Source organism: Rutidosis leptorrhynchoides, chromosome 3 (genome assembly GCF_046630445.1).
Source record: "Rutidosis leptorrhynchoides isolate AG116_Rl617_1_P2 chromosome 3, CSIRO_AGI_Rlap_v1, whole genome shotgun sequence".
Classification (NCBI taxonomy): Eukaryota; Viridiplantae; Streptophyta; class Magnoliopsida; order Asterales; family Asteraceae; genus Rutidosis; species Rutidosis leptorrhynchoides.
This window is the reverse complement of record NC_092335.1, coordinates 107,702,832-107,774,920: the sequence shown is the minus strand read 5'-3', so window position 1 is coordinate 107,774,920 and position 72,089 is coordinate 107,702,832. Positions and strand designations below refer to the sequence as shown.

At 33.1% G+C, this 72,089-nt stretch overlaps 4 protein-coding genes and 2 long non-coding RNA genes across 10 annotated transcripts; 3 read left to right on the top strand and 3 right to left on the bottom strand.

Moving 5' to 3' along the window:
- Window positions 1–17,267: 17,267 nt before the first annotated feature.
- Window positions 17,268–18,479, bottom strand: LOC139900290 (uncharacterized). The gene is made up of 2 exons (XM_071883077.1): window positions 18,389–18,479; window positions 17,268–18,301 (listed from the first exon to the last, which is right to left on the bottom strand). The coding sequence occupies exons 1-2, from the start codon at window positions 18,477–18,479 to the stop codon at window positions 17,268–17,270; spliced, it is 1,125 nt and encodes a 374-aa protein (XP_071739178.1).
- Window positions 18,480–25,856: 7,377 nt separating this feature from the next.
- On the top strand, window positions 25,857–31,860 carry LOC139896632 (very-long-chain (3R)-3-hydroxyacyl-CoA dehydratase PASTICCINO 2-like). Its single transcript, XM_071879277.1, has 8 exons — window positions 25,857–26,285; window positions 26,392–26,503; window positions 27,217–27,324; window positions 27,407–27,460; window positions 27,581–27,651; window positions 31,249–31,330; window positions 31,522–31,618; window positions 31,770–31,860. The coding sequence occupies exons 1-8, from the start codon at window positions 26,215–26,217 to the stop codon at window positions 31,838–31,840; spliced, it is 666 nt and encodes a 221-aa protein (XP_071735378.1). The 5' UTR covers window positions 25,857–26,214; the 3' UTR covers window positions 31,841–31,860.
- An 813-nt stretch (window positions 31,861–32,673) lies between these two features.
- On the top strand, window positions 32,674–36,153 carry LOC139896630 (uncharacterized). 5 transcript variants are annotated; one of them, XR_011776305.1, is made up of 5 exons: window positions 32,674–32,959; window positions 34,459–34,657; window positions 34,855–35,028; window positions 35,114–35,178; window positions 35,918–36,153. It is a non-coding gene; the product is annotated as an uncharacterized lncRNA (long non-coding RNA). The 5 variants fall into 5 exon arrangements; XR_011776307.1 differs by having other exon boundaries at window positions 35,884–36,153; XR_011776308.1 differs by having other exon boundaries at window positions 34,855–35,178; window positions 35,926–36,153.
- A 567-nt stretch (window positions 36,154–36,720) lies between these two features.
- On the top strand, window positions 36,721–37,294 carry LOC139896629 (uncharacterized). The gene is made up of 3 exons (XR_011776303.1): window positions 36,721–36,875; window positions 37,001–37,065; window positions 37,145–37,294. It is a non-coding gene; the product is annotated as an uncharacterized lncRNA (long non-coding RNA).
- A 596-nt stretch (window positions 37,295–37,890) lies between these two features.
- LOC139896628 (guanosine nucleotide diphosphate dissociation inhibitor At5g09550-like) lies at window positions 37,891–40,914 on the bottom strand. The gene is made up of 13 exons (XM_071879276.1): window positions 40,814–40,914; window positions 40,578–40,640; window positions 40,408–40,491; window positions 40,176–40,283; window positions 39,930–40,099; window positions 39,702–39,816; window positions 39,045–39,125; window positions 38,911–38,973; window positions 38,713–38,811; window positions 38,514–38,638; window positions 38,228–38,438; window positions 38,070–38,144; window positions 37,891–37,944 (listed from the first exon to the last, which is right to left on the bottom strand). Exons 1-13 carry the CDS (start codon window positions 40,898–40,900, stop codon window positions 37,891–37,893), a joined length of 1,335 nt encoding a protein of 444 aa, XP_071735377.1. The 5' UTR covers window positions 40,901–40,914.
- Window positions 40,915–42,649: 1,735 nt separating this feature from the next.
- Window positions 42,650–48,164, bottom strand: LOC139896627 (MADS-box protein JOINTLESS-like). The gene is made up of 8 exons (XM_071879275.1): window positions 47,440–48,164; window positions 45,738–45,816; window positions 45,086–45,150; window positions 44,718–44,817; window positions 44,319–44,360; window positions 44,097–44,138; window positions 43,669–43,808; window positions 42,650–42,928 (listed from the first exon to the last, which is right to left on the bottom strand). The coding sequence occupies exons 1-8, from the start codon at window positions 47,622–47,624 to the stop codon at window positions 42,910–42,912; spliced, it is 672 nt and encodes a 223-aa protein (XP_071735376.1). The 5' UTR covers window positions 47,625–48,164; the 3' UTR covers window positions 42,650–42,909.
- Window positions 48,165–72,089: the final 23,925 nt, after the last annotated feature.

Sequence of the window (72,089 nt, the reverse complement as noted above, 5' to 3'; positions counted from 1 at the left end):
TCGAAGTTGACCTGCTGGAGCTGTGACAAAATTGGCTAATTTGGAAAGGAATTGCAAAGTTATTTTCAGTAATAACAATGCTAAAGGATCTGACACTGATATGTGTGGTTGGATCATCCTCTCGATTGAGGTGTTTTCAAGAATCATGAAAGGTTTGAATGCAGATTGTAATCATCAAGATACAAACGAGGTTTAAGATGAAATCAAGTGGCAAACTTGAAGAATTGTTTAGTTTCATATGTTATAATCAATATTTTAATTCATTTTAATTGTCCAATGTTGGCAGTCCACAGTTAGCAGTCCACAATTAGTAATTCAATAATTCATATATAGTTTAATATATAATATTCGAATTAATTAATACATGTCGTGACCCATTATATACATGTCTCAGACTCGATCACAACTCAAAGTATATATATTATTTGAGAATCAACCTCAACCCTGTATAGCTAACTCGAACATTACTGCATATAGAGTGTCTATGGTTATTCTAAATAATATATATAGATGCGTCGATATGATATGTCAAAACCTTGTATACGTGTCCCGATATTTAAAGTACGTAAAATAAATAATAGAAATTAAATGACGATAAATAAAATTGCGAGAATATAAATTGCGATAATTAATTTGCGATAAATAAAATGTAATCAGTTAGCTCTGGAAACAGTTAGCATGGATTCTTAACAAAATTTCTCATAGTTAATTTGTTTGTTTCTAACAAATTTTATTTTTGTCCAATGTCTTCTTCATTATGCCACTTGCTGGATTCTGATAGATCAAAATCCAAATATGAAATTGAATAAAAAGGGTTATTCTGTGGTGAACGGATACGTATATTGGTGGTTGTAAATAGAATAGTAAATGACTGTTGAATTAGATTTGAAAGAATGTATAATGTACTTATTAATGTGAAATCTAAATATTCCTCGGGTATTACCTACCCGTTAAAATATTTTCACTATTAACAGTTTGTACGAAAGAATTTTTAATTACAATCTTTATGAAATAATATATATACATATATATTTTCTTCAGATATAATCATGGATTTAATGAGTCAATATGATATTAAACTCATTTGATTTACCGTTAGAACAAGAATATATAATCTCTAAAACATTAGAGATTACATAATCGCCATGTCGAACGAAGATAAATGATGTAGAACATCATGTATAACGATGATTATGCTTGAGGTATAGATTGTGATGTTGAGGCGTGTGATGCGGATGTTGTTGTTAGTGGTACAGGTATTGATGTTGGTGCCGGTGATGTTGCTGAAGCTGGTACGTTTTGCACCATACTTTCCAAGGCTACAACTCGGGCGCGAAGTTCGTTGACTTCTTCTATTATTCCAGATTGTCGGTCGGAACGAGCGGATGAATAAGGTTTAGAATTTTAGATAGAATATAATCGTGACAAGCTACCATGGAAATGAGGCTGAAAATGGTGTTTCAGATAGATTCGCCAGTAAGTGTTTCAGATTCTTCGCCAAGAGGGAAATTCGGTGGGTGGAAAGGATCGCCTTCTTCTCGTCTCCATTGATTAAGTCGACTACGAAACCATCAGATGAATTGATGATGGCTAAATGGTTGATCCATTCTGGTCTCACTGCTTTCGAAGCTAGAGTGAAAATCCATATCGGAATAGCTGTCAAAATTCGAGGAGTTTGAACTGATTGAGGGATTCATCCTGTACGATCAGATGAAGGATTTTCGATAAGAAATAGATTATAGGATATAGATTAGTACCCTGTAATACATAATTTACATATGCATATATAATACTAAAATCCCATAAGTTACGTAGGAATCTACAGAATCTGTCAGGCAAAGGTAACAATAACAGATACGCTAAGATATGAATTAGCAGATACGCTAAGATATGAATTTTGTCTATACACTATTCATGCAGTCAATGCAATAAGATGTGTCTAGACTAAGAATGATAAGCAAGTGATTCCTTAAGAATGATTAGTAGGTAATTTTCGACACGAAATGGTAAGCAAAACTTTTGACATGCAGACACGGTCGAAGTCCAGACTCACTAATGCATCTAAACAACTATCAGTTAGACACACTAATGCAAGACCTAGTTCGCTAAGACCACCGCTCTGATACCAACTGAAAGCTTCAGTTGGGGACAACCACCGTCCCACCCAGTGCCTTCCCAGCTAACCGCCTGGTGACCACTGAGTGTACCTCAGATACTGATTTTAGGGCCTGCCTCTCGGCAATTGCCAACCCTTGTAAGGGATCGCAAGGAGTAAGAGCCAATGCTTCGTCACAGGTAACACTGTGAGAACCTCCTTTACGACTAACCCGCACCAACGGCATTAAACCAGCTCTGATACCAACTGAAAGGACCCATCCTAAACCATCTGGACGAATACATCACATTTGGTTACATCGCGAGGTACTTGACCTCTATATGATACATTTTACAAACATTGCATTCGTTTTTAAAAGACATACTTTCATTACATCGAAATTTGACGGCATGCATACCATTTCATAATATATCCAACTATAATTGACTTAATAATAATCTTGATGAACTCAATGACTCGAATGCAACGTCTTTTGAAATATGTCATGAATGAATCCAAGTAATATCTTTAAAATGAGCAAATGCACAGCGGAAGATTTTTTTAATACCTGAGAATAAACATGCTTTCAAGTGTCAACCAAAAGGTTGGTGAGTTCATTAGTTTATCATAATCAATCATTTCCATAATTTTAATAGACCACAAGATTTTCTTTATTCAATAATCATACACTCTCAAGTGTTTAAAAATCATTCATATGGATTGAACACCTGGTAACCGACATTAACATCATGCATATAGAATATCCCCAAAACAGAAATCCATCTGTATAATATAAACTCGAAGTACTAAAGCATACCATTTTCCAGTATGGGGGAGTTAGTGCCCGTAGATCTACCTCTAGGATTCGCATCAATTAGGGTGTCTGTTCCCTAATTCTTAGGCTACCAAGCTAAAATGGGCATATTCGGTTTAATAATCCAGCCATAGAATGTAGTTTTCGATTACTTGTGTCTATTTCGTAAAACATTTATAAAAGCATCGCATGTATTCTCGGTCCCAAAAATATATATTGCAAAAGCATTTAAAAAGGGAGCAAATGAAACTCACGGTACTGTATTTTGTAGTAAAAATCCATATGACGGCATTGAACAATGCAGGGTTGGCCTTGGATTCACGAACCTATATCATTGGTATGTATATATTAAAACGTATAATCGTAATCGAACAATTTATTATATCTTAATTTATATATTAGATATTTAATTTGTGTTTATATTCAAAATGGTTATTATTTATATAGTTATATTAATATATCCATACTTGTTTAATGATATATTTATAAATCGATAGTTTGTTATTTGTAAGTATTTATATAAGTAATATTAGTAAGTTTGATATATATAGTTATGTGAAATTTTAATGTAATTATAGTATACGTAATAAGTATATTTTATGTACAAAATATTTATCTGCTTAAAAAGATAGTTTTTGAGATTAATAAAGATAATATTAATAATCATATTATTTAATATTAATACCTATTTTGATAATAATATTAGTAATTACAATAATAATAATAATTATAATTGTAACTAGGGTTATGATAACGATAATAATAGTTGGTAACTACTACTTATATTAGCGGTAATAACTAATATTCATAATACTTATTAATAATACTAATACTAATAAAAATTTTATTCCTTAATGATAATAATAATAATAATAATAACAAAAATGATAAGTGTAATAATAACAATAATAATGATAATAATAATCATAATAATAATAGTAATAATACATAAATGATCAGATTAACAATAATAACTATATTAATAATACTTATAAGACTAATAATAATAATAATAATAGTTATAATACTTATAATTATGATAATATTACTAATAATAATTATAATACCAATAATAACAATAACAATAATAATAATAACAACAATAATAATAATCATAGTAATGATAATAATCATAATAATAATAATAATATTAATAATAATAATAATAATAATAATAATAATAATAATAATAATAATAATAATAATAATAATAATAATAATAATAATAATAATAATAATAATAATAATAATAATAATAATAATAATAATAAGCTACCTTAGAAGCTTCAAAAAAAAAATGATCCGAACTCGGCTCGAACCCGAGACCTCTCGGTTAACACCAACACTCCCTACCACTCCTCTATTCTTCTTTCTCTGTTCTATACCCTGTATTAATTAATAACTTATATATTCTGTTTCGCTCCTTCTTCTTCCTCTGAATTCAAACAGACCTCCTTACAAGAAATAAATTTTATGGATTTAGGATTTTGAAATAAAACAGAATTAATCCACATGTGGTGAACTTGATTGATAGAAAAGATAAAAGAAAGAAAATATATATATATATATATATATATATATATATATATATATATATATATATATATATATATATATATATATATATATATATATATATATATATGAAGCAGCATCAGTGATCTGTTCTTCACGAAATAAAGGAACACCAAATTCAAATTAAATCAATTTGAGATATTTGTAGTGTGGAATCAAATGAATTGAGGTCTATTAGCTGCGTCTAACATCTTGTGTATACAATCTTCATCCTAATTGGCATCAAAATCACAGAATTGTGATTTTTACCTGTGATGACCCGGAAATTTCTGACCAAATATAAACTTTATCTTTAAATGATTTAATGTTTTTGACACGATAAGCAAAGTCTGTAATGTTGAGTCTCAAAGTTTTAGAACTATATTCATGTAATCAATTATTCTTTGACTGTTCTCGAAGATTCACGAACAATATATATATAACTTAATGTGCATATATATATATATATATATATATATATATATATATATATATATATATATATATATATATATATATATATATATATATATATATATATATATATATATAAATGATTTCAAGTTATTTAGTAAACGATAGTAACATTCAATTATTGATTCGATTGATATTTAGATAGGTTAACTAAAACGTCTAAGATGAACCAGTAAAACACTAATTTGCTACGGTATTTTCGAATTGCTACAGTACCCGAAAAGCTACAGTTTTTCGAAAATCACTATTTGCTACAGTAAAAAAACTTTGCTATAGTAACTTTGCGACAGTAAAACACTATTTCAAAATGAAAATGTATATGTATATACTACGAGACGATGATTTATAGAAGTAAATGACCAAAACACTCAAAAGTTTAAGATACACTTTGAGTGATATAGTTTATTGATAAGTTAAGACTATATTTTGACAAAGGTACGTGTCACGAAACGTAAAGAGCAAATTTTCTCAGCGTACGAAGGGACATTCAAAAAACCGGAACCGGGACATAAGTCGAGTGACGACGTACGACTTATCGGAACAAAAATTACAAATCAACTATGCAAGAGAATAAAATATAATATTTAATTAATTAATTTAAATTATATATTATATATATATTATAAAAATATGTCGACGAGCTAGTTGCCAAAAATTATGTGAGCTGGAAAAATGGGCCATGCGATCGCATGGCCAATGGCCTTCAGAACCATGCGATCGCATGGGGTCTGGGGACAGGCCACACCTATAAAAGCTCGATCATTTCTGCTTCTGTTTTGATTCAATTGCTCCGTAAGTATTTATTTATTTTATTTATAATTATTATTATTATTATTATTATTATTATTATTATTATTATTATTATTATTATTATTATTAAGATTAATATTATTATTAATCTTATTATTATTAGTAGTATTAATATTATACATAAAATTCTACGACGAGGTCTTGAGCGTGTCACTTTTAAAATGGGTTTTCAAGCGGGATAGAGCTAAGGAAATTATGGGAAATGTTCGGGGGTATATTTATGAATCAAACCTAGTGTTTATCATCTCTGTTGCGTCTACTTACTTTCCTACAATATTGAATCACAATATTGATATGTGAGCATTCATATCTTATCTTTTGTATATTAATTGTGTATCCATGTCTAGTGCTCGAGTATATATATTTATGCATGCTTGTACGCTAAATTTTGTCGTTAAACAGTTTATAATAGATCACGAATTAAATACATATATTACTGGTAAAAGGTATATGATATACATGTTTTTGGAAAGCTGGCGAAAAATCAATAACTTTTCATTTAGATATCGAACAGTTTCGATGAACGGATTAAAAGATATGATCAACTGAATTATAATTGACGTTAATTGGAATTGCTTTTGAATCTGCAATTAATATTTAAACAACTTGTTTGTAAGATTGATAAATTGGATTTTTGAATATTACCAACCGAGTAAATGAATCCTTATATAAGGTACGTCTCGTTTTGTTGAACTATTGTCAAAATTGACTTTTTGAAACGACTTTGGATAACTTTTGTATGTCGATCTCGAGCATTAGGATTATGATACACTATGACCTGACCTAGCTTGATAAACATTTATTGACCAACATATGTTCTCTAGGATGAGATCTACGGTTATTGGGTAATCCGAGTTTCGGTCACATTTTGGTGAACGACTTTATATGCTGCTAAGGTGAGTTTTATTTGCTCCCTTTTTAATTGCTTTTGCAATCTATATTTTTGGGCTGAGAATACATGCACTTTATTTTAAACGTAATGGATACAAGTACATACTAAATTCTACACCGAGTTTGAACCGAAAATCCCTTAGCTTTGGTAACTAGTAACTGCCAGTTATAAGAACTGGTGGGCGCGAGTAGTAGTATATGGATCCATAGGGCTTGATATCCCCGTCCGAGCTAGAGCGCTAGCCTTTTAACGAACATATGCTATTTGAGAAGCGTACACGTTGGTTTGCGTGTATTATTAAGATGATTATACAAAGGGTATAAATTATATATTCGTTAAGTTTAGTTACCAGGGTGCTCAATCTTGTAGAATATTTTGATAAACGTTTCTGGATGAAACAACTGAAATCTTGTGATCCACCTTTATATACAGATTATGCGAAACACTAAAACTATGAACTCACCAACCTTTGTGTTGACACTTGTTAGCATGTTTATTCTCAATAAAACGTTGCATTCACCAAATCATCACCATGTATCTTATTTTGACTGCATTGTCAACGGAATTACTATTGTAAACTATTATTTACGGTGATTGTCTATATGTAGAAATCATCAGATGTCGAAAACCTTTGATTTAAACATTCATTTATGGTGTGCCTTTTTAAAAGAATGCAATGTTTACAAAACGTATCATATAGAGGCCAAATACCTCGCAATGAAATCGATGAATGACGTGTTCGTCCATATGGATTTTTAGCGATCGTCACAATTGGTATCAGAACGTTGGTCCTAGTGAACCAGGTCTTGCATGAGTGTGTCTAACTGATAATTGTTAGGATGTATTAGTAAGTCTGGACTACGACCGTGTCTGCATGTTAAAAGTTTTGCTTATCATTTCTTGTCAGAAATTACATGCTTATCATTCTTATGTCTAGATACGTTTTCCTGCATTTATTGCATAAATAGTGTATAGACAAAAATTCATATCTTAGCGTATCTGTTACTGTAAACTTTTCCTGACATCTTCCGAAAATTTCTCCGTAATTTATGGAATTTGGTATTATATATACATATGTAAATTATGTATTGAAGAATACCAAATTAAAGTCTATAATCTAATTCATATCAAAAATCATCTCCCTAATTATACAAGATGGATCCCGTATCTAGTTCAAATTCCTTAAACTCCGACAGCTATTCCGATATGGATATTCACCTGAATTCCGAAGACAGTGTAACCGAAATGGATTAACCAATTAGCCATCATCTATTCTGGATGAATTGGAGATGGGTTCATAGTCTACTTAATCATTGGAGACAAGTAGAAGGTGATCCTTTCCATCCACCACATTGCCCTCTTGGCGAAGAACCTGAAGCACTTACCGGCGAACCTGTTCGAGACACCATTTTCTCTCTCATTTTCAGAGTATCTCGTCACGATAATATACTATCTCAAATTTTGGATCTTATTCATCCGCTCGTCCGAACCACCAATCATCTCGATGTAGTAGAAGAAGTCAACGAGCTTCGCGCTCGGGTAGTGGCTTTGGAGAATACGGTGCAAAGGTTACAAGCACCAGCAGCATCACCGGCATCAACAGTACCACCGACAACAACACCAACAGTACCATTACCACCACCAACAACATCCGTATCGCAAACCTCAACTTCACAATCTGTTCCACGAGCATCAACGTCATACGCACCGTAGTTACCAAGAAATACCAGCAACAATAACCGATGAAGTATTAACTCATTTCCCCTGAAGAAATTTTATGTATATTTAATATATATGAATTTTGAAATCAAAATAAATCTTTTCGTACTAAACTATTACGTGTGAATCTTAACTGGTAGGTACTACTCGGTTAGTTCATATTACTAATATGCAATGATGTACATCCTTCCTTAACAACTTAACCATTGTTAATTACAATCTTTGTTTCAACCCAATGAATTCCATTTCATAATAAACCAAGTGTATTAATCAATTACATAATTGATTTTACATTTTCAATTTCGATATACTCGAAACTTTCTAGAAAACATCATCTATGCCTTGTAAGGTTCACAAAAATTTCACGAGCACCAACATCCTTCACCGAAGAATATCAATAAGAATAAATAATGAAGTATTGATTTCATTAGTGAAAAACTCCGCAAAGATTATGTAATCTTTAATGTTTTAGAGATTAATCATTTCTAAGTCAAGCCAAAATTCAAATGAGCTTAATATAATATTAACTCATTAAATCTGTATTACATCTGAAGAAAATATACATACATATATTTTCATAAAGACGGTAATAAAAATTCTTTTGTACAAAATATTAATCGTGAAATCTTTAACGGGTAGGTAATACCCGGGAAATATTTAAGTTAGCAATTAATATGTTACACTGTACATTCTTCAACTTTGATTCAAAAATTATTAACAATACTCACAGTGATATACAATCGTTTTCATACAAATTCAATTACATATTCTGATATTGACGGATCAGAATCCAAGTCATAACTCTGAACCGGCGACATCATTCTTAGATCTTTATATCTTTCAAAGCTATACTTTGACTTCAAAACTGTGAAAGATCCTTTAGCATTGTTATTACCCAAAATAATCTTGCAATTCCTTTTCAAAGTATCCAGTTTTACCACACTTTCAACCAGTCAACTTTGACTTTTCAGATTAACCTTATTATAACTTTGACATATACGTTCTTGTTACTGGGGAACCTTTCATGTTCCACCACATTAGCAGTAAATTTACCAACAACTTCATTGATCTTTGACCTTTCGAAAAATCATTATACTCATTGAAACCCTATCATGTACTCATCCACATCTTGTAACAATAATTGCCATACCAACTACCGGGAATTAGCAATCAGTATTTTGAATTTCATAGCAATTTTTCGCCAACAGTTATATATATACATATAACGTTTACCTTCAAGACTTACAGACTTCGAATGTGAAGTTTCTGAAAAACACCATAAACTACGAACTAGTTCTCTGAAATTGGAACAATGCTGATGAAGCAGCAAAAATTGTAAATGACCTTAACAGTCAAAAGTTTGATGATAAAGAATAGTATGGTGGTAAAGCTGAGAAAAAGAGAAGGTTTGGAACTAAAAAACGGATTGAGCAAAGTATGAAGGAGGCTGTGGATAAATCACAAAGACTGAACCTGTCTTCAAAGAATCCAAATAATTCGGTGTCTACTGAAATCCTTAGCAAATACCTTGCTCCTTACTCTAAAACCTTTACGGACAATATTCTTCATCATCATCTTATCTTGAATATTCTAATATATCACCGTATCTTTCATTATAAATATCCTCAATATTTCTGAAGATATTTTTTTCATACCCATTCTTATCTGAAATCATTCATCTCTTCGCGCTATCTGTGTTACATAAAAAAAAAAAAAAAACTATTTTAGTTTCTAAAATCTGAAAAATTCGAAAAATAGATGTTTTGAAGTAATGTTGGGAATTGAAGCATGAGTTAGTATAATATAATGCACTTGATCAACGTAATTATATTACAGTAAGTCATGCTGAGTTTCTAATGGAACGTGATAAAGGTTCACAGATCACACCCTCATCATGAATCATGTTACATAACTCTTTCATTCTATTTAATCTCTAAATATATCAAGAAAATACTTTTCTTAATGATTCGGTCTTTTCCAGATATTCTGGTAATTTGACAAATCAAGATCGTGCCATTACAATTTCTTTCTTAGAACATTAACTATGTTCATTCCGAAATGTATAGCTACGAATTTTGGACCATTATTCGCTTGACTTGAAGACGGGAAGGAAAAACGAAAGCATGGAGCTCCTAAATATAAGAGAAAATATAAAGCCTGACAACAACACATATATTACAAACCGTGTATATCAATGCGTATAGCAATATAAAGACACGGGAGAATGAAAAATACTATAACCCCAAGGTAATAGTAGAAGAAAATAACTTCCTCTGGTGGCAGATGAAAAAGAAGAATGAAGGATACGATAGCCAAGAAAATATCAAGAATCAGAACTGGATTAAGCATTTCACAATCTTTTGGAAGTATGAAATAAGGAAGAAGATGTAGGAGTGGTGAAAATAATGAAACGGGAGTGGTTAATTTATAGCAAAATATCAGACATAACAATCGAGGCAGATTACGCATTTAAAGGAAATCTTAATTTCCTTAAATTTCGAAGAATCAAATCTTATTTAGATTATGAAGATTTTCTATTCCTTAAATTCCGAAAATCAATCGTAACTACGTCAAAAGTTAAGACGAATCTCTATTCTTTCATTTCACTCTTTTACGATAACTTTTCTCATACGCTTCGAGAAATCGGATTGTTTTATCCATATTATTCAATGGTGATAAAATTCTATTTATCAACTCATATTCTCATGAAAACATTTTTATTGTTAGCCATGACGACCTCACTTAAATTTCGGGACGAAATTTCTTTAACAGGTAGGTACTGTGATGACCCGGAAATTTCTGACCAAATTTAAACTTTATCTTTAAATGATTTAATGTTTTTAACACGATAAGCAAAGTCTGTAATGTTAAGTCTCAAAGTTTTGGAACTATATTCATGTAATCAATTATTCTTTGACTGTTCTCGAAGATTCATGAACAATATATATATAACTTAATGTGCATATATATATATATATATATATATATATATATATATATATATATATATATATATATATATATATATATGATTTCAAGTTATTTAGTAAACGATAGTAACATTCGATTATTGATTTGATTGATATTTAGATAAGTTAACTAAAACTTCTAAGATGAACCAGTAAAACACTAATTTGCTACAGTATTTTCGAATTGCTACAGTACCCGAAAAGCTACAGTGTTTTCGAAAATCACTATTTGCTACAGTAAAAAACATTTGCTATAGTAACTTTGCTACAGTAAAACACTATTTCAAAATGAAAATGTATATGTATATACTACGAGACGATGATTTATAGAAGTAAATGACCAAAACACTCGAAAGTTTAAGATACACTTTGAGTGATATAGTTTATTGATAATTTAATACTATTTTTTGACAAAGGTACGTGTCACGAAACGTAAAGAGCGAATTTTCTCAGCGTACGAAGGGACATTCGAAAAACCGGAACCGAGACATAAGTCGAGTGATGACGTACGACTTATCGAAACAAAAATTACAAATCAACTATGCACGAGAATAAAATATAATATATAATTAATTAATTTAAATTATATATTATATATATATTATAAAAATATGTCGACGAGCTAGTTGCCAAAAATTATGTGAGCTGGAAAAATGGGCCATGCGATCGCATGCCCAATGGCCTTCAGAACCATGCGATCGCATGAGGTCTGGGGACAGGCCACACCTATAAAAGCTCGATCATTTCTGCTTCTGTTTTGATTCAATTACTCCATAAGTATTTATTTATTTTATTTATTATTATTATTATTATTATTATTATTATTATTATTATTATTATTATTATTATTATTATTATTATTATTAAGATTAATATTATTATTAATCTTATTATTATTAGTAGTATTAATATTATACATAAAATTCTACGACGAGGTCTTGAGCGTGTTACTTTCAAAATGGGTTTTCAAGCGGGATAGAGCTAAGGAAATTATGGGAAATGTTCGGGGGTATATTTATGAATCAAACCTAGTGTTTATCATCTCTGTTGCGTCTACTTACTTTCCTACAATATTGAATCACAATATTGATACGTGAGCATTCATATCTTATCTTTTGTATATTAATTGTGTATCCATGTCTAGTGCTCGAGTATATATATTTATGCATGCTTGTACGCTAAATTTTGTCGTTAAATAGTTTATAATAGATCACGAATTAAATACATATATTACTGGTAAAAGGTATATGATATATATGTTTTTGGAAAGCTGGCGAAAAATCAATAACTTTTCATTTAGATATCGAATAATTTCGATGAATGGATTAAAAGATATGATCAACTGAATTATAATTGACGTTCATTTGATAAACATTTATTGACCGACATATGTTCTCTAGGTTGAGATCTACGGTTATTTAGTAATCCGAGTTTCGGTCACATTTTGGTGAACGACTTTATATGCTGCTAAGGTGAGTTTCATTTATATATGCATATGTAAATTATGTATTGCAGGGTACTAATCTACATCCTATAATCTAATTCTTATCGAAAATCATTCATCTGATCGTACCAGATGAATCCCTCAACCAGTTCGAATTCCTCGGATTCCGACAGCTATTTCGATATGGAGTTTCACTTAAGCTCCGAAAGCAGTGTCACCAGAATAAATCAACCAATTAATCTGATGGGTTCGTAGCCTACTTAATCATTGGAGACAAAAATAAGGCGATCCCTTTCCACCAACCGAATTCACCTCTTGGCGAAGAACCTGAGCACTTACCTGCTAAGGTGAGTTTCATTTGCTCCCTTTTTAATTGCTTTTGCAATCTATATTTTTGAGCTGAGAATACATGCACTTTATTTTAAACGTAATGGATACAAGTACATACTAAATTCTACACCGAGTTTGAACCGAAAATCCCTTAGCTTTGGTAACTAGTAACTGCCGGTTATAAGAACTGGTGGGCTCGAGTAGTAGTATATGGATCCATAGGGCTTGATATCCCCGTCCGAGCTAGAGCGCTAGCCTTTTAACGGGCGTATGCTATTTGAGAAGCGTACACGTTGGTTTGCGTGTATTATTAAGATGATTATACAAAGGGTATAAATTATATATTCATTAAGTTTAGTTACCAGGGTGCTCAATCTTGTAGAATATTTTGATAAACGTTTCTGGATGAAACAACTGAAATCTTGTGATCCACCTTTATATACAGATTATGCGAAACACTAAAACTATGAACTCACCAACCTTTGTGTTGACACTTGTTAGCATGTTTATTCTCAGGTTCCCTAGAAGTCTTCCGCTGTTTGCTTATATGTTAGACAAGCTATGTGCATGGAGTCTTACATGGCATATTTATCAATAAAATGTTGCATTCACCAAATCATCACCATGTATCTTATTTTGACTGCATTGTCAACGGAATTACTATTGTAAACTATTATTTACGGTGATTATCTATATGTAGAAATCATCAGATGTCTAAAACCTTTGATTTAAACATTCATTTATGGTGTGCCTTTTCAAAAGAATGCAATGTTTACAAAACATATCATATAGAGGTCAAATACCTCGCAATAAAATCGATGAATGACGTGTTCGTCCATATGGATTTGAAGCGATCATCACATTACCCACGAAAAACACAATGAAGTTGAAAAAAATCGAATTTAAATTCTAAAGTGTTTCATTAATCGTTTTCTTCATGAAAGATGCTCTAAAACAATTTTCTAATGTTTTACAAACGAAATTATACCTTATAACATCACAGAACGCTCGAATTTGATTTATGTTCATACGTTTGACTTTTTTTGTTTAATATTTGACTTCGAAATTCAAAGTAAATAGAAAGAATTGGAGGCTGTAAACTTACAGATAGATCAAACGAATGATTCCTAACACAATTGCATCTTTAAATTTTGATAATTGATTTGGAATTGAGTTATGGCTGAAAATATTATCGCGAACAGGAAGTCAGGTTGTCTTCTTAAAAATTCTGTTTTCCTTTACTAACAACAGCAGACGAATTATACGGAGTAAGTGAATGATTAATGCTGCAGCAATATTTGATTGAGAGTTGTTTGATAGTGATAATTTGAATCGACAACATATCACGAGCAGATGAAAAGGAAAGAACGAAAAAGAAAGAAAGAATAAAATGAATAAAGCAGATCGTGATAGTGTAAGATCTGTTCTATATATTTTGTATATTATTAATAATTTAATAATTAAAATTAATACCATAACTAATTAAATATATATATATATGTATTAATACTAATAACAATTATATAACATTTATAATAATGATAATAATATCAACATTTCTAATAATTAATAATTAATAATTAATAATTAAATAGTTTAATAGTACTACAATTGTATTAATAATAATTTTATTAATAATAATATCAAATAAATAATAACATTGACAATAATAATTATTAATGATATTGTTCATAGTAATATTGATAATGTTATTACTAAAATACTAATATAAACATTAACAATAATAGAATACTAATAATATTAAATAATAATAATGTCTAATAATAATACCAATATTAATCATAATAATTAACATTATAACTTTACTACTTGTCATAATGATAATATTAATAATAATAACAATAATAAATCAAATGTATCAAGTTTCAGTATTTTAATACTATTAATAATACTAACTAATGAATGTAATAATGATATAACAACTTATGTTATAATTTGTAATTAAATTTACTATATTAATATTTACATATTTTTAATTATATCTATATCCAATAATATATAATGTAATTCAATATATACAAAAACAACAACAACAACAACAACAATACCCAATCCCACGAATGCAGGGTATGGGGGAGGTGGGGTGTAGACAATCATTCTTCGAACCCTAGATAAGAAGAAAGTTCCTACTCCACCCGCAGGTATAGAACCCGTGGATAGATAAGATCGTCCCTCCCTCTTCTCGAAGAGCCAAGAGATTGCTTCCTAAAGGACCTCCGGCCATGAATGCTCCTCCAAACGGAATAGTGCGGGCATACGTACCTATAAGAGTTATGTGCAGAAATAGTAACCATACAAAGTATCCATAAAAGAAAACACATATAGCAGTCATGCACAACAGTAGAACAAAAAGCATGGATAATATAATGCGCAAAAATATGTAAATCCAAGTAGACATGCAAACAATCAAAATACACAGCCACCCAACCCATATTCCCACCCACACATAAGCATGTATAAATAACTATACCTAAACATGTATACATATAGAGCCATTCATAGGTATATATACCTAGGTACAGGTACAAGCATACATATATAAACTTAGATACATACATTCATACATATACAGATACAAACATATACACAGGACCTATGTATAACTTGAATAAAAACATATAGATACAGAGGCATATACACTTATACATAATATATATTGACGCTATATAATATATAGATATAATTATATAAGTGGTGGTAAAAAATATATATGCTACACATTGAAAAAAAATACAAATTACTCAATTATACTAATTCTACTCCTCCACAAACTCCTATCAGAAGTCATGTCCTCCGTCAGTAGAAGCTCTTTCATGTCGAGCTTCAATCTATCCTCCAATCTACGTTTGGGTCTACCCCTTCTCCTTACGCCCCCAACAACGAGAGTCTCGACTCTCCTAACCGGGGATAAAAGTGGGTGCCTCATAACATGCCCAAACCATCTAAGTCGACCTTCTCTCAGCTTGTTGGTTATGTTCCCAACTTCCAAGTTCTCCCTAAAAACTCCATTTGGTATCATATCTAGCATGGTTTTACCACACGTCCACCTAAGCATCCTCATTTCTGCCACCTCCATCCTCCTCTCTTGGGCTTTCGTCATTGGCCAGCACTCTGAGCCGTACAGCATGGCTGGTCTAATTGCCACCTTGAAGAATTCCCTTTCAATTTAAAGGGTACCTTCTTGTCACACAACACCCCTTTCGCTGCCCTCCACTTCAACCATCCTACTCGTATACGATGCGTCACGTCCTCATCTATCCTTCCTGATTTGTGAAGCATCGAGCCTAAATATCTAAAGGACTCTTGTGGAGGTAAAATCTGATCCCCAATTCGAACATCCACTATATCCTCTTGTTCCTCTTCGTTCGTCTTAAAATCAAATCTAAGGTACTCCGATTTAACTGCTAATCCGTAGGCCCTTTGATTCTAGGGCCATCCTCCATTGCTCTAGTCTTCTGTTAAGCTCATCCTGGGAATCTGAAACTAATACAATATCGTCGGCGAATATTAGGCACCATGGGATGTTATCTTGTATCCCGTGAGTTAGTTCGTCTAAGATCAAAGCGAAAAGATATGGGCTAAGGGCCGATCCTTGATGTAAACCTACCTCTACCGGGAAAAACTCTGTGTTTCCTACCGTCGTACGTACCCGAGTCTTCGCCCCCTCATACATATCTCTAATGGTTCTTATATATCTACTTGGGACGCCCCTAACATTAAGAGTCTCCCAAATCAACTCGCGCGGGACACAGTCATAGGCCTTTTCCAAGTCTAAGAACGCCATGTGTAGGTTCTTTTATTTTTCCCTATACTTCTCCATAAGGCTTTTAACGATGTGAATCGCCTCCAACGACGAGCGTCCTGGCATGAAACCGAATTGGTTCTCTGAAACTATTGTCTCGCGTCGTAGCCTGATCTCAATCACCCTCTCCCAAAGCTTCATAGTATGACTAAGTAACTTTATGCCTCTGTAATTACTACATATTTGCGCATCTCCCTTGTTCATGTAAATGGGAATAACCTCACCGAGTCTCCATTCCATAGGCATCTTTGCGCTTCTAAACGTCGTGTTAAAAAGGTTTGTCAACATCTAACCCCATCTCCTCCTAGGCACCTCCACGCCTCAATCGGAATTTGGTCTGGTCCTACTGCCTTGTTTTTCCCATATTTCGTAGGGCCGATCTAACTTCCTCCTGGTTAATCCTCATGCAAAAATAGTTGTTTTGATATTCCTGAACCTCGTGGTGTTCCATGTTCCGCTCCGTTCTTTCCCTACCGAAGAGGGATGCAAAATACTCTTCCCATCTTTTCCTAATAAGGTCTTCTCTTAATATACTTTGACCTGCTTCATCCTTGATATATTTGACGTTAACTAAGTCCCTACCTCTTCGCTCCCTAGATTTAGCTATTCTATATATGTCATTAGCTCCCTCTTTAGAGTCTAGTTTCCTATATAAATCTTCATAAGCTTTGTCTTTTGCAATTGCTACGGCCTTCTTTGCTTCTCTTTTAGCTTCTTTATATCTTTCTTCTACCCTAGTTCTCTCTGCAGGTGTCCCTTCCCTAAAAGTAATGAGCTCCCTAAACCTCGTCTGCTTTAACGCGACTTTCGTTTGGACATCGTCACTAAGCCACCATGACTCTCTACTACTCTTATGGGCTCTCGACGTCCCTAATGCCACCCCTAAAGCTTCTTTTGCCACCTCCCTGATAGTGGATGCCATACGGTTCCATATCTGGTCTACGTCAGTAGGGACTACGTTATCCCCTTCTACACTCAATCTATCAGTCACGGTCACTCTAAAAGTCTCTGCCTTCGCTCCATGTAGATTCTTCCAAAGGATTCTATGTTGCACAACCCTAGCCCTTCTGCCAACTCTTCCCCGGGTGACTAGGTTCATGACCAACAATCTATGCTGGGAGGAGCACGTCAAGGCCGGAAGGACCTTGCAGTCCCTACATGTCCTAAGTTCCCCTTTACGAAGGAGAAAAAAGTCAATCTGTGTGCGACGAACCCCGCTATGAAAAGTGGCTAACTGAGCATCCCTCTTCCTGAAGAAAGAGTTTGCTACAACCAACTCGTGGGCAATGGCAAACTCAAGAATTGAGCGCCCTTCTTCGTTTCTAGGACCAAACCCAAAACCCCCATGGGCTCCCTCGTAACCTTCTGCCTCCGCTCCTATGTGTCCATTCAGATCACCCCCTATAATCAGTTGATGATCCGCTGGGCACCCCCTTACTACCTCATCTAACAATTCCTAAAAACTCTTCTTTTTCGCATCACTTAAACCCGCATGAGGTGCGTATGCGCTAATGATCGTGAAAGTCTCCTCCTTAATAATTAGACTAACCGACATAATCCTATCGCTAAACCTACCCACGTCAACAACGTTATCCTTATGTAGATTTCCCAAAAAGATACCTACCCCGTTTCGTGCTATCCTAGAACCCGAGTACCACAACCTATAGTCCTTAATATCTACCGCCCCTTCACCCTTCCATCTAGTCTCTTGAACACACCCTATGTCCACATTACTCTTAAGGAATGTATCCACGAGCTCAATCCTCTTACCCGTCAAGGTTCCTATATTCCAACTACCCACTCTAATCCTACCTAGGGTGGCTACCCCACTACCGCCTCTAACCCGTCTGGGCCTACCCACCCCTAAACTAGGAGGACATTACCTCAAGTGACCATAGGTATGCGTAAGATCTATATTAACTTATACACCAAAAGATGACCAAGTACAATCTAAAAATAAGAAAAATATGGTTATGATAAATAAGTACTTATTGTTAATTATAATATTAAACACGGGAAATAAATAAAAATAGATGTATGTTATAGATACAATGGATTTCAAACAGACAAGCAAGTATAATATGGATATAGCAATAATATATAACACTGATATGAATATAGTTATAATTATATGAATATAAAACAGTTGTATATATAATGGTTTACTCCTAGTAAATAAATATATAAATAAATATATATCATAATAATTATTTATAGAATTCATACACATTTATATATAGCTTTATATAAATAACCAATTTATTATCTTGTATATTATTTTACTTACTTAGTCCTACTGATCTATTGTATTTTTATTATTTTAAATCATTATATATATATATATATATATATATATATATATATATATGTATATGTATATATATATGTATATATGTATATATATATATACATATATATATATATGTATATATATGTATATATGTATATATATATATATGTATATATGTATATATATATATATATACATATATACATATATATATACATATATATATATATATATGTATATACATATATATACACATATATATATATACACACACACACACACACACACACACACATATATATATATATATATATATATATATATATATATATATATATATATATATATATATATATATATATATATATACTGGTATACATATTTATTTACGCCCAATTGTTCGTGAATCGTCGGGTATAGTCAAAGGTTAATGATAACATGAATACAGTTCATAAATTTTAAGACTCGGTTTAATAAACTTTGCTTATCGTGCCCGAAACATATAAAGATCAAGTTTAAATTTGGTCGAAAATTTCCGGGTCGTCACATGGTGGTGGTGTTGTAACTTCTTTATTGTTACTCACATCTAAAACTTTTCCATCTTCTGATGCTGGTTTTTCAGAATTTGTTGACACCATATTAACATTCTCATTCCGAGGATTTACTTCAGTATCACTCGATAGCTTTCCTTATTCCCTCTCACTCATCGTGCTAGCAAGAGTACCTACGTGTTTTTCTAGATTTAAAATAGAAGCTTGTTGAGTTCTAAATGACTGATCAAACCTCTCATTCGTTTGGGTTTGAGTTGCAATAAATTGTGTTTGAGATTCAACTAGCTTTTGTACCATTTCTTCTAGATTTGACTTTTTCTCTTCGGTTTGTTGTGGTGGTTTATACAAGATAGGTCTTTGTTGATTGAAAGTGTTATTTTGAGTTGGTTGGTTATTCGGACCTTATTGGTTGTACGAGTTATTGTTGGGTCCATTTGGATTGTAAAGAATGTTTTGATTTCGATTGAAGTTTGGCCTTGGCAGTTGATAATTATTTTGATAATTATTTCTCGGCCTTTGGTTCATGTAGGAAACATTCTCACGTTGTTCCATCGTTTACTCGATGTGACAATCTTTCACTAAGTGTGGTCCACCGCATTGCTCACAACTGATTTGTATTGCGTGAATATCTTTATTCATCTTTTCCATTCATCTTTCGAAAGCATCTATTTTTGAGGAAACGGAATCAAAGTCCTGGTTAGAATCGGCTCTTGCCACTTTAGATGAATGAAAAATATCTTTTTCTTGATGCCACTCATGCGAGTGGGATGCTGTGTTATCAATAATTTTGTGAGCTTTGGTTGCAGTTTTCTTCATAATGGAACCACCAGCTGCTGTTTTGATGTCTTTTCGTGTAGCAACATTGACACCTTGGTAGAATATTTGTACTATTTGATAAGTGTCTAAACCGTGCTGAGGACATCCTCTCAACAACTTTCCGAATCTTGTCCACGCCTTATATAATGTTTCATTTGGCATTTGCGCGAACGTAACAATTTCTCCTTGAAGTCTCACGGTTTTAGATGCCGGAAAGAATCTTTTAAGAAATTTTTCAACTAAGACATCCCATGTGTCAATCGCTCCTTCGGGTAACGATTCTAACCAATCTTTGGCTTCTCCCTTTAAAGTCTAGGGAAACAACATGAGATAGATCTGTTCATCCTCAACTTCTCTGATTTTGAATAGAGTACAAATCCTATTAAGGGTTCGAAGATGTTCGTTTGGATCTTCTTTTGGCGTACCACTATATTGGCATTGATTAGTTACCATGTGTAAGATTTGTTCTTTGATTTCATAATCTGACGCATTAATGTCTGGTCGCGTAATGGCATGTCCTTGGCCAGTGCGTGTAGCTCTCATTCGATCTTCCATATTTATAGGTTCCGTTATTTCCATATTTGAAATTGTTGAATCTGAATTACTAGAAGATTATGATTTAACGGTTTGTGGTTCAGGAGGAATGATTAGTGGTTCTGGATCTCTGAATTGTCCTTGAATATCCTCATTGTTCTCAATTGTGAAATAGGTTTCAAAAATTGGATTATCGGAAATTTGAGTTGGAGAACTTGTTTGACTAGATGATGATTCTAAAGAAAAATCAACAGCGACAATATTGGCTAGATATCTTGATCGAGTTACAGGTGGTGAACGTATGAAAGGTGGTGAATGTTTTACTCGGTGCATTCACTGAATATCCTATTAGTTATAAAAATAAAAATTATATAAGTTATCAAATTAATAGACTTTTCTGATTTTGCCCACGTTTCGAATAGCCAATAGATGCAGCAGGTAGCCAGGACCCTTTAAATCGGAAGCCCACAACTCGCCACTAACAAATCCAACTATTACTACGAACCAGAAAATTTGGATGTCTATCAATTTAATTGCTTACAATAATTTTTCGTCGAGATTTAAAGAAAATAAAGAAAATTCTATGTCCTAAAAACTAGAGCGTAGAAATGAAAAAGAAAAAGCGCGTCGAAAAACAAAAGGTCGAAAAACAAACTAAAACTTAGAAATTTACGTCTAAAGCTTAGCGTCTAAAAATCTAAAACTAAAAGTTGCGAATAAAGTTCTAAAGGAAAAACGGCAATTACTTAAAAGGCATTAAAATCTATTAAACTTAAAACGACGTCGCAAAATTCTAAAGCGCCTAAATCTTAATCAAAAGAAAAAGCACTTAAGGAATTTTACGACAAAGCCTAAAAACTAGAAATATAATAATAACTACGGCAAAATACTAAATTTAAAACTATATAACGAACGATACGATTAAAAACAACAAACTAAGTAACAAAAAGATAAAAATTATAAAAAGATATAAACTAAAATGATAAAAATAAAATTTATATAAAAATATTATTTTTGTATTATTATTATATAAAAATATTAATCTAAATATATATATTAATAATATTTAAACTTTATATTACAAAATATATATTAAAACTAAAAACTAAATAATATTATAACTAAACCCTAACTAAATTATATTTAAAATATTAAAACCCTAATCGTAATTAATGGCGTACTAGGATTGATCTGTCACAGCAACTCATGCGACCGCATGATGTTTGGTCTACTGGGTCATGCGATCGCATGGCCCAAGATTTCCTGAATCCATCCGGGTTTTTAACAGGCTTCGGCCCAAATTTAATTTTATTTATTTATTTATTTATTTTTTTATATATGCAGGCTCAAATTGGGAGTGCAGATTCAAAATTGAATGCAAGTTCAAAATAATGCAGATTCAAAACTCGTTTTTTATAAATAAAAGATAGATAATTTAATAAAAATAAATTTATATTTTAAAAATCTAAAAAAAATACTTTTTAAAGACAATCTCTTAAAAATATATGTATATATATTTTTTTCTTCTTTTTTTAACACTTATTATTAATACAAAATATTTTTACAAAATAAGAAATTATATACTTTTACAAAAAATATAGTTTAAATAAAATATAGCGTTTTTATGGCGTCCCCGGCAGCGGCGCCAAAAACTTGGTGTGTGCAGCGGAGGTGTACGAAATACTATTATTGTTTACTACGAAATACGACGAAATATTACACAAGTTTTATTAATTTATGGATGGAATATACCTAAACCTTGCTACAACACGATAGGCAGTGTACCTAATCGTAGAGTAGTGTAGTTTTTAGTAAGTCCGGTTCGTTCCACAGGGAGCTGGTTGATTACGTACTATATTTTTAACAACTATATTTATACAAAATATATATAATTATATATAAGTAGTAATATTATAAAAGGGGGTTTTTACCGTTTAACGGCCGGTTTGTCAATTTTTAATTTTAAGCGTAAAGATAAATGACGATAATTAAAATGCGTAAAATAAAATTTCGATAAATTAAATGACAATAATTAAAAGTACGATTAGAAATACAATAAAAGAATTATGCTTATTCAAACTTCCGTAATCATGATGTTTGACGTGTTGATTTAAATTTATTACCATGGGTTAATTATCCTTTGTCCTGGTTTATTTGATACGTCCATCTGGTTTTTGTCCATAATAGTCCATCAGTCATAAATATAAAGTGCGAGTGTCCTCGTCAAATTACCTTTATACCCGAAGTCAAATATTCCAACTAATTGGGGATTTAAACTGTAACAAGGTCTTAATACTTTGTTAATAATTACACCAGGTTATCGATTGCGTGTAATCCAAGGTTTTAATACTTTGTTAACAATTACACCAATTTTCCTTGTATGTAATCCACCCATGTTTTAATGAGTCCATTGACTATTAATCCATTCCCGTGTCCGGTCAAATGAACGATTATTAGTATTTATAAATATCCCGCCCATCGTATCCGATCGAGTGTATGTGGTTATTTATAGATACGTCAAATTGTAATTCTCTATATTAAATTAACGAACTATCATTCAGTTAAACAAATATAAAGCCCATTAATAGCCCATAGTCCAATTTTCACAAGTGTCGGTCTTTTGTCCAAACCCCAATTATGGTCAAAAGCCCAATAACCCAGTCTTTAATATTTAGTCCAACATCACGATTACTTCGGCTTAAATAAGCATAATAATAACTTAGTTAAGAGACATTAATTTAAAAAGGAAGAACATAGCTTACAATGATTATTAATAGCGTAGCGTTACACGGACAGAACTCTGACTTTAAAACCCGTAAAATATTTCTTACAATAACCTTATTATTAACTTAAAATTAAAATTGTAATTAAAATATAAATATAAATATAAACTGAGAGAGAAAGAGTGTGTGAAGGTGCGTTTGAACTCGTCCGAAAATGTGGCAATTTATAGACTTGGCCAGGATTCCTCATCCATGCTATCGCATGGAAATTGTGCTTCCAGGCCATGCGATCGCATGGCCGCCTTTGGACAGCTCATTTGCTTTTGTTTGCTAGCTTGTCGACGTTATATTTTAATATATAATATAATATATATAATTTTATATAATTATATATATATTATATTATATTCATGTGCATAGTTGACTTGTAATTTTAAGTCCGTTTTTGAGATCATAAGAAATACTCAGTAGATTTAAGTATATTTTTTTGGCGACAATATAATATAATATAATATTATATATAATAAAAGAAACGCTATGGAGATGTAGATGGTTACAAGCGTTGATGATGATAAGATCGTATGAATGGACGACTCATGTTTACTGTAAGAGACGTTATAGAGAACTACTTATTACAAATTGAGTGCAACAACTGAATACAAAAAAGCTCCGAAACAATCCCGTGCGTCCAACAACATCCATGAGGAAATCACTAGTCTAGACGACCGAACCTAAAAAACATCCACCCCTAGCCATAGTCAGCAACGCTAACAACTCCTTACATCCGCCGATCAACTGCCCTGACCCTCAGTAATGAAAACCGGCCACAAAGCCGCACGCCGAAAAACCCAAAAACACCCGCCTCAAGACCGCAACCAGAAAACCAAAGAGATCCTACGTCATCCAGGCAATCCAAAGAGAACCAAGCAATCCGATAAAAAACCCTAGCTAGTCGAAATCCAACCAGCGGACAATCTAGAAACGACCAAAAGACACACCCCAATGAACCAATTTATTGGCGCTTAGCAGTAAAACCACTAAGGCGGCAACAATGCAGGATCGGCCCGCACCAAAATCGACGACGAGGAGATGGAACGGGAGGAAATGGATAAAATAACATCCACGTAAAGACATGATCACACCCAACAACAAACCCACAAGACATAATCCCAAATCATAACACAAAATACATCCAAACAAAAGAACAATCCAAACTTTAACTGTCACCGGAGCTCCGAAAGTCACCCACCAAACAGACCGACAAAGGGACGAGGCTAAGGAAAGGAACCAAAGAGCAAAAGGAAGTAAAAAAGAGAGATGCCCGAACTTACCACCATATGAAGAAACTCCGGTCAACAGCCGACATAAGCTGTCGGATCACCATCAGCCTCCACACCACAGTACCAACCTTCGACGGCAGAAAAAACATCATTGTCGAAAAATAAAGAAAGTGTCGGTTAACCGAAGAAAATACCAACACCAACTTCAAATCGGATAATAAACAGAGAGCAATCGAGAAAAAAAAAACAAAAGGAACCTCTTACCGACACAACTCACTGCAGAGTCTCGAAAAACGATGCTTGACGCCTGCAACAAGGACTCGCCGGAAAAAGGGACTCTTCGCATGAAAAAGCGCATCGAACCCTAATCAGTCTACAAGGAACAGATCTAGCCTATCAAACCCAATACGAGACAGTGGGACCCAAAAGTCGAAGCTTTCGTTTCCTGAGCACATCATTCCTGAAGGCGGAATGCCGAAAAAGGTCAAATAAACGAAAAGAGGCACTGGATGTTAATAACGGTGAAAGTGAAAAGAAGTAAACAAAGCATTAAAAGGCTTGGACCACCGGCGAGAAGCTGGTGGTTGGAAAAGTATAGATTAACTTGTTGGCTTTTGTTTATGTACGTAGAGGGAAAGTAGAGAAAGGTTCTTATTGTTTTTTGTTTCAGAGATTTAAGTATATAAGTTCCATTCTTATTCTTCTATTTTGAAAGAAAAAAAAAAACTACACCTTCTACGATTTGAAATTGCAGAACCAGGAAAAACCCTGCACAGTGAAATTAAGTTAAGTTAAGATCATAATCATAATAAAATCATATAAATCAAAAAATAAAATCAATATAAAAAGGGGGTGACGATGGAGTATGGACAGATAGATAGATCTTAGATGTTGGATCCATCTACCCACCTATATCCATCCATATTTATTCCCATTTTCATTTCAGTTTGCTCAACGAACTCCTTTATTATTATTACTACCACCATTCAATTCAAATTCAATCAACCAACCAATCACTCCATCTAATTTATTTATATATTTATCACTTCCAAATCCTGTACCTTCTGATTCTCGATCGCAACTTGGTACTTGAACAATGGCCGGCTTTTTGTCAATTCTTAAGCGATTTTATCTCACCGCTTATAATTGGATCGTGTTTGCTGGATGGCAAGTTTATATCTGCACTTCAATTCAATATCTCACTAATTACTACTATTATTTGTTTAATTATAATTATAATTATGTTTACGTTATTATTTGTGTGATGTTTTAGGTGTCAGGTATTATACTTGACTTTGAAAACATTAAAGGAATCAGGGCATGAGCATGTTTACAGTAACGTTGAGAAGCCACTTTTATTAGCTCAATCTGCTGCCTTCTTAGAGGTAGGTCATTTTTAAATCCCTAATTAACAACATTCAAGCTTTTATTTTATTTATTGAATTATTACTATAATAAATCTTTGTGATTTGTCATCCTTATTATTAGTTTTTATATTTATATTTCTAATGATTGTAAGCTTTCCAATAGTAGATATTAAAAATTATCTTAGCTTGTTTAGTGTAATTAGCTAGCTCCTTTTTATATAAATTGAAATATTTCTTCTTGCTTTCAAGTGGTTTAATCTGCTTTTTACAAATTGTTTGATATTACTTGTTCCTTGTTTTTTTCTTCATACTGTTTTTGGTATTTGGTGCAATCTAGTCTAGATTATAGCTTAGTTCATGTACACGTGGTTCATGAAAACACAAGAAAGGAGTACTTGAACCGTGGTCCACTGATGTGCATTGCATATATGCATCATCATTCTTTTATTGTGTGTGTGCATTGTGTACACCATATATCTTTTTCTTTATTGAATTACTACACCATATATCTTTTTAACTCAACTAAGTTGTTGAAACCACAATTTGGTATACCTTGATATTATGTTATATTGTGTGTGAAATCTTTAGAATTCAAGCTATTAATCAGCTTATTCTATGCATAAAGTTCCTTTGTACACAGCTTTTGATTATGATATCATCGTGGAGTTAGTTTTGACTTTTGCATTGTATTTTTTTATTTTTTTATCTTTTTTTTTTTTTTTTGGCAACAGATACTACATGGTATAGTAGGTTTGGTAAGGTCCCCAATAACAGCAACATTGCCTCAAATAAGTTCGAGGTTGTACGTGGTGTGGGGAATTCTGTATAGTTTTCCTGAGGTTAGAAAGCTTCTTACTCGTTATTAGCTATCTTTTTAGTAACGATACGTTAATATGGAGGTAAAAAGGTTGATGGTGACAGGTTCAAACGCATCCTATTGTTAGCTCATTGCTCATCAGTTGGGGTATCACCGAGGTAAGTCAATGATGGTTACCAAATTTCAGTTTCATTAGCAAACAAATGGTGTTTACATTGTGAAATGGTGATACAGATGTGTTCATATTCTGAATATAAAATTTGTGGTTTGGATTATAGATTATTCGGTACTGTTTCTTTGGCGTAAAGGAGGCCTTTGGTTCTACTCCATACTGGCTGTTATGGCTCAGGTTTGACCCTTAATGCTTTGGTCATTTGTGTGTTAGGAATTAGGACCCAAACAAGACCGGTGATTTAAACCAATCACCAAACCCACAACGACAAACGATAAAATAAAGCATGAAACGATAAATAAACGACACATGGATTTAACGTGGTTATATCCCAACTCCAAACACGGAGAAGGGTTTAGTCCACGGGCGCAAACCAGAGATCTTTCTTTATTATTTTTCTGCACACATTGTACAGGTTACAATAGGGTATATTTATAGGAGAAGACTAACTTAAGGAGCAAGCCAACTCGTATATGAATTCCAAATTAAATACGGAGTACTAATTCATGAATAATAATCACCACCGTCCAACTTATGTGTTAATTTCCATACGTGAGGAAAGTATCTCACATTTGGTGAGATTATTATCACCACTCGTGACCAATTATCCCAAAAGCTAATTTTAGCTTCGAACAAGATTGTCACGTATTGCAACTTCACATCACGTTTGACACTTTTAATTATTTAATCCATATCACTCCTTTTTTTGGTTTAATTCTTTTTCACATCTAACAATCTCCCACTTGAAGTAGACTTTAAACAACCCCACACCGATCTTCAACAGAAAATCTATCACACCTGTCAACTATGTTTGTACAACTCACAATAACTCTAGATTAGCCGATTAACAACTCCTTTTGATACCGTCGGATGAGACACCCGAATCACGCCACATTTCACTCGTTATCCCACGAGCAAATGAAGTCTTTCGACACCAAAAAACACCGCTGAGCGATAATCCAATCTCTTAGTTACTAGCTTGGGCCATCTCGGTTTCTATCGCCACCATCTTCTAACACGAAGATCATCTTCTTACACTAGAAGACCAATCGAAGTATGCGACACTTCAAATATATGATTCTTCATGAGACAACCATGGCTCACACGTCGATCTAGACACGTCCAATCCCGAACACACATGTCAACGACCACCCTCGTACAGGATTTCCCGTCCATTAATGATATCCTTCACCAACAAAAAAAGGAACTCCAACAGACGCCTTTGTAGACTCTTCTTCAAAATACCCTAGTGAGAACGTCACCACCACCTTGAAGTCTACTAACTTTTCAACTTTCCGCTTCCTCGTTGGTACACTGACTTCCTCATAGCTATGAATTTCACAAACCCATCTTCTCATCCCAAGCACGCTCCCACTGTATGAGTAAGAAATAAAATTGCGGCTACTCGAGAAGAAACTTGGTTCGTACCACCAGTCAGTCGCAAATTTATTTGCCATCGGAGAGTAAAACAAGTACTCGATGCCCTAGTGTTACCCGGAATCATCACACTAATCTTGAGAACTTTGGTGAACAACGTCGCATAATTATCTCCACCACTCTACTAGTTGACTAACTCCCACTAGCTCGATAACTTCCGTCGATTACCAAACTCACACCAAGTTTCCGACACCCTCAACGATCCTAGAAAGCTCAAGTTCCGGGACTTACAAGATTATCCGCCCCTCTTCCATCACCTAAAGACTCCTAATTGATCACCCTCGAAGAAAACCGCTCCTTTGTTGAAACATCAACCAAACCCGAGCAACCTTCGAACGCGTTCTATCCGACACCCTTCGACAACCAATTACCCTTAGTGACAAGAAGCTCAAATCAGCCCGCATACTCCATAGATCATGGACTATTGACCAAACACCATTGGTCATCCCGTTTCCAAACCCCGCAAGCACCAAACTTCCCCGATAACTCCCACTATCGACTTTCAGCCGATGCATCTTGTTCGTTACAACAACTGCTCTAAACCGAGAGAAGAACACCCTCCTGTGCTTCCATAACAAACCCACATCTCCGAAAACATAGCTCGTATCGCTCGAAGTTTCCGAAACAAAAACATCTCACGCTCGCGCCATCAAACCAAACTTCATCCTGAAAACTGTCCAGATTCGAAAAATCATATCTCAAGATCCAACGGTCAGATCAGCCTCAAATTTTTACCATGTGTAGATCAGTAAGTCTAATATCCACACACAAAAAATCAAGTCGATACAACGGTTAACGAATTATCTACGAATTTTCTACTACAACAGCTTTTGGAACTCCGAATTTGAAAGTTCAATCATTCTTTCGCACGAGATCACGAAGAACGTGAACTCAGATCCGACACCCGGATCTCCCGAAAAAATCTCTCCGCAACGAACCCATCGACCCGACCTCATACTCCGTAACCCTTCGCGAACCATCATTATAATAATACAATTCGTCGACTAATTGCATCATAAAAGCCAAGATCAGACTAACCTTGGTGTGAATAATCTTTATGGATACATAGACATACCCCAAGATTACCGCGAACAACTAAGTAACATGGTCTCGATATATGTTGCAAACAAATCCTTAAGCCCGTCGTTTTAATAACCCTGATGAAAAAAAAAAAAACGATTCATCAACCATATCGAAAACACTTGCTTTGAATTCGCCATCGTGCCCGAACTCGTAAACTTGAAGCTCTGATACCACTTGTTAGGAATTACGACCCAAACAAGACCGGTGATTTAAACCAATCACCAAACCCACAACGACAAACGATAAAATAAAGCATGAAACGATAAATAAACGACACATGGATTTAACGTGATTATATCCCAACTCCAAACACGGAGAAGAGTTTAGTCCACGGGCGCAAACCAGAGATCTTTCTTTATTATTTTTGTGCACACATTGTACAGGTTACAATAGGGTATATTTATAGGAGAAGACTAACTTAAGGAGCAAGCCAACTCGTATATGAATTCCAAATTAAATACGGAGTACTAATTCATGAATAATAATCACCACCGTCCAACTTATGAGTTAATTTCCATACGTGAGGAAAGTATCTCACATTTGGTGAGATTATTATCACCACTCGTGACCAATTATCCCAAAAGCTAATTTTAGCTTCGAACAAGATTGTCACGTATTGCAACTTCACATCACGTTTGACCCTTTTTAATTATTTAATCCATATCACTCTTTTTTTTAGTTTAATTCTTCTTCACATCTAACATTGTGGTCAATAAATTAATTGTTGTATTATCAACTTCTTTGGCGTAAATAAAGTGTTTGAATTTAGCCTCTGAATTAGTCTAAAAGCTTACTCCAAAAGTAGAGGTGTCAATTTCTTATTCATTTGTATACTAATGGTTCGATTTGGTTTTTTTGCTTAATCTTTAACAAGTTCAATTCGTCTAACTAGAAAGGAAATAGGTCAAATGGGTTAAAAGATATCCGAAATGTAGTTAAATGCATTAAACCTTCTAATTTTTTTTTTTTTTTAATGATAATGACAATCATGTATATAATCATATTCAACACATTAGTTATTCATAAGTTAAGAGAAGTGTATGCAGGTCAGCGCAATCTGACCCAGCCCATATTGACCTGTACTGAGCAATATTTCCACCCTTACGAAATGTAAAGATTACACTTGATATTTGTGATCCCGAAATCGATATGTTTGATATTTTGATGGCCCAGTGAGAATATTTCTTTGCCATATGCGTGAAACGGCTGCAAGTGATCTGTATCTATAACAATCTTTTTCGGTTACAAGTGCAGGTACAGCACCTTCCTTGTATTGTATCCAACTGGCATTTCTAGTGAGATTGGCATGATCTATAATGCACTTCCTTATATGCAGGTAACATGTCTCCATCCCATATAACGATTCATTAATCTTTTTTTTTTGTTTGTATATTTCAAAGTTAATTCTGAATATGATGGACCTAAGTCAATAGACCGGTCTACTGTTATTCTATATATACTCCGTATATATTTATTTATTATAAGTATATTCCCCTATATTTCTGAATTTTGGTGTTTGTTGTTTAGGAATCTGGATTGTATTCCCTTTGGATGCCCAACAAATGGAACTTTTCATTCGATTACTTCTATTTTGCGATTATAGTGCTTGTGATTTACTTGCCAGGTAAATTTTAAATCTAATGGTGTATTTAGATCTCTATGATTGTTAGATCAAAATGTTAGCTTACCCAACAAAAAAAATGTTAGCTTGCTTATTGTTTTCAGAATTTTACTCATACCAAATGAAAAATGTTTTTTTTTTTTTTTTTTTTTAGGAATCCCACACATGTATGGCTACATGCTTGGACAAAGAAAGAAAGTTCTGGCCAAATCGAAAAAAGAATGAAGTCTTGAATCTCTATTTTTCATTTTTTTTCCTACCCAACTTGTTGTTGGGTTATAAGTTATAACTTATATTCTTCCTTGTCATGTGTAGTAATTTATAACGTTTTGCCTCTCCAAGTTTTTATTGTAAAATTCAGTCATTTTTAAAAAGAAATATTGAATCTTTTACTTACTCCTCCTAAAAAGAGTCATGTTGATATTTTTATAATGTCAGTTTATCGATATTTTTAAGGTAAATTTGATCGTATTTAATTAGAATACAAGTGATTTAAAGTAAAAGATGATGTAAATGGGTGACTCTGATGATATTTAATAGCAATTGTTTGCAACTGAACATTTATTTAGGGGATGATTTTCACACACACTTTTTGATCCTCACACATCAATTGAATATTATTAGAATAGCAAAATGTTAAAATAGGTGTGTGAGGATCAAAAAAGTGTGTGCGAGAATCATCCCCCTTTATTTAGAGATAAATATAATTAGTAAAGTGGACGTTTATTTATGGGGGAGGATTCTCACGCACTATTTTTTGATCCTCACACACCCTTTTACCCTATTATTATGGAGAAGTTCAAGTAAATTGGTGTGTAAGGATCAAAAAACAGTGTGTGAGAATCATCCCTTTATTTTAAGACATATGGAGTAATTATTATATTATTATTATTATTATATTATATTATATTATATTATACTACACATTAAACCCGAACACAGCCCACCAACCACATTCCGCCACATCACCGCCTTCACTACAGCTTAACAGTACCGGCAAGGATTTTTTTGTCTTTTAACACCCTAAAAACCACTGCTTCATCATCCCCACCGACCTTTTGCTGCTCCCTCCTGCTCCTCCCTTCTCTCTCTGTTCTTAAGAAAAATCAATTCCGGTTCACCGAATTCGTTGGATTTTACGGGACAATCATCATTTGATTCGAGGGTTTACTTTCCTGGCGGTGGCGACGGTAACCCACCCGCTTTATCATCGCAACCTATCTAGGGTTTTTAATTTTCTGGGTTTAATAGTGCGAAGTGGCTGGCGGATTAAGCTTTATACATATGATTTCATCTTCATCTATACATATACAAGCTTCTGGAGTTTCAAGCAGTTAGTGAAAGGTTAGGTTTTTGTTCGCTCATATCGCAATTGCATTTATCTGTTTGCATGATTATGAATCGATAAATAGGTACGAATCGATACCCTATGCTGGTATTTGCATGATTAGTGTAAAAATACATACCTTTTCTTTGTATCCTGAATCCCCAATTCAATTTCTTTTTCTTAAAACGTATCTTGAAAAATCCTAATAATCACGGTTTGGTAAAGGTTGTCTCTTCATTACTCCAAACAATCAGTATTTGTTTAGCAATATTGTTGAGTAAATTACAGCACCTTTTTATTTGTTTATTTTTTTATATGTGATATAATTAGCAAAACAAAATACAAAATCGATGGTTTATGAACACTGACAGGAATGAGAATCACAGATTGTTGAAACTTCTATTAACTTTGGGGCTTATTAGAAAACGAAAATTACAATATGTATTTAGCGTTAGTTTTGCAAAATTTGATATAAAAGGGATGAACTGGTGAAAATTTGCACGTGTTTGTTTTGTTTGTCAATGTTTTGTTTTAGGATTCCACAATACCCCTGTCCTTCTCACATCATTATTTATCATATCTGTCTCCCTCCCTTTTGTTTCAGAATCCTTTGTTTAACTATACTGTAATTAATGCAGATTACAGTTTGTATGATTTCTAAGGTTTTAGATGGTTCTTAATGGCATATGCAGTCTTTGAATTGAGTTGCATATATGATATCATCGCTATAAGGATCTATAACCATGACATTCGTGGCTAAAATTTGTTATTTTATCACAACCAAAAGAGATAGCCTAAAGACCATAGTGACAATCTAAATTGCAGCATGTACTTAGTGCAAAACAGCTGATCGCTGTAGCTGGAGAATAGCTCATTGCGCAAGTTGCAGAGAAGTCATTGCATATCTATTTTTGTCTAACCTTAGATTGCTTTTTGTGTATAAAAACCCGGGGTTTACATACAATTAGTCTTTAAAATTTATTTCTTATTTTGTTATGGTATCCACTTTTCAAGTTCGATTTTCTTAAATTTAATCATTATAGTCGTTGAGTGTTGTCCTTAGGCTGCTATTATGTGTGACAAAGGGGTTTGTTGCAGGTTGGATGATGGCTGATTTGCATTATGATTTCTTTTAACTATACTATGTTTTATGACTTGATTATCACAATATCATTGGTTAATTTTCACATTGGTATTGTTTTGAGCAAAATATCACTGCTATTTATTGTCTGCAATATATGTTATTAAGTGATATGATGACAATAATGGGGTAGTGAAAAATAGGGTGTTCATTTAGTGTGTGTTTACGTTTGCTTATGAAAGATGGGAAATATGGTGTTTGTTTAGTTAACTCATAATATTAAGTATTTTCTAATCCAGAATATTAACGATTAAATTTGTGTTGTTGATCATGTTTATATGAATCTTTGTCACTTTGTTGGAGTGTATTTGTGTTAATTATATATTCTTTTTTCAATTTTTGTGACTGTTCAGTTGGATGTTGTTGACGGTGCAGGTGACGTTGATGCTTGTAACGATAGTGGCTATGATGATTGGTATTATTTAAGGGACATTGAAGACCTGACCCGTCTCTTGGCGTGGCAACACCGGACAACATGTAATTGATGCAAGTGTTAGTGTTTGCAGCCATGGTGGGTTTTGAATCCTCTTTTGTCCTGAATCCTCAATTACAAGTCTGAGCCAAATGACAACAGGTCAGTACATATTATTTTCTTTGTTTCACCATAATGTGATATTGTAAAAAACTTTGCTTCTCTATTGGAACTATCATTATGTTTTGGGTGGTTGACTACTGTAGGATCATTATCTAAAATGAAAATGTTTAATAAACAAAGTGAAATGGGACTAACAAAATGAAATGGGTCTAATGTGTCAACAATTTTGCTTTCAGGATTTGAAAGAAAATGCATGCTGAGCTACTTTATGTATCTTACCTAATCATACTTTTGAATTATACGCATTTGAATTGCATTGTTTCCGGTATGTTTTCAATAATACGCTTTAGATTATTCTTTGATGAAACATAACAGGTTTTAGGAAATCTCACCTTTTGACGCCACTCCCGGTATGGTTCGTTTATTGATCTATTTTTGTGTGATAAGTTTAGATGTCATTAATGTACATTTTAATATTTTTGTATGTTGTATCAGCTGACTACTCGATCCTAAGTTTGATGGGTGCTACCGAGTTAAGGACTACAACTTCAATTTTCGGTGTAAGTAATTACTAAAAAGATACATATTATATATTTCAAGCCTTTATTATTGGTCTCTACTACTATTTTTATATATCTTATATGTATTTTATATGTTAATCTTAATTTTGGTTGTTCTTTATCCATTTAGATTGAGATAATACTCAAAGTTCTCGAATATGAAAATCGTTAGCTGCTACCTCCATTATTGAATATGTTGTGATGCCAGTCTTAGAATACAAGATGACTTTTTTACCTTTAAGAATTTATCAAGGGAACTTTTGTATCTAAAGGTCTGATTTTCGGTTATATATAATCTACAATTTTCAGTAAACTTCGATCTCTTTTCAGTAATTATATGACTTATTTATCTTTAGGATTATAATCTACATTTTCAGTAATTTATATAATCTGCATTGTTAAAAAGAAATGCAAGATATTACTGTACGTTTTTACCTTTAGGAATCTATGAAGATGACTTTTGTATTAGCTACCCACATATAATGTTTTAGCCTATAAAATGGATATTGTCTATGATTATAAAAATGTGTGAAACTAAAATTTGATGTTACAGTTTGTGTTGCACTTTTTTGAAATCGTCCTTACCAATTTTGCATTTTTTTCCCTCACATTGTTTAACCCGGACCAGTTGAACTCTGCTGTTACTTTTAGGTCTTCATTTAGATAATACATTTTGTTTGTTTGTGTTGAACTCTGCTGTTACAGTTTGTATAATATTCAATTCTAATTGCTTCTTAAGGACTGAAGGTTATTAATCTCGATGGAGAGACAGAAGAAGCTGAAGTCGAAGCTCAAAGAGGTGCATTTGGTGCATTGGATAAAGGTTCTCTTCCGTATATGTAAACAAGATATGTGGGTTCTATATAAACCAATTTTTGTATAAACTAGCTTTTGTATATGTAAACAGTATATGCATCTTTTATAAATAGTTGTTGTGAAAACCATCAACTCTAACAACAAGTTGAAATAAACGAAAAAACGCAGCGAAGCGCGTTGGGCTAATCTCTAGTTTGTATAATTTAACCCAACATCACAGACTGTTACATAGTATCATCAATTTTTTTATTAACACGTCTTTAAAAAATATTCATGTATAATATTGAAAATTGAACAAAAGCAAAACATATATACATAAGTGTAAACTTAATCCAACAAAGTATGGTGCTATTAAACTAAATATTATTTAAAATACTGGTCAAAATTCCTCTTTAAAAAGTTACTATAACATGTGTTAAAGTTATAAAAAGTAAGGTTGCAGAAAATATACTAAAAAATGTTAAAGGTTTAAATTGCTAACATAATGAAAGTTTGAAGTTTAACTACTGTATTTATTTATTTATTTATTAAAATTTTCTACAATATGATTACTTCAAGTGAACTAAACAATAATAAAAAAATTAATAAAAGATACTTAAAGAAAATTATAAAGTTAACCATAGACGAAAACTTAATTAACCATTTTAATTATTTATTTCACGATATCAAAGATTATATTCTTGTAACACCGTAGTGGGCAAAGTAAAAAATATTTGTGCTTGTACTATAATATAATTTCTGTTTAAACCGATTTCAAAAATTATATCAATTCTGATATCTTTCAAATGGAGAATCAACAACAGAGCGCAATTAAACCATGGATCCTTGAATTCGTCCCCTTCATTGTTCTTGTTCTCATAGCTGCTCATGTACTCGCTTTGGTACGTACATCATATCTCCGTACTACTTCAATCTTACAATTTCAAGATCACAGCTTCCGAATTATATTAATTATAATTATAATATAATTTTTTTTTCTGGGTGTCTTTAATTTTGGGGATAACAGGTTTACTGGATATACAGGTTAGCTACTGAGAAGCTTCCTGGACGAAGAAAGAAGCACTAGAACTTGTACGTTTAATTTATATTTTACTGATCTGATTTTGTGTTTCTATTGTTGAATTTTTGTACTTTTTGTGTATGGCTGTAGGGAACTATAGTGTGTAGAATACAAGGTGTTTGATGAAATGCGTGAAAGAAAAATGTTTCCCGTTTGACAATTAAGCTCGAGGGTCAAATGAAAGTTTATGTAATTTGTGATTGTGTAAAGCTTTAGGTAATTTGATTATTTATTAGTGCATTTTGGGATGAATATTTTTGTATCAACTTGCCATTTTACAAAAAATTGTATGACAAACAGTCAATGGTATTGTATGAATTTCACTCTAGATAGTCCCTTACTCACATGGTTATAAGTTGATTATTGAAGTATTTTGTGTTTGTTGTAGATGATTGACCTTGTTATGCAAAAAATGTGTGTCTTATGAAACATATTATATACCTGAAATAGTTTGTTGTAGGTGATTGTCATTGTGTTATCGAAAAGTCATACTATTTTATCGGTAACATAACCTTATGAGCCAAAAATTATATCTGGTTAGAACTGTATAGATTCCTGGATGATTTTTATGCATTAAGCTTGATCATTGGTGACTATCGAAGCCAAATAAATTGCCTAATTTATTAATTGAAGTAGCCGTTTAAGCGAACCAGTATTCAACAAACATAATAACTGTGACTGGAAGGAAAAATACACACTAATAACCATCCAGGGTACCATAACTTGAATTAGGGTCACAGATCGTTCAGTATGTGATCAAAAAGAGGGAAAAACACGACTGTTGATCATGCTGTCTTGAAATCCGTATTAATTTGGAGATATAACGACAATCATACCTACTCCTCACCGGAAGCACTTGCAGCACTTAGATCCACACTTAAGTCAAGAGTCTGTGACATTACATCATTTAATAATCGAGTTAAATTTAGTTAGCCATGAATGAATAAACATATATAGATTCGAGAAAATTATATATAGTGAACATTCAAAATGCAAGTTCTGTATTTAGATTTACCTTTCCTGTTATCCGGCTGTACATGGCAATCACATCTTCCACCGTGGACTCAAAATGTGTTGTGGCATCATAACTCTGTAGGAGACAAATATTGGTTTAATGTTTTGATGAAAATTGAGTCATTGAGTTACAATAAATAGATATACGCAGTTACTTACAGTAGATATGTAGCAGTTATCTTCTGCACCCTGTTGCTTGGGTTCATATCTGTCGTAAGTATCAAAAAAGATCTGATCCACGGACCCGAGCAAATCGATCCCCGGCTTCAGTTCGGTCTCGGGATTATCTGTCTCCGCCTCGGTCGTCACAAAAGCTATGTATTTACCTTTAGGGGCTACATTGTGAGAATATGAGCAGCAGAACAGATACCTAGAATAGATTTAAGAAGGGTATTAGGGTAATTTCAAATCTAAGTTAAAAAACGATGTTTGCTTTGTTACATACATGTCAGATTTGCGGCCTAGTTGTTTTTGGGGGAGGATAACTTGGGTCGAATGAGCATCGTTAGTGTTTGGGATGGGGTGACTCATGATGCATATAGCACGAGCTACTTTACCAACTTTCGTTACCTGTTGCAATAAAAAAGATTTGGTATTTCGTAGTGGTAAAATTTTGTGTATAAAGTTTAGTTTTAATGTTTTACCTTGTCGGGTAAATATGAGGGATCACATACTACTTTTTTGCACTTGGCAGTTTCTCCTTCTGATGTTACACCAACTACTTTTCCATCTTCAAACTCTACCTGTCATATTTAGTAGTCGAACGAAGTACAATTATTATAACAAGCGTCTCTAAAAGTTATATCTGTACATTATAGTTTTAAGGATTATTAGTTCATTGCCTTGCATTCCGGTTTGTTGAGCATGTAAGTGCCACCATAGACTGCACTCAAGCGAGCAAATGCCTGTCAGATATTAAATCGATGAAGTTAATATTAGACAGTTAGCAGACTATTTGGTGCAGATGGAAGTTTACCTGAGGCAATTCTCCTAGTCCGTAAAGGGGATAAATATACGGGGAACCCCCTTGAAAGCGAGCTAATGACTCCGCATAAAGCTATTCAAGATATATAAGGAACATATTAGATAGTATAAAAATCAAATCATATGTCACTAAATCACTACTGCTTGCTAAAATACACTGTTGTAAAAGTCGGCCGAGTTTGTCAACGTGTCAGTTTACTAGCCCGCCCTGATTCGCTCAAAAACTTCTTAAAAGCCGGTTAACGCTAAAAATTCTCCTCAAAGTTGGGCTGAGTTAGCCGAGTCGGATGTGAGTTGATCAAAGTTGGCAAAGTCAAAGTTAGGTAAAAAAAAATTTATATTTTCTGAAATTTGATTTTGTGTCATATATCTATGTTTGAAATATTTATGTTTTATGTTTGATATATTTATGTGTAATAAAGCAAAGTTGCTCAATTGTAATATTATTAATATATATATGTGTTTAATTTATTTTTACTAAAAATGATGGTCAACGTCCGACTTGTCTCCGTCTTGTCCCCGACTCAACCGAGTCGTCCCTCCAAGGTCCCGGCGGACTCGTCCCTGACTAGAGACTTTTACAACCTTGCTAAAATATACTGTTAAATCAAACTAGGATCTTTTTGGGCATTCATGTTGGATTACTCACCTTAACTCTTTTGATAACATCTATAGCTGGCTGGTCCAAGTAACTATCGTTCCTATAGAGTGCCAACGCATGCCCGATGAAATCAACTGTATTGTCATCTAGCCCGTATTTTTTCCTACATAAACCGATAGGTCAAACATCCAAACATAGTAGCATTGAAGTTAAATAATATCTCTCGTAGTTTCCGAAAAGAAAAAAAAAAAAAAAACAATTAGGATATGAGCGTACGTAAGATCTCTTGCTGGTACTTTTGTGACATCCAACCCTTCATGTGATTTTTTATCACTTTCATCATAGTCTTGAACGTAAATGAAGAACTTTCGAGCACGACGCTTCTCAAACAATCCCATGAGAGGAGATTTAAGTGCTTCCACATCAGTTGCAGGTACTTTGTGAACCTGAAAGAGAATCATAACTAACATTAAGTTAACAATTATTGAATAGTTGCTAATTGTAAGATTATAGGTTTCATACCTTTCCTTTATTGAATACATAGCTACCATCAACAGCCTTGAAATTAAGGTATTTTGTGACATTAGTGTGAATTAGAGTACGAACCAAGGTACCATTAGCCATCATAAACTGCCAAAGAACATAAGTAATATTAGAACGAATCGTTACACTAATTGTGGCAATGCACATTACTTCAAAATAGTTGCATGTTCATAGCAAATATAACTCTGTTATCTAAAGAAACTAGACATGCCTTGGGGACCATATCGACGTTGTAATCTTTGCTTGAGCCTAGTTCTTCAGGAGGTGCCTCATCGCCCTTGAATCGCTTCCAGAGCTATACATACATAATTACAGATATATTAATTAAATGTTAAATAAAAGTACAGATCTTAAATTAAATGCATTGTTAGGATAAATTACCTGGTTTAGGTTTAGTGATGTTGACTCTCCTCCATAGTAGTCATTTCTATCCATGTGTAGCACCTGTACAAATAAGACAATCCGAATTAAACGTTCCACTCAACAGATACTAATTCAACATCAAGCAGATGCATTTCCATTATCATTGTTTACAAATCAATATGCTTGACAAATTGAAGACATCTTGTGTACATAGACACATATTTAAACACAAAATGAGTTGTGTGAGGGCTTACTTTGAGGCCATCGACCGATAGGAGACCGCTGAGGATACATTCCTTGAGACCGGTGCCAAGAACTATAACGTCATATTCTTCATCCATTCCGATTCAGTGAGGTTGTTAACAGATGATCAAAAAGAAAAAGAAAATGTTTTTAGTAAAAATAAAAGGTGCAAGAAGAAGATGTGAGATGGAAAAGAATGAGGGATATAATTGGCCATTCATTTTGATGAACAGGTCTTTATGCAGGAAAATTCGGTTATTAATTTCCCCGCCAAATTTCAAGGATTTCTTTACTACGTGGTGGGCTACCTTTTTTTTTTTTTTTTTTTTTTTTTTTTTTTTTAACATTCAGTTTTAATATACTTTTTGAGAAAAATGTTTTCTGCTGGTGTTTTGGTAGTTCTTTTTAGCAAATGATGTCTCTTTTGTAGGGCACGCCATCTTTTTTTATGTAATTTAAAGATTTTCTAAACGTAGAAAAGGTTATTATTAACACACAAAAATATCATACAGTTAATTAAATAATCATCATTCAAAATTAATAATTAACTGTATATATAATATTTTTAAGCAAGTAGATTTAAAGTATAAAGTCTTGAGTGTTAAAAATAGAGTTTGTGGCGGATTACCGTTTACACTCTCCTCTAGTAACCTACCAGTAACCTAATAGCTCACTAGTACCCGTTGCCTTTGAAGTTGGGGTTTGCCATGTGGTAACCTTAGACGAAGTGGGTGCATTTTCGAGTCTCACTTTTGACAAAGATTTATAGCCCTTGATAAAGTGAGATGATACTCGTACCTACCACATGGGGTATTTCGATGGATGTATTTTACATGTATGCGACTCTTACGGAGGTAGTTTGGTGGCCTTTCAAAGGAAACACAAGATTTAGTATATTCTCATAACTCTGTGTGCTTCAACATAGATGAGCACGCTGTGTGAAGAAACTATTTTATGCCAGTCTCAACTACTTAGTAAAGGTGGTTAAGATGATAAATTGTCTTTAATGTTGTAAGGGATAATGTTACATGAGGTGCTAATAAGATTCGAGGGATTTTGAAGCCTTTTATAGTTAGCACTAGTGTTTTATTATAAAGGGAAGTACGCCAGGTCCGAGTAGAAAAAATGAACTAAGTAGAGCAAAACAACAGATCTATTCATTCAACAAGATATGTCTGGATTATAGTTTTTTTTTTTTTTTGAACATCAATATTATTCAAAACTCAAACCCCCCTAACGAGCAGCTAGGGAGGTCAAAATACAACTTACAGTTACAAGTTACAATGGCTTTAATTGCCAATCATTCCACCCGACATAAAGTTTACTTCTATTACAAAACCAGTTAAAAGCATAAACATGAATCGAGTCGAACAATAGCTCATTTTTTAAGAATGTGGAAGCAAAGACTGCTATTCCGGTATCTCCATATATGCCAAATTGACGTCACGACAATCACATATAATTTATTTTTTGCGTCGGATGAATGATGCCAAGAATCAAACCATGCTATCCATTCGGACCAAGCATAGACGTCTGGCCATTGAATATCCACCCAATTCTGAATTATCCTCCATATATCTGGATTATAGTGAAACTCTAACTTCTAAAATGTTGTACAAGCAAAACTATTTAGGGTTTATAGTATGTGGGTTTCCTACCAATATGGACATGTCAAAGAATATGAAGGTCGCAAGTAAGGGTAAACCCCATAAAGTATTATTGATGAAGCTGTGTAATCTTCTGATCTTTGTGATAAACAACGCAATAGCAAGTTTATATTTACTACCCTATTCTATCTTAATTCTGTTTATAATTAAGCTTGTGATAGATCTAGCATGAAATTTTGAATATCAATAACGTAGGCTGAATAGTTACGAACCAATATACATACATACATTATGTTGCTAATAATACATAGTTTGCACTTAGCACCCGCCTGGTATTTCTTATATTTTGTACATATAACAGAATAGAAGATAGATGATAAGAGTAAATGAACATGGATGCAATTCATTAAGCTCAATCCCAAGTTTTTATATGGGGCAAAAGAAATTACTCTTAAACATACTTCAAATATAGGTGCAGATCCATCTTCCATATGCTTTCATCACCCCGAGTAATGTAACCTGCACAACAACCTTTATATATCTTTTTGTTTGAATGTCATGTACAAATTATATACTCCTTACATTGACATTTTTTATCATGTTAATGAATAGAATTTCTAGTTTCATGCTATTCGAGTTTACATGCTAACAGTAAGTGGCATAACAACAACAACAACAAAACCCAATATGACTTGTGGTGTATGGGAGAGGTGAGATGTAGACAATCCTTCCCATATCCGAGAATAAAGACAAGTCATTTCTCCACCCAGAGTAAAACACTCTCAAAAGTAGAGAAAGTCATCCCTCTCTTTATTCGACGGATAGAGAGATTGATTCCGAGTGGACCTCCGGCCAATAAGTACAATAAGTAGGAAAAAATTTAAAAAATAATAAAATAAAATTGAGACGCCATGAAAATGGTAAAATCAAATTTCGATGGGTTATAAATCCTACCTGAAATTTACATCAATTTGCACAAAAAAAAAATAATAAAAAAAAAATAAAAAAAATAAAAAACATGCATATAGTGCTTGTAAGTTAATTTAAGAGCTGCATATACTAAAAGCCAGGTGTCTCATTGTAGTCGAATTTTTATTACAAAAAGTTGTACGTTTTTTTTTTTTTTTTGAAAAGCGGTTAGGAGTCACTGACAGGCCGGGCCCTACCAGAAGTGAAGCTACTCACCCGATCATTTGTAGAACTTTCAATCAATTGGTTAGATGAATGAATTATTAAACCGGGATTATGTAGGAACTTACCCCAACTTTAGAGATGTACCAGAGCTTTCATATTCTTGCGGAGGGCCATCAGAGTTACAAATATTGGTAGATTCAGATAACTCGCCATCGTCACCGGAGTCACCAATAGGTCGAGTCCAAGCGTTAGAGATCATCAGAAGCTTCATTTGATTGACAACTCAAATGCAAAGTTAGAAAATACACATACACCATTACACCAGACAAGATATAGTTAAACAAAGGCCACTGAAGTTTTCGATCTCTACCTAGCAACCATTATATTTGAGTATTTCACATCTTTCAGAGTACGGTAGCTAAAATGCTATTTTAGTTCTCTTTGTTATAAAGGGGAAATGTTCATCGGTAATCTTTATTGTTTTCTCAATACAAGTCGAACAAAGAATAGAATAAATTATTTTTTTGACTTTAGAGGGCATGATAATTTGTACCTCTTGTCTCAGATTATCATTCTCCTCCATCAGTTTTAATTCCTGCAAGTTTTACCGCCTTAATTAAGCTGGTTGTTAACCACATGCAACAAAGACAATTTTGCATGTGCAATGCTAAAATTCGTCGGTAACAATATTTCTTTTATCAACAAAATGAGTAATGACGACATTTACCTATATATGTTGTAACATAAAAATATATCGTTAAGTTTGAGTTCTGACCTTCTCTTGAAGACGATTAATCTCGTTCATAATCACCTCACCCTGGAATATAGTAGAAGTGTAGAACTATAATAAGCCCATGCCTATTAAATAATGTTTCATGAATAATTCAACAGTCTCTGTTGGCATATGTCTCGGTCTACCTATTGTAATCTTTATCTTCTTTAAATTCATTTTTACTACAATAAAATGTTGTTCTCAATTTAGGTGTTTATAAAATTTCAAAACTTCGATTCAGATGGTATTGTAGCAATTTCATGGGGAAGTGAAAGTATGTAAAATACGTCTCCATAAATTAATAAACAAATATAGAATCTAGAATTTACCGCCATTTGGGAAAAAATGCTGCAACAAATAATATAGTAATAAATAATGACTTTCACAAAGTAAATACTGCACCTTTCTGGCTACAACACGACTCAATCCAGCTTCAAGCGACTTCTCAATCTGGTGCAGTTCTTCAATACTTAAACCCTGCAGCTCCTCCCCTCTTAACCGCCTGTTTATCATTAAGAATTTACATCGAAGATCCAACGAACATGCATACATCGATATTATACATATACACACACATATATGTCTAACTATACATAGATGCTTATAGAACATTATATGATTATCATTATTAGGTGCTAATTAGTACGTATATGTCTATCATGCTGACATGTATTATAGAATATTTAAATTAGTACGTATATGTATGCATGTATATGCATATGTCTGTGTATATATACATATATGTATATATGTGTATTAGAAGAATGTACCTTAACTGAAGGGTTCTATCTGCAACTTCTTTGCTTAAACTGGCATAGTTGGAGTCTTCAACCAGCTGTAAGAAAAAATTAAATCTTCACACATAGGTTGCGTTTTGAAATATATATATAAGGATAATTGAATCCCTTAAAGACGACCTATATTCTGGACTACACTAATCATAAGGCATCCGATGTAAAATCGGTTTATAAGTGGTTCAACCCCTAGTCAACCAAGCTAGTTACAACCTATATAGGTTGTTTCAAGCCCTAAAAAAAAGAGACTGTTTTAATAGAACAAGAAGCTGTACCCGCCCTTGTGGCCTAGTGGTACACCGAACACTTTGTGTGTTGGATGAGATGGGAGGTCTCAAGTTGAGTCCCCTCCCTAAAAATATTCTAGGGTATTTACCCAATTTATGGAGTGACCCCGGGGAGGTTTTACCAACCGATATTTCTGGATTTCAGCCCGCTCCGCTTGCCCCTCGGGATGGTTTAACGATCAGGTATATGTAATGCGGTTTGGGTTTCCGCCCAAAAGCGCGTGTGTGAGTGGAAAATGATTGGGTGGGTGGGTTATTCCCAGTCAATGATTCCAAATACTTGCCTTTCAAAAAAGAAAAAATAGAACAAGAAGCTAGCTAGTATAAGAAACTAAGTTCACCTGCAACTCAAGGGAAGGTTGGTTTAGCTTCTCAAGGTTTCTTGAGTGCAAGCTACGCTTTTCAAGTACGTCTTTCATACTGCCAGCCATACACCAGAATAACAAGTGTCTCAAAATGATAAGTGTGTGCAACGACATATATAATATATAATCATGTTATGCTACAAAAGTATTACCTATTTACAATGCTTCTGATCAAAACATTACTATATTGTTATCTTGAAGAAACATTATGTAACTCAATGACGTCTTATTCGGTCCGCTATGTGACTGATTTTTTTAACTACTCTAATTCTAATTATTATCGAAATTTGAGGTTTTAAGTAATTATCAGTCCTGTAAGTTGTAATATTCTTTGGCATTTTACTTACATCTTCTCACATAAAATTAAACGACTTCTCTCTTCTATGAATGTTCAATCGAGACTGCATATTTTTTCCAAGTTTCTCAAAGTATATATACTTTTAGAACGTAAACACAAACACACCCACCCCCCCCCCCCCCCCCCCCCCAAATTACACATAGTCCACCACATGACTCGAACTCACAACCTCAAGGAGGTTCATGACTTATCTCGATACCGCTAGGTCAAAGCCCTTTCTGGTTTTGACACCCAATTTTTAATTTTACACGATTGATGTAGCTAGTGTTACTTCAATTTGAATATCATTAGACATTTGAGACATGCTCATCTTTTTATTAAAATCGCTATGTGTCGAGTCAGATATTGCATAATTTCATGAAATGGATAGTACGTATGTCAAGTTTATGGTTCGTTTAAGAACTTCATACTAGCATATTGAGCTACGGGTCAAGTTTAGGATTTTATACAAACCTACATAATATTTTAAACTCTCAAGATATATATACACAACAAAACCTATAACCTTAAATATATACAATCCACATGATCCAAAAACTTTAACACTAACTATATGTGAATTGAAGTTGCATTGCAAAAAAAAAAAAAAAAGAAAAAAGAAAAAAAGAAAACTACTCTATTAGTCATGTACATATTTGTTAATAAGGCAATCGATACACGTATGAAAGTTTAAGTAAAAATGCGACCTAATAAAGAATACTATACGTGCACGTAGCATGTGACCATGTGACGAAGTTTGTTTTTTCCAAGTTTCGTCCCCGAATTCTTTTGTGAAACGAAAATCATGAGCTTTAAATGACGAAATTAGTCTAAATGGATGACGAATAAATAAATATCACATACATATATAGATTCAACTCCATATTCAAACATATCCTAGCAGTTTATCAGTTTTAACTTGTTGCATCTAAGTCCCAAACAACATTCTTAGCGTGATAATTAACTAATTTTTGTGAAAAACACCCAAAGTAAATGAGTAATCATAGGTACAATATTAATTCCATTCAATTGTTATTGTACAAACAAATAAGCATGAACTATATATAAACCAACAAAATCCAAAAGTCCCACACTAGCTTCAAGAAATCAGATCATAAGACAAGTAAAATTCAATGGAACACACCCAAAAACACATATACAAACCTTATAACGAAATGCTAAACACCAACTAAAGGTTTCATAACAAATCCTACAACACAAGCAGATATAGAAACAATCATGAACACACACATATACATATCCATAAAAGCACACACTGACACTACACATAAAAAGCACACACATAACCCTAACAAGCTAGCTAGCAAGATGTGCATATACCTTGAGTTTGAGTAGTGAAAAAGCTTGCCATTGGATGAAAAGAGAATGATAGCCACATCAGCATCACAAAGTACAGAAAGCTCTTCAGCTTTTTTAAATAAACCTCTTCTCCTCTTTGAAAAAGTTACCCTTCTTGCTGTAGCATTGTCAATTTTTTTAATCTGTACTTTATTACTAACCATCATACTTCCAGTGCAGAGCGCACACACTATTTTTGGAAATATTTTTTTACAAATCTCAGTGAAAGATGCAAATGAAACAGGAAATAAAAGGTTCAAATCAAGGGTTTTCTATGAAAGGAAACAATTAATTTTGTGGGATACAAAAGAAGTAAAGAATAAAAAAGGCAGCATGTGTTTTTACCATAATTGGGTATAAACAATAAAGATCAGATTTTTAAATTAGAAACCCTACATAGAATTATCACCAGACAAGAACACCCGTTTGCCCAATTCTTTCTTTTACCCGGATCCAGCTGATGATGATGATGATGATCGGTAAAGGTGGTTAATTTTTCCAAGAAAATTGAGGAATTAAAAAGATAAAGAAAAACCCACTAATTAGAATCAACAAAGATTTTGCATATTGAACAAAAGATGTAAAGTAAAGGTAATTGGATTTAAAGTTTGATGTCAGGGATGGAAGATGAATTGGGGAAAGTGGTCTGGTTCTTGGGAACTTTAAGATATGACTGTTGTATAAAAGGAAACCGATTAGACAGTTGAGTGTATCCACTCTCTTGGTTATTGTTCTTCGTGTAAAACCTTACTACCGTATAAATTAATTAATTAACTACGGTAATTCAATTCGGAGTATTAGATATTGGAGTAGATATTTTTTTTTTAAAAAGCAAGGCATTATATTTCTTTACTTCAATTGAATGTACATACAGCAGGCTGTAACTAGTAGACCTGCATACTATGACAAAAACAAAACTCGAATATGAATAGCATAGGATGGATGCCAAAGTAGCAGCCAATCACGAAAAAATCTAAACATCAAAATATGCAGACGGGTTTGAAAACCAAGAACTCCACTCGATGTTTGAACCTTTGAGCCTCCCGGATATCCAATCAAAAGGAATAACTTGAATTTCGTTGACCAACGCCGGAGCACACGAACTATGATTTTTGAATGTTTTTGCATTCCGATTCTTCCACAGAGAGTATGCAGTAACCCATTCCACAACTTGCCAAAGATTTGATCCGAGAGATGATACGGTTAGAGATGTTTTCCCACGCATACTTTCAACGAGACTAGGTCCATTAGAGATGTCCAAATCCCACCATTTATGGATACGAGCCCAAACATCCTTAGCGAATTTGCAGGAGAATATTGCATGATTAACCGATTCGATGCCATCATCACAAACGGGGCATCGAATGCTATGGAGATCGATGCCACGTTTATCCAATTCCACACGAACCGGCAATCGTTTTTTCAATAGTCTCCATACAAATATTTCGACTTTTTTAGGTGCGAGTGTATTCCTTAGCGTCTCTTGATTTGTTGGAGGTGATGGAAACATGGCCGCCTGAATAATAGAAGCAAGTTTCTTGACCGTGAACACCCCGTTATTTGCGAGTGACCAAGACCAAGATTTGCTTTCACTGAAGTTTATGGAGATTGAAGACATCAAGTTTGAAATTTCCACGAGTTCGTCCCTGGTTCTCCCTGTTGGCGTACGTACCCAGTCCCACCTGAGTTGCAACCTGTTATCATCATCATACCATACTCGATCCTTCACCTTCGCGTCACGGTTACGCTCCAATCTGAAAAGTCTCGGAAAGCTGTTTTTAAAGCATTCTGTACCACACCATGGTTCTGTCCAAAAGTCAGCTCTGTCACCGTTGCCGATTGAATTCTTGAAAGAGCTTTTGATGGGGACTTGTAGATCTTCAATTTCATTTCCTGCACGAATAATGTTAGACCAAATGCCCCCGGACGGAAAATGAGCGAGCCCAACATCCGACCGGAGACCACCGTCAATTCCATAAATGCTTTGGATGATTTTTACCCAAAGGCAATTGGTTTCGGTTTTAAACCTCCACCACCACTTGCCAAGTAGCGCAAGATTTTTGCTCCTAAGAGAGCCGATATTTAACCCTCCCGCCCCATAAGGTAAAATCAAGGAATCCCATTTGACCCAAGGAATTTTTGACCCCGAGGAGTCACCCCCGCCCCAAAAGAAATCACGTCTCACATTCTCAAGTAATTTAATCACACAAGGTGGGGCACGAAAGATCGAGAAATAATACAAGGGAAGACTATTAAGGATCGATTTGATGAGAATCAATCTTCCACCGAAAGACATCGTTTTTTTCTTCCAATCCGATAGCCTATTCTTGACTTTATCAACAACCACATTCCAGTCACATTTAGGTTGTTGGTAAAAAAAATAAAAAATAATGGGTTAACGTGAATAGGGTCGTATGAATGATAATGGTCAATCGATTCAATAAATATCTACCTGATTCACACGCTTCGTGATAAACGTGGATGAACTTAAATTGATATCAATATGGATACGAATATGAATAAACCTAAATAGATATGGATGTGAACATGAATAAAAAGTTCATCCATGAATATGTTAAATGAATACTCTTAATACATATATAAATACATTAATATAGATATGTGTTTACATATTTACTATTATAAATGCATTTATCGTAAAATTTACATTTTGCTTTAAACCTTATAATGAAGTAAGTATGATATATTACAATAAAACACACATATCTAATAAAATAAACGTACAAATTACATATTTAATTTTTCATAATCTATGTTTAATAGCAAATTTAATAAATTGTATTCTATTTTCGATAAAGATTACATATTCTTGTGGATACATTTTAATTATATCATGTTATATCTATTTTTCTAACCACGTTTTTGTTTTCATCGCATATATATTTAGAAATATTATAACATTTTTTAAACATTAGGTAGATATTCATTTACCCACTTAATCCAATGGATATTGATGGATGAACTGAAATTAAATGGATATGGATATAAATATGGATGGGAAAAAATTAAATGTATATGGAAACGACATCACCAAATCCATTTTCATCCATATGTATGGGTGGTTATTTTTAATTTCTTTTTTATTTTTTCTTATTGTATAATTTATTTTAATTTTAAATTTGTTTAATTGGTTAGATTAGTTTATTTTGTAATTATCAAAACAAATTAAACTAATAAAACACACTTCATTTATAATTAATAATACGATTACATTAATTAAAGTTTCTAGTGAAGGTCGCGATGGGGTTGAAGATGACGAGTCGGGAGTTGTCGGTTCGCCACTCAAATAGTTAGTATACAACGACCAATCGTACGAGTTTGGGTTTGTCATTGTTAAGACCGTCTCCAACGGAGGCGTGTTGCATGATTTTTGGGACCAACACGCCACCCAACACGGGTTAGCGCAACGTGTTGGTGGTCAATGGTCGTAGCGTGCTGGAAGATAGCACACAACAATGAGCCGCGTGTTTGTTGCTGTTGCGGACGTGGACTCACCCCAGACACACACGGACGCAACGGTTTGATTATTTTGAATTTAATTTCCAGCTTTCTATCTATATACACATATATACATAAAATAAATATACACTATATTATCAAACACACATATTAATACATGAAAAATGAAAAAGAAAAAAAAAATACCCCCAACACGCGACTCAGCACGCCACCCATTACACAGCAGTCTGGCAGCACGCTCATCAAGCACCTCACTCCCACTCAGCAACACGCCAACACGCCCCTCAGGGTTAAAAATGGTCTAAGTGTTGTTTATAAAATAATGAAAAAATAAAAAATGTGGGAAAAGATGGATTAGATTGTATAAAATATGTTTGAGTAATTTATTAAAAAATTGTATAAATTTATTATTATTATTATTATTATTATTATTATTATTATTATTATTATTACTATTATTATTATTATTATTATTATTATTATTATTATTATTATTATTATTATTTATGTATTTGTTGTATAAATTATATCCATTTGAGTTTGAACTTTGATCATCATTTGACTCATCTTAACGATCAGGTAGATCACCAACACTAATCGGATCATGCCAGGTAGTCAAGCATCCCGAACATGCTATAGGCGTGTTGGTGGAGTGCCCGCTGAAAATCCTTGCCAAGCACATGCGTTAATCATGGTCTTTATATACTCTTATTTAAGATTAGCGTGTCGCCTGTGGAAGTACTCACCGTGAGTTAGCTAGACAAACGATCAACAAACGTCTGATAAAAAATGGTTGGGCGTTGATGTTTTTCATACACTCGGTTTTGAATAAAGTGTAATGAGTTGACTAGTGGTGATTGATTGGTGAATGTATCCATTGAAGGAGCTGACTGTTGCTAGTTTTTTCATTTATTTTTTCTATATAAACAAACAAACTTCTTTTTTCACATTTATTTCTTTCAAACACTCACAAAAATACTTCTCAACTTTTATAAAAATTAATTTTTGGCTCAAAGTCTTGATTTTTTGCTTAAATCTATGTCCGGAGATGAAAATACTTTTAAAGTCGTGCAACTACATCGTGAAGGCTGGGAGAGGGCGAAACATCAAGTCGAAATATCCAACCAAATTCATGTCTTTATATTAATAGAGATTGTGAAGGTGCGGCTCTTGCTTTACGGAACAATTAATATTTCACCGACACCAACATATTCTCCACACATTTTTGAAAGACGGTTTCGTATGCGGATTCAGTTTTTTCTCCGTATTTTAAAAGATAATCTTGATTATTCCAACTCTAGTGAACTTGTTCCAAAACATTTTACCTTTTTCAACAACCTCGCTCCAGATACACTAGGTCATTTTGGGTTTACCACTTTTCAAAAGTGTGCGTCCACAATGAACCATTTGGCGTACGGAACGACTGCACATATGTTTGATAAATATTTACGAATGGGTGAGAAAACGGGATATGTTTGTCAAAATAATTTTGTAAGTGTATAATCGACTTATATGGTAGAGCATATTTGTGAAAGTCGAGGGCAAGTAACATTGTTCGATTATATTCGGCGCAAGAAGAAAAACACATTTTTAGAGGAATGCTTGGTAGTAATAATGATTGTATGAGTTGGGAATGGAAAAATTGTACCGCCGCATGGAAAGGTCAATATACTATATGTGATCGTGGTCACCTGACGATCATGTTTAAAGTAGTTGATTCATATGATATCTGGATATGACATGCATTTTTTTGGCAAGGTTTCATCATAAAACCACCAAGTTGTGACGACCCTGAAATTTCCTACCAAAATTTAAACTTAATCTTTGTATGATGTCGACACGATTATCAAAGTCTGTAATGTTGAGTCTCAAAACTTTTGAACTATTTACATGGTTTCAGATAACCTTTGACTAATCCCGACGATTCACGAACATTTGTGTGTAAATAAATATGTAAATATATATACATATGAATATGAATATATATATATATATATATATATATATATATATATATATATATATATATATATATATATATATATATATATATATATATATATATATATATATTATACATAAGAAATATTAAAAATAAAATAAATACTACAGATTCAATATATTATATTATTGGTTAAAATGATATAATTAATAAATTGTAACATATTAAAGTAAACTATAATGTTAAGTTTAAATGCTATATTAATATTATTATCATTACTTTCATTATTATTAATAATATTACCATTAATATTAATATTTGTATCATCACTATTATTATATAAAGTGTATAAATATATATATATATATATATATATATATATATATATATATATATATATATATATATATATATATATATATATATATGAAATTAGATAAATATAAATGGTTATATTTTTATTGTTAATATTATTATTACCAGTAAAATTAATGACTAATAATATTATTAGTACCATTAACAATAAAAATATTTTTGTTATTAAAGTCAATGTTAGATATATTATTAATATCAATAGATAATACATAAATATAAAAGTTGATATATATAAATTGATATATTATTATTATTATTATTATTATTATTATTATTAGTATTAATGTTATTAGTAATAATTGTTATCATTGTTAATATCATCATTATTATAACTAGTAGTAAAGTTATAATTCTGACTAATATGAATAATATTAGTATTATTCTCTAATATTAATATTACCAATATCATTAAGAATTATTATTATTAATTGATTATTATGATCATTATTATTACAATTATCATTTTTATTAGTATTAATATTATCATATAATTATTTATCAATTATTATTATTAATTCCTTTATCAATAATATTATATCTATTAGTAATATTATTATTAGTATTATTAATTGTATTAATTCTATTAATATAATATTACTTGTTAATTTCCCAAAAATATCGAATTATATACAGATATATATGTAATCAGATACATAAACACAGTTATATATATATGTATACAGACATATATAAAAATATAAATAAAAATTGTATTATGCATATAAATTATATAACTTTGTATAAAGTGAACGAATTTGTTAGATATAGCTATCACACTATTAATCCATTTTGTTTTTGGTCGGCAATCTGAATCAACCTCTAGATTTTTATTATTTTTGTTATTTGTCTGATTGAGAAAATTGAACACCCACGATTTTATATATATAATCGATCAATACAGTTAGAATTGAATCATTCCACTTCCTTTTCACTATCATTATCTATTACTAACCACAATTAATTCAAATTTTCGAATTTAAACCAAAAACATAACTTGAAACTGTCGAAAGGCCCTGTTCTTGTTCAATTTTTTAAAAACCTTGATTTCGAAAAACATTTGTAAATCCTTAAATGCAGTTATGTTATAATTTAATTACTAAAACTATCTGCAAAGTCTTAATCTCCAATTTTTATTATCGAATTCGAATTTTAAGGTCAAAGTTTTGGTTTTCAAAAGTCAACCGAAGTGTTAATGGATAAATTGGAGTTCGTTTTAATGATTTTGGAACAACTGATGATTCATACAGTTTCTATGAACGATATGAAACCTATTTCATGCAGAAAGTTTTGTCTCAAACGTCTTTAATTTCAAAATCAGAGTTAGAGTTTAGAACCGTGTTCTTCGTATTTGATTCTGTTTCATTTTTTTTCAATCAACCTTGACAGCTCAATTTCGTTTCAATTCTTGTTTTAAATCAAATCTTTATTTATTTGTTGTTATTGATTATAACCCCGGAAGATTTGATTTGTGGTCGACTGTCATGTTGATGATGAAGAAGAAATTGTAACAGGAATAAATCATGGGTTAAATAATATCGAATGGAGTTCTAATCAGGAAAACAGAAATAGACGGGTGGTTAACTGGGTATTCGGGTGTGCGAGAGGTCTAGGGTTCGAGCCCGAGCCAGGGCGTGGGCAGCAATGTTATTTTTTTGGCACTCTTTGTGAGGTAGTTCTCACTATTATTATTATTATTATTATTATTATTATTATTATTATTATTATTATTATTATTATTATTATTATTATTATTATTATTATTATTATTATCATTCTTTTTATTATTATGATTATTATTGTTATTGTTATAGTTAGTATTATAATTATTATTACCATAGTTATAAGTATTATAATTGTTATTATCATTAGTATTATTATAAGTATTATTTATATAATTATTATCACTAATTTTATCATTTAGTATTATTATCATTTCTTTTATGATTAAAATTATTATTATAATTATTATGAAAATAATATAATTTAGTATTGTTTTTATAAATATTAGCATTAGTATCATTTTTAGTACTATTATTATTATTATTATTATTAGTAACATAAGTATTATTATAGATATTATCGTTATTATTATTATTACTATCACCATTATTATTATTAGTATTACCATTATTATTATTAGCATTAGTATCAAAATAATTAATAAAATCATCGTTATTATAACTAACATTAGAATATGATTATTAGAATAATTAGTATTATTATTATTGTTATCACTAAATAATAACATTAAGTACTATTAGTTTTATTATTACTATCATAATATAATTTATTAAATTTATCACTAATATTAGTATCATTATCATATTTATAATTAGTGAAATCATTATTATTATTAATATAAGTATTATTATTAACATTATCAGTATTATAATGATTATCATATTTAGTGTTATTATAATAACTATCTTTCCAAACAACTAATATATAAAAAAAATATATTAAGATATATAACATAACAAAAATTAATATTTTCATATAAAAATATATATATATATATATATATATATATATATATATATAGGTCATATATATATCATTAATATAAAAATGATACAACTAATAAATTATTATATATAAAAAATTTATTCGCTTACAATTATGTGTATTAATAAATATACAAATGATATAGGTTCGTGAATCCGAGGTCAACCCTGCATTGTTCAGTATCGTCCTATGTATTTTTACTACAAAATACAGTATTGTGAGTTTCATTTGCTCCCTTTTTAAATGCTTTTCCAATATATATTTTTGGGACTGAGAATACATGCGCTGCTTTTATAAATGCTTTATGAAATAGACACAAGTGATCGAAACTACATTCTAGGGTTGAATTATCAAACCGAATATGCCCCTTTTTAGCTTGGTAGCCTAACAATTGGTGTTTATGATAATTGCCACCAAGTGACGCGAATCCTAAAGATAGATCTATGGGCACTAACAAGCCCCAGTCAGAGAATTTGAACTGCTTTAGTACTTCGATTTATCATGTCCGATGTGAGTCCCGGAATGATGGGGATATTCTATATGCATCCTGTTAAGGTCGGTTACCAGGTTTTCACCATATGAATGAATTTTAATTCGCGAGTTACACGTGTTAATATATGAAATCTTGTGGTCTATTAAAATGAATGATTATGATAAACTAATGAACTCACCAACCTTTTGGTTGACACTTGAAAGCATGTTTATTCTCAGGTATTAAAGAAATCTTCCGCTGTGCATTTGCTCATTTTAAAGATATTACTTGGAGTCATTCATGGCATATTTCAAAAGACGTTGCATTCGAGTCGTTGAGTTCATCAAGATTGATAATAAGTCATTCATAGTTTGGATATATTATGAGATAGCATGCATGCATGTCAACTTCCGTTGTAATGAAAGTTTGTATTTTAAAAACGAATGCAATGTTTGTAAAATGTATCATATAGAGGTTAAATACCTCGCAATGTTACCATATGGATTAGGACGGGTCGTCTCATGTGGTATCAGAGCGGTGGTCTTAACGAACCAGGTCTTGTATTAGTGTGTCTAACAGGTAGTTGTTAGGATGTATTAGTGAGTCTGGACTTCGACCTAGTAGTTGTTAGGTTATATTAATGAGTCTAAACTTGAACCTGGTCTGCATGTTAAAAGTTTTGCTTATCATTTTTTTGTCGAAAAATATCTACCTATCATTTTCAGTCTCGACACGTCCTATTGCAATTATTGCATAGATGGTGTACAGACAAATTCATGTCCCATCACATTAAACTTTGTCTGACATGTTCCTTTAATTCTCTCTGTGATCTACGGGATCTTCTGTACCATATATAGGTATTCTATGTAATTAGAATATCATCCGAAATTCGAAAATCATTTCATATCGAAAACCCTTTACCTAACCGTACACGATGGAACTCACAACTAATTCAAATTCCTTAGATTCCGACAGCTATTCCAATATGAATCTCGACTCCAGCTCTGAAGACAGTGTTACCGGAATGGATCAACCAATTAGTCATCATCAGTTCTGGATGAACTGAGGGTGGGTTCGTAGCCTACTTAATCATTGGAGACAAGAAGAAGGTGATCCTTTTGTAAGACCCTAATATTTATTTTACATAGAGTATAAATGGCGTACATAAAGTGTATGATGCAAGGCGTAAATTATAAACTCAGAAACTGTCCAGACCAGTGTGCACACCGCGCACCATAAGGTGAGCGCGTCACGCATTATGCCTGCGACAGTTTCCTGTCTTTTTCTATTTTTAGCTTAATGAGGGGATTTTTGGTCATTTCACTTGAGGTCGGATCTGTGGACTTATCAGCTGGTTTGGATCCATTGTTGGATCATTTTCACATCCACAAACACACTCTCAACTGTAGTGACCCGAACTTTTCCATGTTTATATATATATTAAATGAAATTGTTATTTACATGATTAAGTGTTTCCAACATGTTAAGCAATCAAACTTGTTAAGACTTGATTAATTGAAATAGGTTTCATATAGACAATTGACCACCCAAATTGACCGGTGATTCACGAACGTTAAAAATTGTAAAAACTATATGATGACATATATATGGTTATATATATAGTTAACATGCTATTATGATAAGTAAACATATCATTAAGTATATTAATAATGAACTACATATGTAAAAACAAGACTACTAACTTAATGATTTTGAAACGAGACATATACGTAACGATTATCGTTGTAACGACATTTAATGTATATATATCATATTAAGAGATATTCGTACATCATAATATCATGATAATATAATAATTTAAAATCTCATTTGATATTATAAACTTTGGGTTAACAACATTTAACAAGATTGTTAACCTAAAGGTTTCAAAACAACACTTACATGTAACGACTAACGATGACTTAACGACTCAGTTAAAATGTATATACATGTAGTGTTTTAATATGTATTCATACACTTTTGAAAGACTTCAAGACACTTATCAAAATACTTCTACTTAACAAAAATGCTTACAATTACATCCTCGTTCAGTTTCATCAACAATTCTACTCGTATGCACCCGTATTCGTACTCGTACAATACACAGCTTTTAGATGTATGTACTATTGGTATATACACTCCAATGATCAGCTCTTAGCAGCCCTTGTGAGTCACCTAACACATGTGGAAACCATCATTTGGCAACTAGCATGAAATATCTCATAAAATTACAAAAGTATGAGTAATCATTCATGACTTATTTACATGAAAACAAAATTACATATCCTTTATATCTAATCCATACACCAACGACCAAAAACACCTACAAATACTTTCATTCTTCAATTTTCTTTATCTAATTGATCTCTCTCAAGTTCTATCTTCAAGTTCTAAGTGTTCTTCATAAATTCCAAAAGTTCTAGTTTCATAAAATCAAGAATACTTCCAAGATTGCAAGTTTACTTCCAAGTTTTCTAAATCCATTCCAAGTAATCATCCAAGATTAAGAAACCTTTGTTACTTATAGTAGGTTATCTTTCTAATATAAGGTAATAATCATATTCAAACTTTAATTCAATTTCTATAACCATAACAATCTTATTTCGAGTGGAAATCTTACTTGAAATTGTTTTCGTGTCATGATTCTGCTTCAAGAACTTTCAAGCCATCCAAGGATCCTTTGAAGCTAGATCTATTTTTCTCATTTCCAGTAGGTTTATCCAAGGAACTTGAGGTAGTAATGATGTTCATAACATCATTCGATTCATACATATAAAGCTATCTTATTCGAAGGTTTAAACTTGTAATCACTAGAACATAGTTTAGTTAATTCTAAACTTGTTCGCAAATGAAACTTAATCATTCTAACTTGACTTTTAAAATCAACTAAAAACATGTTCTATATCTATATGATATGCTAACTTAATGATTTAAAACCTGAAAACACGAAAAACACCGTAAAACCAGATTTACGCCGTCGTAGTAACACCGCGGGCTGTTTTGGGTTAGTTAATTAAAAACTATGATAAACTTTGATTTAAAAGTTTTTATTCTGGGAAAATGATTTTTATTATGAACATGAAACTATATCCAAATATTATGGTTAAACTCAAAGTGAAAGTATGTTTTCTAAAATGGTCATCTAGACGTCGTTCTTTCGACTGAAATGACTACCTTTACAAAAACGACTTGTAACTTATTTTTCCGACTATAAACCTATAATTTTTCTGTTTAGATTCATAAAATAGAGTTCAATATGAAACCATAGCAATTTGATTCACTCAAAACGGATTTAAAATGAAGAAGTTATGGGTAAAACAAGATTGGATAATTTTTCTCATTTTAGCTACGTGAAAATTGGTAACAAATCTATTCCAACCATAACTTAATCAACTTGTATTGTATATTATGTAATCTTGAGATACCATAGACACGTATACAATGTTTCAACCTATCATGTCGACACATCTATATATATTTCGGAACAACCATAGACACTCTATATGTGAATGTTGGAGTTAGCTATACAGGGTTGAGGTTGATTCCAAAATATATATAGTTTGAGTTGTGATCAATACTGAGATACGTATACACTGGGTCGTGGATTGATTCAAGATAATATATATATCAATTTTTTTCTGTACATCTAACGTTGGACAACTAGTTGTAGGTTACTAACGAGGACAGCTGACTTAATAAACTTAAAACATCAAAATGTATTAAAAGTGTTGTAAATATATTTTGAATATACTTTGATATATATGTACATATTTGTTATAGGTTCGTGAATCGACCAGTGGCCAAGTCTTACTTCCCGACGAAGTAAAAATCTGTGAAAGTGAGTTATAGTCTCACTTTTAAAATCTAATATTTTTGGGATGAGAATACATGCATGTTTTATAAATGATTTACAAAATAGACACAAGTACGTGAAACTACATTCTATGGTTGAATTATCGAAATCGAATATGACCCTTTTTATTAAGTCTGGTAATCTAAGAATTAGGGAACAGACACCCTAATTGACGCGAATCCTAAAGATAGATCTATTGGGCCTAACAAACCCCATCCAAAGTACCGGATGCTTTAGTACTTCGAAATTTATATCATATCCGAAGGGTGTCCCGGAATGATGGGGATATTCTTATATATGCATCTTGTTAATGTCGGTTACCAGGTGTTCACCATATGAATGATTTTTATCTCTATGTATGGGATGTGTATTGAAATATGAAATCTTGTGGTCTATTGTTACGATTTGATATATATAGGTTAAACCTATAACTCACCAACATTTTTGTTGACGTTTAAAGCATGTTTATTCTCAGGTGAATACTAAGAGCTTCCGCTGTTGCATACTAAAATAAGGACAAGATTTGGAGTCCATATTTGTATGATATTGTGTAAAAACTGCATTCAAGAAACTGATTTCGATGTAACATATTTGTATTGTAAACCATTATGTAATGGTCGTGTGTAAACAGGATATTTTAGATTATCATTATTTGATAATCTACGTAAAGCTTTTTAAACCTTTATTTATGAAATAAAGGTTATGGTTTGTTTTAAAAATGAATGCAGTTTTTGAAAAACGTCTCATATAGAGGTCAAAACCTCGCAACGAAATCAATTAATATGGAACGTTTTTAATCAATAAGAACGGGACATTTCAGTTGGTATCCGAGCGTTGGTCTTAGAGAACCAAAATTTTGCATTAGTGTGTCTTATCGAGTTTGTTAGGATGCATTAGTGAGTCTGGACTTCGACCGTGTTTATTTGAAAAATGATTGCTTAACAAATTTTGTTGGAAACTATATATTTTTAACATGTGAATATTATGTGATATATTAATCTCTTAACGCGTTTGATATTATGTGATAGATGTCTACCTCTAGAACAAGTCCCATTGACTCACCTAATAATAATGAAGAGTCAAATGTAAATTGGAATGATTCGTGGACTGATTCACAAGTTCCCGAAGAGGAACCGGAAGAAGAGTCGGAACCGGAAGAAGAATCAGAACCGGAAGAAGAAATAGAACCCGTGGGGGAAATAATAAAACGGTTAAGTAGAAGAAAATCCTCAACCAACCGACCAAAGTTAATTATGGTCAATGGTGTTTCCGCCAAGGAAGCAAAGTATTGGGAGGATTACCAATTCTCCGATGAATCGGATCCCGACAAGGATTCCGATGATGTTATAGAAATTACCCCAACACAATTTAATAAGGCAAAAGAGAACAATAAGGGAAAGGGCATAAAAATAGAGAAATTTGGCTCCAAACCCGATGAACTTTATATGTATCGTCAACACCCGTATTTCTTAAGTTGTGACAATAACCCGGGAACCTCTAAACCACCAGGTTTTTCTAAACCAATGTGGAAAACGACGGCTCGTATTAGGGGAACATCATATATCCCTAGAAACTTGGCAAAACGAACCAAAACCGAAGAAGAAGAAACGAGCGAGTCGGAATAAGATAGTTGTATTCGTGTGGTGTAATATATGTAATATAGTGTGCTTATGCTTTATGATATATGTAAAAATTGCTTGTATTAATAAGTATTTTTTTATGAATCTAACTCTTGTCTATTTTACAGTATAAAAACACAAAATGGATATACAACCCAATATTTTAAGAGACCTACCAAGAGACATGATTGATGAAATCTTGTCTAGAGTCGGTCAGAATTCCTCGGCACAACTATTTAAGGCGAGATCAGTTTGTAAGACATTCGAAGAATGTTCCAAGAATGCCTTGGTTTATAAAAGGCTTTCGTTCGAAAGATGGGGGATATCACATTGGGAAATCCATAATTTACGATGTGTTTACTTTGACGCATATATTGCGGGGAACCCAAATGCTATTTTACGCAACGGGTTAAGAAATTATTTTGACTAAATATATCCAAATATAGGACTTCGTGATTTAGAAAAGCGGCTAACATGCAACATAAAGAAGTATGTTATGCTTACGGGTTAGTAATGTTCGCTTCTCACCAAAGTGAGAACAAGAACATCGGGCTACAACTATTAAACAAAACGTTCCCACAAGTGACGGAGTCGGTAATTGGGGTAAGAAATGAGGTTTTTAGGTTATTACGAGACTGTTGGTCATTACGTAACCTTCATCCTTTTGACGACGTTACAACACATTGTCTTACTATCGGTCACAACGGTTATGTTCCACAAGACCAAGGATGGGAAGTGGTATTAGTAAAACCAGAATGCATGACTTATTTCTGGACGTATGAATTACGTGTCTTTATTGCCTTTGCTGAACGCCTTATTTATTAACTAGAATTATCTTCGCAACTACTTTGTATCAAAGTTTTATGTGCTATATTTCATGCTATATGTAAAATAGCGGTATTGTAAGTTTGCAAGTTATTGTATAAAGGCTTAAATATGATTTTTTTTTTTGTGATTAGTTTTTCATATAGAATTGTAGTAGTTGAAATGGTATGTTAGCTACTAAGTATGAACTTAACGGGTAGGTACTACCCGAATTAAAGAGTATAAAACGCTAATATGAAGAAAGAGCTTTTATAAATAAGTTCATATTACGCTACGAAATACTATTGACTACTCTTGATATTCTATATGATTAACTCGTTTCATTTGACTATTTTGAAGGAAATGGCACCGACTACTCGACATACCTTGAATATGAGCGAAGAGGAATTTCGTGCCTTTCTTGCTTCAAACATAGCCACAGTACAGGCTGCGCTACATACCAACAATAACCTTGGATCTAGCAGTACAGGAAATCGTGTAGGATGTACCTACAAAGAATTCACTACCTGCAAACCTTTGGAATTTGATGGAACCGAAGGACCGATCGGATTGAAACGGTGGACCGAGAAGGTCGAATCGGTGTTTGCCATAAGTAAGTGTACTGAAGAGGACAAAGTGAAGTACGCTACACATACCTTCACAGGTTCTGCGTTAACATGGTGGAATACCTATCTAGAGCAAGTGGGACAAGATGATGCTTATGCACTACCGTGGTCAGCATTCAAGCACTTGATGAACGAGAAGTACCGTCTCAGAACCGAGGTCAATAAGCTCACGACAGAACTTTGAGGGTTATGAACCCAAGGATTTGATATTACCACGTACGAAAGACGAGTCACAGAATTATGCCTATTGTGTCCGGGAGCGTTCGAAGATGAGGAAGAGAAGATCGACGCGTTTGTGAAAGGATTACCGGAAAGAATCCAAGAAGATATAAGTTCACACGAGCCCGCCTCCATACAATAGGCATGTAGAATGGCTCACAAACTAGTGAACCAGATTGAAGAAAGAATTAAAGAACAGATTGCTGAAGAGGCCAATGTGAAGCAAGTCAAAAGAAAGTGGGAGAAAAACGGTGATAAGAATCACCAATACAACAACAACAGCAATTACAATAATAATCGCAACAATTATCCCAACAATCGCAACATCAATCGCAACTACAACAAACGGGCCAACAACAACAACCACAACAACAACAACAACAGCAACTACAACAATCATCCCAACAACAATAACAACCGCAACAACAACAACAATCAGAAGCAGCTATGCCAAAGGTGTGAAAAGTATCACTCGGGGTTCTGCACCAAATTTTGCAACAAGTGTAAAAGAAATGGTCATACCGCGGTGAAGTGTGAGGTCTACGGACCAGGGGTTAACAGAACGAAAGGAACAAATGGTGTCGGAACGAGTAATGGCGGAGCAAGTAGTGTCGGAGCAAGTTATGCCAATGTAGTTTGTTATAAATGTGGAAAACCAGGCCACATTATTAGAAATTGCCCGAACCAGGAGAACACGAATGGACAAGGCCGCGGAAGAGTTTTCAATATTAATGCGACAGAGGCACAGGAAGACCCGGAGCTTGTTACGGGTACGTTTCTTATTGACAATAAATCTGCTTACGTTTTATTTGATTCGGGTGCGGATAGAAGCTATATGAGTAGAAATTTTTGTGCTAAATTAAGTTGTCCATTGACGCCTATGGATAGTAAATTTTTACTCGAATTAGCAAATGGTAAATTAATTTCAGCAGATAATATATGTGGGAATCGAGAAATTAAACTGGTTAGCGAAACATTTAAGATTGACTTGATACCAGTAGAGTTAGGGAGTTTTGATGTGATAATCGGTATGGACTGGTTGAAAGAAGTGAAAGCAGAGATCGTTTGTTACAAAAATGCAATTCGTATTATACGAGAAAAAGGAAAACCCTTAATGGTGTACGGAGAAAAGGGCAACACGAAGCTACATCTTATTAGTAATTTGAAGGCACAAAAACTAATAAGAAAAGGTTGCTATGCTGTTCTAGCACACGTCGAGAAAGTACAAACTGAAGAAAAGAGCATCAATGATGTTCCCATCGCAAAAGAATTTCCCGATGTATTTTCGAAAGAATTACCGGGATTACCCCCACATCGATCCGTTGAATTTCAAATAGATCTTGTACCAGGAGCTGCACCAATAGCTCGTACTCCTTACAGACTCGCACCCAGCGAGATGAAAGAAGTGCAAAGCCAATTACAAGAACTTTTAGAGCGCGGTTTCATTCGACCAAGCACATCACCGTGGGGAGCTCATGTTTTGTTTGTGAAGAAGAAAGATGGTACATTTAGGTTGTGTATTCACTACAGAGAGTTGAACAAACTTACCATCAAAAACCGTTATCCACTGCCGAGAATTGATGACTTATTTGATCAACTACAAGGCTCGTCGGTTTATTCGAAGATCGATTTACGTTCTGGATATCATCAAATACGAGTAAAGAAGGATGATATTCCAAAAACTGCTTTTAGGACGCGTTATGGTCATTACGAGTTTATGGTTATGCCGTTTGGATTGACTAACGCACCAGCTGTGTTCATGGACCTTATGAACCGAGTGTGTGGGCCATATCTTGACAAGTTTGTCATTGTTTTCATCGATGACATACTTATTTACTCAAAGAATGATCAAGAGCACGAAGAACATTTGAGAAAAGTGCTAGAAGTATTGAGGAAAGAAAAACTGTACGCTAAGTTTTCAAAGTGTGCATTTTGGTTGGAAGAAGTTCAATTTCTCGGTCACATAGTGAAAAAAGAAGGTATCCAGGTGGACCCGGCAAAGATCGAAACCGTTGAAAAGTAGGAAACCCCAAAAACTCCGAAGCATATACGTCAATTTTTAGGATTGGCTGGTTACTACAGAAGATTCATACAAGATTTCTCCAAAATAGCAAAACCCTTGACTGCATTAACGCATAAAGGGAAGAAATTTGAATGGAAGGATGAACAAGAGAAGGCGTTTCAATTATTGAAGAAAAAGCTAACTACGACACCTATATTATCATTGCCTGAAGGGAATGATGATTTTGTGATTTATTGTGACGCATCAAAGCAAGGTCTCGGTTGTGTATTAATGCAACGGACGAAGGTGATTGCTTATGCGTCTAGACAATTGAAGATTCACAAGCAAAATTATACGACGCATGATTTGGAATTAGGCGCGGTTGTTTTTGCATTAAAGACTTGGAGGCACTACTTATATGGGGTCAAAAGTATTATATATACCGACCACAAAAGTCTTTAACACATATTTAATCAGAAACAACTGAATATGAGGCAGCGTAGGTGGATTGAATTGTTGAATAATTACGACATTGAGATTCGTTACCACCCGGGGAAGGCAAATGTGGTAGTCGACGCCTTGAGCAGAAAGGACAGAGAATCCATTCGAGTAAAATCTATGAATATAATGATTCACACTAACCTTACTACTCAAATAAAGGAGGCGCAACAAGGAGTTTTAAAAGAGAGAAATTTAAAGGATGAAATACCCAAAGGATCGGAGAAGCATCTTAATATTCGGGAAGACGGAACCCGGTATAGGGCTGAAAGAATTTGGGTACCAAAATTTGGAGATATGAGAGAAATGGTACTTAGAGAAGCTCATAAATCCAGATACTCAATACATCCTGGAACGGAGAAGATGTACAAGGATCTTAAGAAACATTTTTGGTGGCCAGGTATGAAAGTCGATATTGCTAAATATGTAGGAGAATGTTTGACGTGTTCTAAGGTCAAAGCTGAACATCAGAAACCATCAGGTCTACTACAACGACCTGAAATCCCGGAATGGAAATGGGAAAATATTACCATGGATTTTATTACTAAATTGCCAAGGACTGCAAGTGGTTATGATACTATTTGGATAATAGTTGATCGTCTCACCAAGTCAGCACACTTCCTGCCAATAAGAGAAGATGACAAGATGGAGAAGTTAGCACGACTGTATTTGAAGGAAGTCGTCTCCAGACATGGAATACCAATCTCTATTATCTCTGATAGGGATGGCAGATTTATTTCAAGATTCTGGCAGACATTACAGCAAGCATTAGGAACTCGTCTAGACATGAGTACTGCCTATCATCCACAAACTAATGGGCAGAGTGAAAGAACGATACAAACGCTTGAAGAAATGCTACGAGCATGTGTTATTGATTTCGGAAACAGTTGGGATCGACATCTACCGTTAGCAGAATTTTCCTACAACAACAGCTACCATTCAAGCATTGAGATGGCGCCGTTTAAAGCACTTTGTGGTAGAAAGTGCAGGTCTCCGATTTGTTGGAGTGAAGTGGGGGATAGACAGATTACGGGTCCAGAGATAATACAAGAAACTACCGAGAAAATCATCCAAATTCAACAAAGATTGAAAACCGCCCAAAGTCGACAAAAGAGCTACTCGGACAGTAAAAGAAAAGATATAGAATTTGAAATTGGAGAGATGGTCATGCTTAAAGTTGCACCTTGGAAAGGCGTTGTTCGATTTGGTAAACGAGGGAAATTAAATCCAAGGTATATCGGACCATTCAAGATTATTGATCGTGTCGGACCAGTAGCTTACCGACTTGAGTTACCTCAACAACTCGCGGTTGTATATAACACTTTCCAAGACTCGAATTTGAAGAAATGTTTTGCTAAAGAAGATCTCACTATTCCGTTAGATGAAATCCAAATCAACGAAAAACTTCATTTCATCGAAGAACCCGTCGAAATAATGGATCGTGAGGTTAAAAGACTTAAGCAAAACAAGATACCAATTGTTAAGGTTCGATGGAATGCTCGTAGAGGACCCGAGTTCACCTGGGAATGAGAAGATCTGATAAAGAAGAAATACCCGCATTTATTTCCAGAAGATACGTGAACACCTCCAACTGCTTAAAATTTCGGGATGAAATTTATTTAACTGGTAGGTACTGTAGTGACCCAAACTTTTCAATGTTTATATATATATTAAATGAAATTGTTATTTACATGATTAAGTGTTTCCAACATGTTAAGCAATCAAACTTGTTAAGACTTGATTAATTGAAATAGGTTTCATATAGATAATTGACCACCCAAGTTGACCGGTGATTCACGAACGTTAAAAATTGTAAAAACTATATGATGACATATATATGGTTATATATATAGTTAACATGATATTATGATAAGTAAACATATCATTAAGTATATTAATAATGAACTACATATGTAAAAACAAGACTACTAACTTAATGATTTTGAAACGAGACATATATGTAACGATTATCGTTGTAACGACATTTAATGTATATATATCATATTAAGAGATATTCGTACATCATAATATCATGATAATATAATAATTTAAAATCTCATTTGATATTATAAACATTGGGTTAACAACATTTAACAAGATCGTTAACCTAAAGGTTTCAAAACAACACTTACATGTAATGACTAACGATGACTTAACGACTCAGTTAAAATGTATATACATGTAGTGTTTTAATATGTATTCATGCACTTTTGAAAGACTTCAAGACACTTATCAAAATACTTCTACTTAACAAAAATGCTTACAATTACATCCTCGTTCAGTTTCATCAACAATTCTACTCGTATGCACCCGTATTCGTACTCGTACAATACACAGCTTTTAGATGTATGTACTATTGGTATATACACTCCAATGATCAGCTCTTAGCAGTCCATGTGAGTCACCTAACACATGTGGGAACCATTATTTGGCAACTAGCATAAAATATCTCATAAAATTACAAAAATATGAGTAATCATTCATGACTTATTTACATGAAAACAAAATTACATATCCTTTATATCTAATCCATACACCAACGACCAAAAACACCTACAAACACTTTCATTCTTCAATTTTATTCATCTAATTAATCTATCTCAAGTTCTATCTTCAAGTTCTAAGTGTTCTTCATAAATTCCAAAAGTTCTAGTTTCATAAAATCAAGAATACTTCCAAGATTGCAAGTTTACTTCCAAGTTTTCTAAATTCATTCCAAGTAATCATTCAAGATCAAGAAACCTTTGTTAATTATAGTAGGTTATCTTTCTAATACAAGGTAATAATCATATTCAAACTTTAATTCAATTTCTATAACCATAACAATCTTATTTCAAGTGGAAATCTTACTTGAAATTGTTTTCGTGTCATGATTCTGCTTCAAGAACTTTCAAGCCATCCAAGGATCCTTTGAAGCTAGATCTATTTTTCTCATTTCCAGTAGGTTTATCCAAGGAACTTGAGGTAGTAATGATGTTCATAACATCATTCGATTCATACATATAAAGCTATCTTATTCGAAGGTTTAAACTTGTAATCACTAGAACATAGTTTAGTTAATTCTAAACTTGTTCGCAAATAAAAGTTAATCCTTCTAAATTGACTTTTAAAATCAACTAAACACATGTTCTATATCTATATGATATGCTAACTTAATGATTTAAAACCTGGAAACACGAAAAACACCGTAAAACAGGATTTACGCCGTCGTAGTAACACCGCGGGCTGTTTTGGGTTAGTTAATTAAAAACTATGATAAACTTTGATTTAAAAGTTTTTATTCTGGGAAAATGATTTTTATTATGAACATGAAACTATATCCAAGTATGTTTTCTAAAATGGTCATCTAGACGTCGTTCTTTCGACTGAAATGACTACCTTTACAAAAACGACTTGTAACTTATTTTTTCGACTATAAACCTATACTTTTTCTATTTAGATTCATAAAATAGAGTTCAATATGAAACCATAGCAATTTGATTCACTCAAAACGGATTTAAAATGAAGAAGTTATGGGTAAAACAAGATTGGATAATTTTTCTCATTTTAGCTACGTGAAAATTGGTAACAAATCTATTCCAACCATAACTTAATCAACTTGAATTGTATATTATGTAATCTTGAGATACCATAGACACGTATACAATGTTTCGACCTATCATGTCGATACATCTATATATATTTCGGAACAACCATAGACACTCTATATGTGAATGTTGGAGTTAGCTATACAGGGTTGAGGTTGATTCCAAAATATATATAGTTTGAGTTATGATCAATACTGAGATACGTATACACTGGGTCGTGGATTGATTCAAGATAATATATATCAATTTTTTCTGTACATCTAACGTTGGACAACTAGTTGTAGGTTACTAACGAGGACAGCTGACTTAATAAACTTAAAACATCAAAATGTATTAAAAGTGTTGTAAATATATTTTGAATATACTTTGATATATATGTACATATTTGTTATAGGTTCGTGAATCGATCAGTGGCCAAGTCTTACTTCCCGACGAAGTAAAAATCTGTGAAAGTGAGTTATAGTCTCACTTTTAAAATCTAATATTTTTGGGATGAGAATACATGCAGGTTTTATAAATGATTTACAAAATAGACACAAGTACGTGAAACTACATTCTATGGTTGAATTATCGAAATCGAATATGCCCCTTTTTATTAAGTCTGGTAATCTAAGAATTAGGGAACAGACACCCTAATTGACGCGAATCCTAAAGATAGATCTATTGGGCCTAACAAACCCCATCCAAAGTACCGGATGCTTTAGTACTTCAAAATTTATATCATATCCGAAGGGTGTCCCGGAATGATAGGAATATTCTTATATATGCATCTTGTTAATGTCGGTTACCAGGTGTTTACCATATGAATGATTTTTATCTCTATGTATGGGATGTGTATTGAAATATGAAATCTTGTGGTCTATTGTTACGATTTGATATATATAGGTTAAACCTATAACTCACCAACATTTTTGTTGACGTTTAAAGCATGTTTATTCTCAGGTGAATACTAAGAGCTTCCGCTGTTGCATACTAAAATAAGGACAAGATTTGGAGTCCATGTTTGTATGATATTGTGTAAAAACTGCATTCAAGAAACTGATTTCGATGTAACATATTTGTATTATAAACCATTATGTAATGGTCGTGTGTAAACAGGATATTTTAGATTATCATTATTTGATAATCTACGTAAATCTTTTTAAACCTTTCTTTATGAAATAAAGGTTATGGTTTGTTTTAAAAATGAATGCAGTCTTTGAAAAACGTCTCATATAGAGGTCAAAACCTCGCAACGAAATCAATTAATATGTAATGTTTTTAATCAATAAGAACGGGACATTTCATCAACTATCTAGAGAGAGAGGGAGATTTCTAGAGAGAGAATTGGTGTTTTGGAGAAGAAGAAGCTTGGTTTGATCAAAAGCTCAAGTGTTAAAGTTGTTCACCTCGTTCCTAGCTACGTTTTAGTTGTTATGGTAAGTTCTAACTCCGAATTTCATTGTTTGATTTTGATATTCAAGCTAGGGTTTGAACTTAAATTGTAAATAAACCCATTTAAACTCTTGAAGTGAGTTTAGTGATGCTAGTAATTGGGTTTATGGTTGTTATTGGTGGGTTTTGGGTTGGTGAACAAATTAGCCATGATTAGGACTTGTAATTGAGTTTAATCACTAGGTTTAGTGATTATGGAAGTGTTGGAACCCCTTATAGTGTATTTGAAAGACTAATTTTGAAATAAGTCAAAATTAGGGTTTATGGGTGATTTTGAGAATCATAAGTGTTTAACACTTACGATTGGGTTAAATTGGCATATAAGGACCATTCTCACTTGTGTTAGTGATTATTGGTTCGTTTGGGCGCGTTTTGTGTTTGTAAGTGCAATTGGTCAAATTTGCACTAAGTGTCGAATTGAGTTGGTTTGTAAATCCACTCTAAGTGTGTTGTTGTATTTGTGATAATGGAATAGGTACTTTCCATTGACGGGTTGCGGATTATTCAGTGGCATTCATCAAGGCGACAAGGTGAGTGTTAATATCCTATGTGCATATGTATGTGTAGGATGGGTGCGGGTCTGGTGAAGTGGTTCTCGGTTATAGAGCTCACTTCACATATAGGTGGATTTGATGGACTTGTGTATAGGTCCAATTAGCACGGTTGTGCATTTTAGTTGACCACCTTTGGCGAAGTGCACATCTTGTGTGTACGTTATCACATGTGGTTGTGATGTGGATGATATAACCCCAATGGCGAAGGGTTTCGATATTGAGAAGTGAGTCACGTGTGGATGCGGATTCACGATGATGCGTGTAGTTTTCGGTCATCTTATTGAGTTGTGAAGTGGATCATGTGTGGATGCGGATTCACAATGACGCGTGTAGTTCGGTTATCTTATTGAGGTAGTGATCTCGTGTGGTTGCGGATTCACTAAGGCTTGTGTAGTTCGGCCAACCTCGATGTTGTTGTGCTAGTGAAGATAGTAGTCTCGTGTGTATGCGGATTTACTAAGGCTCGTGTAGTTCGGCCAATCTTCATTGTGGTATTCGGTTTTCGGTATTTGGGTTAAGGGGTAACCTTGGACGTTTATATATAGTTTTATATATATATATTGTCTTATTGTTGTTATGTAGCTAAACCTCCGGGTGTAGCTTATTGGCGTTGTTCACATCGTCATTGGTGAACTTATGTTTGTTGATGTATCCTTAACTTG

Bases quoted from the DNA above. Each gene is read 5' to 3' on its own strand.
- LOC139900290 (XM_071883077.1), bottom strand. From the start codon at position 18,479: ATGTCGGTTAGTCTAATTATTAAGGAGGAGACTTTCACGATCATTAGC. The intron at 18,302-18,388 runs GTTTTTAGGAAT...ATGGACACATAG, and splicing joins AAGTGATGCGAAAAAGAAGA to GAGCGGAGGCAGAAGGTTAC.
- LOC139896628 (XM_071879276.1), bottom strand. From the start codon at position 40,900: ATGGATGAAGAATATGACGTTATAGTTCTTGGCACCGGTCTCAAGGAA. The intron at 39,817-39,929 runs GTACGCTCATAT...CGGTTTATGTAG, and splicing joins GTACCAGCAAGAGATCTTAC to GAAAAAATACGGGCTAGATG. The intron at 38,145-38,227 runs GTAAGTAACTGC...TGTCTCCTACAG, and splicing joins ATAACTGCTACATATCTACT to AGTTATGATGCCACAACACA.
- LOC139896627 (XM_071879275.1), bottom strand. From the start codon at position 47,624: ATGATGGTTAGTAATAAAGTACAGATTAAAAAAATTGACAATGCTACA. The intron at 45,151-45,737 runs GTGAACTTAGTT...TTTTTCTTACAG, and splicing joins AACCTTCCCTTGAGTTGCAG to CTGGTTGAAGACTCCAACTA. The intron at 44,139-44,318 runs GTCAGAACTCAA...TAAAACTTGCAG, and splicing joins TTAATCGTCTTCAAGAGAAG to GAATTAAAACTGATGGAGGA.
- LOC139896632 (XM_071879277.1), top strand. From the start codon at position 26,215: ATGGCCGGCTTTTTGTCAATTCTTAAGCGATTTTATCTCACCGCTTAT. The intron at 26,286-26,391 runs GCAAGTTTATAT...GTGATGTTTTAG, and splicing joins TGGATCGTGTTTGCTGGATG to GTGTCAGGTATTATACTTGA. The intron at 26,504-27,216 runs GTAGGTCATTTT...TTTTGGCAACAG, and splicing joins AATCTGCTGCCTTCTTAGAG to ATACTACATGGTATAGTAGG.